This window comes from Muntiacus reevesi, chromosome 18, assembly GCF_963930625.1.
Source record: "Muntiacus reevesi chromosome 18, mMunRee1.1, whole genome shotgun sequence".
NCBI classification, from domain to species: domain Eukaryota; kingdom Metazoa; phylum Chordata; class Mammalia; order Artiodactyla; family Cervidae; genus Muntiacus; species Muntiacus reevesi.
Genome location: NC_089266.1, coordinates 28,274,102 through 28,345,806, shown reverse-complemented (window position 1 = coordinate 28,345,806; position 71,705 = coordinate 28,274,102). Strand labels below are relative to the sequence as shown.

Below are 71,705 nucleotides of genomic sequence, written 5' to 3'. Positions count from 1 at the left end.
AGACAGGATGTTAAGTCGGACCATAACCACCCCTTAGGTGACTGTACCATTTATCTTCAGACTTTAATCCTTTTATCTGGACTTAGGAGCAGTAAAGGGCACAGTGCAAAAAATATGTTAAGTTTGCAAATACGACAAGTAATTTTCCACTATGGAATCGGTTTAAGCTGTTGATGTACATTTAACATAAATTTTAATAAGAGTTTTCAAAGACTGTAACTAAAATAGAAGACTCATGACCAGGCTACAAGCTGGAAATGATAATCTTATACCATTTTATGAAGCATATTAACTAACCTTGTCATGGTTTTCTGTCAACTGCAGGTGGATAAATATTAGTAATGTTTTCTAAGTTATTTGAAAGGTCTATAGTATCCTATTGGTGATCAAGAGAGGAGCTACAGTTTTAAGTAAAAACTTCTCCAGGATGATACTCCATCATGGGTTTTAAATGTATAAATCTGATCATCCCTTTCATGGGCGCTCTTACCTTCTTATATTGAATATTTCTTCTTCCATGGCAGTAGGTCATTTTCCTATGAAATATTAATTGCTGATCTAGTTTTGTTTATATTGATTATTTCCCTGTCAGTGGATTTAATCTTGCCATTGAGTATATTTGAAGGGCCTTTTCAAGCTCTATAACTGATAATGCCTTACCAGCTTTTCTGTTTCTCAATTTCTGTGGTGGTAAAATACACACAACATGAAAATAACCCTCATCACTGTTTTTCACGTACAGTTCAATGGATTAAATATGTTCATAATATGCCACACCCCACCATCTACCCCCACCACACTGTCAACATGTACATCTGAAGCTCTGTCCCGATCAAACAGTAGCTCTTATTCCCCCTCCTCACAGCCCCTGGAAGTCTGCCTTCCTTGCTTATGGTTTTTACTGCTCTGAGTACCTCATGCAAGTGCAATCATGCAGTATTTGTGTTTTGTGACCAGATTATTTTATTTACTGTAAAATCCTCAAGGTTCATCCAGGTAACATGTGTCAGGATGTCCTTTCTTTTTTAAGGCTGAATAATATTCCACTATAAATATGTGCCGCATCTTGCTTTATCTGTTCATCTGTTGGCGGAAACTTGGGTGGCTTTCACATTTTAGCTGTTTTGAATAATGCTGCTGTGAACATGAGTTCTACAGGTAGAATCCATGCTTTTAATTCTTTTCAGTACATGCCCAGAGTTGGAACTGGTAGGTCACCTGGTAATCCGTTTTTAATTTTTTGAGGAACCACTCTACTGTTTTCCATAGTGGGTGTACCATTTTACATTCTAACTAGCATTGCACAGGAGACCAATTTTTCCACATCCTCGTCAGCACTTGTTACCGTCTGGGTTTTGTTTTGTTTAATTGTAGCCTACCTAATTAATGGGCGTGAGGTAATTTCTCAATATAGTTTTGATTTGCATTTTCTTAATGGTGAATTGTGTTTAGTATCTTTTCATGTACTTATTGACCATTTGTGTGTATTCCTTGGAAGTGTATCTGTTCAAGTCCTTTTTTCATCTTTTTTAAACACTGGTCTTTGGTTTTGTTTTTAGTATTTATTTATTTGTCTGCACTGGGTCTTGGTTGCAGCATGTGGGCTCTAGTTCCCTGACCAGGGATTGAACCCTGGCCCCCTGCACTGGGAGCTTTAATCTTAGCCACTGGACCACCAGGGAAGTTTCCCTTGTACATTTTTTAATCAGGTGGTGGTGGTGGTGAAGTTTTTGGAGTTCTTTATATAGTCTGGGCATTAGTCCCTTATTAGAAAAATGATTTAGAAATATTTTCTCCCATTCTGTGGGTTGCCTTTTTACTCTTGGATATTGTCTTTTATTATAAAAGTTTTTAATTTTCTTGAAATCTAATTTATCTGTTTTTTTCTTTTATTGCTTGTGCCTTTGGTGTCACATCCAAAAAGTCATTCCCAAATCCAGTGCCATGGAGATTTTGCCTCATGTTTTCTTCTAAGAGAAGGCTTATGTGGTGTTAGGTAAGGATTCAGCTTTATTCTCTGGCATGCAAATATCCAGTTTTTTCCAGAAACATTTGTTAAAAAGATGGTCCTTTCCCCACTGAATAATCTTGGATCCTTATAAAAAATCATTTGACCACATATGCAAGGGTTTATTTATTCAGGGGCATTCTGTTATATTCCATTTGTCTATATATCTGTCTTTACACCAGTACCAAACTGTTATGATTAGCTTTGCAGTAAGTTTTAAAATCATAAACTATGATTCTCTAGCTTTGTTTTTCTTTTCCACGGTTGTTTTGGCTGTACCAGGCCTGTTGAGATTCCATGTGGATTGTAAGATGGATTTTTCTATTTCTGCAAATAATGTCATTGAGATTTTTATAAGGATTGGCACTGAGTCTGTGGGTTGTTTTAGGTAGTGTTGCTGTCTTAACAGTAAAAAGGCATCCAGTCCTTGAATGTGAGATGTAATTCCATTTATTTATGTCTTTAATTTTTCTCTGCAGTATTTTGAAGTTTCCATTTTTACCTCCTTGGCTAAAGAAGTTAATTTCTAAATATTTATTCCTTTTGATGCTATTGTAAATGGGATTGTTTCATAATTTCCTTTTCAGAGTGTTTGTTGTTACTGTATAGAATAAAAATACATCTTTTTGGTGTGTAGACATTCTATCCTGCCACAGTAATGGATTCCTTTATTAACAGTTTCTATGTGGAGTTGTTAGGGTCTACTCTACATAAGATATATTGTCTTTGAACAGAGATAATTCTTCATGTCCAATTTTATACCTTTTATTTTTCTTTTTCTTCCCTAACTGCTCTGGCTTCTGTGTTAAATAGAAGTGGTTAAACTGAGCATCCTTGTCTTGCTCCTGAACTTAGAGGAAAAACTTTCGGTCCTTCACCATTGAGTATTATGTTAGCTGTAGGTTTCTCATATATGGGCTCTTATCACATGATGTACTTTCTTTCCTTCTGTTTTTATTTTGTTAAGTGTTCTTGTCATGAAAGAGTGTTGTGTTTTGTCAGATGCTTTTTTTGCATCAGTTGAGATGACCATGAGGTTTCTTCCCCCTTCATTTGTAATGTTGTCAGTGTCAATTACATTGATCCTTGCCCTTCAATAAATCCCACTTGGTCATAGTGTATAAACTTTTGTATGCTGCTGAGTACTTTTTTTAGGATTTATTTATTTTATTTTTGGCTGCACCAGGTCTTTGTTGCTGTGCGTGGACTTTTTCTAGTTGCAGCGAGCAGGTCCTGCTCCTGATTGCAGGGCGCAGGCTCTGGGGTGCATTGTGTTCAGTCGTTGCCGCGCACGGGCTCAGTAGTGGTGCTGGATGAGCTCAGTTGTCCTACGTCATGTGGAATCTTCCCAGATGGGGGATCGAACCTGTGGTGCCTGCGTGGGTGTCTGAGCACTGGACCACCAGGGATGTCCTGTGTTGGTGAGTTTGATTTGCTAGCATTTTGGTGGAGGTTTTATCATCAGTGTTCACAGGGGATATCAGTCTGTAGTTTTGTTTTCTCCCAGTGTCCTTGTCAGGTTCATGCTGGTTCCATGGAATGAATTAGGAAGTCCTCCTTCCTCAATTTTGGGGAGAAGTTTGTAAAGATTTGTTCCTCTTTAAGTATGTGCTATATTGAGTTGCTGCACAAAAAGTTTTTGATTTTGATGAAATCCACCTTATCTATTTTTGTTACTGTTGTGCTTTTGATGTTATCTGAGAACCCATTCCCAAACTGTGGGAAAAAAAAAAAAAGTGGTGTTCGAATATAAAAATGCTATGGAAGGACTAATAATAAAAAACTAAATAGAAGACTTGAGTTTTCAATCCAAAACCTGTAAGTAGCCCAGGAGTTATCATACCTGTAGGAGGAGACAGAATTTTACCTTTCCCCTCTTAGGGTTTTTCAGCTGAACCTGAGAATAAAACTGATATTTACATAGGTTCACAGGAGAAGACATAGAAACTTAATGTAAGGTCTGTGTGACATCAGAGCCCTCATAAGGAAATGAAGATGCAAAAATGTGGCAAAATCTACATGCTTTTCTACTAGCTTGAACAGAGAGGCAGTTGTAGAAAAGTAACTAAGCTCTGTAGAGAGGCTGAAGGAAGATGAGAGTTATTTTAACCAGGTCTGTGTAGATTCACTTAGCTTTGACTCCTTTCCTGGAGCAGTGATGGCATCGTTCACATGTGAATTTTTTTGTCCTCTTTTCAAAATGAGGACCAGAGATTAAATTGTTCTTCAATACCTTTCTGACAAAAACATCTGCTGTTTTTTCAAGTACCTTTAGTTTAGAATGATTCTTATGCCAAAGTCGCATATCCGGGGGTGGCATGTTCCACCTACCTTCATTCCCCTTCAACCCACTTGGAAACTCCCCCAGCAGGTTTCACAGTCCTGAACTGAGTTGATGAATTGTTTCACAGCTCACTGAACTAGTCTCCTAGTCTTGAGAACTAAATCAGTGTAGTTAAACTCTCCTGTCTGTTTCAGGAGGCAGTGGTGCAGGTGGGAGTCCCTGTCCTAAGTTAGGTCTGTGTGTGGTGTGAGCAATCAGGCATTTATGAAAGGAATGTCTGTGGAAACAAAAAGATTCAGAGTTGGAAATCTAGCTTTTGAGTCCAGAGGGGATCTAGTCAAGATTTCTGGATTTGAGCTTGAAGCATCTTCAGATGGTGGAGTGAGGATGGCAGTTGTCATTTGGCTAATTTCCTGATTTGCAGTTTGAATGATTCTCTTTGTGAAGTTAAGTATCCCGTGAATTTCCTTAGCAGCCTGGAGAAGAGCAGGTGAGAGGGTTATCCACACATGATCTGTTGTGGCAATTCCTCTGAAGTTGACACCATGCCATGCAGCTTTAGCTTATAGTACTTCAGGGAGAGGATAGTTCTCATTCTCAGTGATTCCAGGTTAGAATGGTTGGACAGAAATTGCTGTTGTTAGTTTGAGCAGTTGTAGCTAGATATTGGAGGAGACTAAAATAATCAGGATTCAGTCCAGTTTACAGGCAGGTAGCCTTGTTCATTTTCTTTGAAGTTTTGTTTTCTTAAAATAACCAAGGGGGTGTGTGGTCGTTTTCCACTGAAACCTAATTTTCTCTCCGTATTTACCCTGTTTTTCTCAAATGTCATTATAGTAAGACTAATTTGTTTATAAAATAAGTTTACTCTTATCCTGACCTGATTGTTTATATAAATGGAGCAAGAATAGTGATTTTTCATTGGAATTATGACTGATTTATATAGAGTGAAAGTCGCTCAGTCGTGTCCGACTCTTTGCAACCCCATGAACTATACAGTCCACAGAATTCTTCAGGCCAGAATACTGAAGTGGGTAGCTTTTCCCTTCTCCAGGGGATCTTCCCAATTCAGGGATTGAACCCAGGTCTCCCACATTGCAGGCGGATTCTTTATCAACTGAGCCACAAGGGAAGCCCAAGGACATTGCCAAATTGATAGTTGAACTTCATTAAAAATTAAAAACTTCTGCTCTGCAATAAAAACACTGTTAATAGAATGACAAGATAAAATAGGGACTAGGGGGACTGCCCTGGCCGTCCAGTGGTTAAGACTCGGAACTTGCAATGCAGGAAGTGTGGATTTGATCCCTAGTCAGGGAACTAAGATCCCACATGCTTCACAGTGTGGCCAAAAAAAAAAAACCCAAAAACTAGGGACTAGGAAAAAAATCTTTGTAAAAACATATCTGAAAGAGGACTGGTCTCCAAAGTGTACAATAAAAAGAACAGTTTAAATTCAATAGTAGGAAAATAACTCAGTTTAAAAACTGGGCAAAAGATCTGAGTTGACCTTATCGAAGTATATACAGATGGCAAAGAAGCATGTGAAGAGATGCTCAACACTATGAGTCATCAGGAAATTGCGGATTAAAACAATGAGCTCCCACTACACCTATTAGAATGGCCAAAATCTGGAATGCTAACACCCAGTGGTAGCAAAGATGTGAAACAAGAGGAATGTTCATACATTGTTGTTAGGAACCCAAAGTAGTAGAGCCACTTGGGGGATTTTGACAGTTTCTTACAAAGCTAAGCATAGGCTTGCTTCCCTGGTGGCTCAGACGGTAAAGATTCCGCCTGCAGTGAAGGAGACCTGGGTTCGATCCCTGGGTCGGGAAGATACCCTGGAGGAGGGCATGGCAACCCGCTCCAGTATTCTTGCCTGGAGAATTCCATGGACAGAGGAGCCTGGTGGGCCACAGTCCATGGGGTCGCAAAGAGTTGGGCAGGACTGAGTGACCAAGCACAGACAGCCAAGGATAGGCTTACTATATTGTCCAGTGTTCATGGCGCAGTTATTTGCCCAAATGAGTTGAAAACTTAACACCTACACAAAAAACTGGAACACACATGTTAATGGCAGCTTTATTTTTATTTTAGTTATTAATTTTGGCTGCGTTGGGTCTTTGTTGCTGTGCAGGCTTTTCTGTAGTTGCGGAGTACAGGCTGTACAGTGTGGGTTTAGTGCTCGTGGCACACGGGCTTCCCACAGCATGTGGGATCTTCCCAGACCAGGGATCGAACTGGTGACCCCTCCATTGGAAGACAGATTCTTAACCACTGGACCAGCAGGGAAGCCCAGCAGCTTTAACTGCCCAAACTTGGACGTAGCCAAGAAAGATGTCCTTCAGTCAGTGACTAGATAAACAATCCCTTCTACATCCACACAGTGGAATTTTACTAGGTGGTAAAAAGAAGACCTGGAGGAGCCTTAGTGCATATGGCTAAGAGAGAGCAGCCCATCTGAAAAGACTGCATAGCATATGATTACCCCTTTATAAAATGCTGGAGTTGGCAAAACTGTGGAAGGTTTATGCAGATCAGTGGCTGCCAGGATCTTGGGTGTGGGGAGAGGTTAGTTCCTGAAGCAGAAGGCATTTTTCGGCAGTGAAGCCAACTCTGTGTGATAATGCCATGATAGGTTAATGAAATACATTTGTCAGAGGAACCCATGGACTGACTCGGTAATAGCAAGAGTCAACGCCAGTGTGAACTATGCACTTTGGTTAATAATAATGTAGCAGTGTTCATTCATCAGTTGCAATAAATTTATTAGTGCACAGTGTTAATAACAGGAGAAATTGTGTGGGTGTGTAAGGAGCAGCATTTATGAGAACTCTCTACTTTTTGTGAAATTTTTCTCTGAACCCAAAACTGCTCTAAAAATTAAGTCAATTGTTTTAAAAGGACAAAGGGCCTATTATACAGTGGCATGCCTCTAAAAATAACAAAAATGGACAATAAGCACCTAAAGATGCTCATATATTACCCTGTAGACTGATACAAATGAAAACACAGGTGATACCACATGCACTTGGTGGCAGTAATAAAAAGCAGATGACAAGTGTTGGCACAGGTTTGGAGAGATGTGCAGCCACCATGGAAAACAGTGTCACAGTTTCTCAGAATGAGACCCAGTTACCACATGACCCAGCAGTTGTACTTTGAGAATGTACCCGAGAGAATTGAAAACACATGTCCACACAGAAACGTCTACATGAATACTCCTAGAAGCAGTATTCAGAGTAGCCGAAAACTGCTTATTTCTGTCAGATCACTAGGTGACCACTCAGTGTCCATACACAATAAAGAATACTGTTTAACAACAATAAAAAAAAGTTTTAAAAAGTAAACAACAGCAAAAACCCAGTTATCTTTATCAAGAAGTGGAAGTAGAACTTATCTGACTCCAGAATTGCTGGATTGTATTAGTCAAAATTCCCAATTTTCAACACAAAGTTACTAGGCATGCAAGAACCAAAAATGTATGGACCCCTCACAGGAAGAAAAGACAGTGAGCTTCCCTGAGAAACATTATTACATTTTTGAATGTCTGTGTTTGTATTTATTTGATTGCACCAGGTCTTAGTGTGGCAGGATCTTCCAACTTCAGTGAACATGTGGGTTCTAGTTCCCTGATCAAGCCTTGAACCCAGGGGCCCCAGTGTTGGGAGTGCAGAGCCTTAGCCACTGGACCACCAAGGAAGTCCCCTCTGAGAAGTACTTTACATTAATAGACTCAAATATGCACAGAGGGCTAAAGGAAACCAAGAGCCTGATGTCTCAAAAGTAGAGAATTCTAGCAAAGAAATGGGAAGTATAGGAACCAAGTAGAACTCCTAGGGGATCTGACACCAGCTGGGTGTCCACAACTCAGTTCTGCAGTTCTGATACCACCTAACCGGAGTCAGCATCAGATGCCACCAGCTAGAGGGCAGTGCCCTCCACAGACTATACTTCCTTCAGATGCCAGCCCACATGGGGGTCCCCAGGACACCCACACTTCCCTGCCCAGGAGACTATAAATTCATTTCCTGCAGCCTCCTCCCTTCTGTACTCTGCTGGAATGCATCACAGAACACACTGAAAATGGTACATTTATGACTGAATTTATAAAAAACACAACCCAGGAACTGCGAGGTAGAGAACATACTTAAGACAGGGTCTGGGGGCCAGAGGATGCAGAGCTTCCCGGCCATCTCCTCTCAGAATCTGGGCCCTTCACCCTCCCAGCATATCAAGTGCTCACCAACCATGAAGCTCCCTTGGGTTTGATAGTCCAGAGTTTTACATGGAGTTTTATTACATAGATATTATGATTGATTACACCATGAGCCACACAGTCGACTGGTCTCTAACCTCTCTCAGGGTGATCAGAGAGGTGAGGCTGAAATTTCCAGCCCTGTCCGTATGTGGTTGGTTTTTATAGTGACGGGCTCTTGTGCTGTAGCTGTCTATGGGCCCCTCCGTGTGTCACCTCATGGTACAAACACGCCTATCACTCAGGAAAGTCCAAGGGTTTTTAAAGTTCTGTGCCAGAAACTGGGGGCCAAAGTCCAGGTTTACTCTCTTTGTTCTATCAGAGCAGGTCAGTTGAGATTATCCAGCATGAGGAGCAGAAAGGAAAAGAGGATTGAGGATAAATAAGCAGAGACTAGAAGACCTGAAAGAGAGCATCAAGCAGAGCAACATATTCATAGTGGGAGATATGGAGAGAGTAACATGGAAACATACTACCATATGTAAAATAGATAGCCAGTGGGAATTTGCTGCATGACTCAGGGAACTCAAATCGGGGGCTTGGTTACAACCCAGAGGGTGGGATGGGGAGGGAGGTGGAAGGGATGTTCAAGTGGGAGGGGACATAGGTAAACCTATCGCCAATTCATGTTGGTATTTGGTAGAAACCAACACAATACTCTAAAGCAATGATCCATCGATTAAAAATAAAATTTAAAAAATCAATTAAAAAGAACTTGGAAAGCTTAGGAAATGCCTGGAAACCCATCCTTGTAATGACCTTTCCAAGGTTGTCGTTTTGAGATTAAGAACCACTAAGTAAAGGGAGAGGGTCTCTGAAAATACGTGTGTGTGTGTGTGTGTGTGTGTGTGTGTGTGTGTGTGTGTGTGTGTGTGTGTGTGTGTGTGTGTGTGTGTGTGTGTGTGTGTGTATAAATTATATAACAAATATACACATACACCCCCCACAGTAATAGAATGAAGGGGAAAAAACCCACACGAGCATCCCTGCTGATGCAGAAAAGGAATTTGACAAAATTCAATATCTTTTAATGATAAAAACATTCAGCAAGGGCTTCCTAGATGGCTCAGTGGTAAAGAATCCACTGGGTTTGATCACTGGTATGGAAGATCCCACATACTGTGGGACAACTAAGTCCGTGCGCCACAACCACTAAGCCTGTGCTCTAGAGCCCATGGGCTGCAACAGCTGAAGCCCACATGTCCTAGAGCCTGTGATCCTCAAAGAGAGAAGCCACCCAAAGAGAAGCCCGCACACAGCAACTAGAGAGTAGTCCCCACTTGCCACTATTGGAGAAGACCCATGCACAACCATAACTAAGTAAATCTTAATAACAAACAAGGAGCAGAAGAAAACGTCTTGCTATGTTTCCCACCCTTGGGAATTCTCCCTGCTTTGTTGTTGTTCAGGCTTTGCGACCCCATGGGACTGCAGCTCACCAGGCTCCTCTGTCCTTGGGATTTCCCAAGCAAGAATCCTGGAGTGGGTTGCCATTTCCTTCTCCATGGGAGCTTCCCGACCCAGGGATTGAACCCACGTCTCCTGCATTGGCAGGTGGGTTCTTTACTGCTGAGCCACCCGGGAATGCATTTTGTGTATTCAGTCTTTGAAATCTTATAGCACGTGTCTTGAGTTAACCAAATTTGCTGACGTATTGAAGGCAGCACTTTAACAGCATCATCGTTTAGGATTTTAAATAGCTCAGCGGGAATTCCATCACCTCCACTAGCTTTGTTTGTAGTAATGCTTCCCAAGGCCCACTTGGTTTCCCACTCCCAGGTGTCTGGCTCATTGCTCTCCTGCAGAACTAGTGATCACAGACAGGTGCCCAAGCTCTGGGGGTGTGGGCGTGCATTTTGCTCTTTCTGCCCCAGGGACACCAGACTTCAAACATTTGTCCATTAAAAAAATTTTTTTAAATAAAGAATGACCAAAATAATCATTGTTAACATGGATTTCTGCTTTGTGGTAAGCCTTTTGCTAAAGAGCTTTCTATGACCGCCTCATGTAATAGAGGCAGGGAATATGTTGTCCATATGTCACAGTTGGGCAAACAGGGCAGTGATGATCTTGCGCAGAGTTAGATGGAGTCAGTATTCTGAATCTTAACTGTGAGTGCAAGTTCCTAGTTCTGGATAAATCTTACTGTTTACTAAGAGACTGTACTATCTGAGATAAAATAGAAAGGTGGGTGGAAGCTAACACTTCAGGTAATTCTGCGGAGGCTATGAAATTAGAATATCAATACTTCTAATTCTGGAACAGCCGTTAAGACTAATCAGGACAAAAATTTTCAGTACTTTTTAAAAAATCTATTTCTGCCTCTATCAGTATCAGCTGTTTTCCTAAGAGCTTGCTTCAGCCCCGGGGATGGGCTTCGGCATCTTCTATGACGCCTGACCTCAGGGACACCCCTGCATCAGTCGGGGTTCAGGCAGAGCAAAAGCAGCAGCAGACCATTTACCCCGGGGGGCTGACTGGCACAGCTTGGCCACACAGCCCACAAGGTGTGACTGCACCTGCCGGGAAGCCCCAAGTGTGCGGGGCAGCTGTTAGAGAGGGAGACAGCAGGCTGGGGAGGAACGGGAACACGTTTGACCCTGGGACAGAGAGCTGTGGAGTCAGGGCCCCGGAGGAGGAGCCGAGGAAAGGTGAGCAGCTGCCTCCTCCTGGGAGAGGAGGGCACAGCATCCACAAATGTGTCTTCTCGGGGACTGTACCTGCCTCTCGCCAGGCCTTACTCATGGGAGTTTAGATTTTCTGTGGGTGTATTTGTCTTTGCTGTTTTGAATGTGATCTTTAACCAGTTTCTACTTGGTATTTGATGACATACAGGAAAGCTGATGGTTTTTGAAAGCTGACCTTGTCTCTTAGGAGTTTTCTGAAACCTCTGATCTGCTCTAGTAATTTCTCAGCTTTTCTGTATTTTCTGGGTAGGTTATCTTGCCACCTGTAAACCATGGGGCTCTTGTCTCTTTCCTTCAACACGCGCACCTCACATTTCTTGCTTGTCTGACTGCACTGGGGAGGCTGGCAACTTCGACTCCTTCTCCGTCATGCTATTATTACTCGCTTAAATACTTTTTTCTTCCATTTGTTTCTTTTCCGAAGAACAACAGTATATACATATTAGCATTAATTTTTCTGCCTTTCATATTTTCTATGTACTACAATATATATAGCATAAAATGTCATTTTAGTAATTTTTAGTCGATTTCATTGGCATTCAGTATGTTCAAAATGTTGTGCAGTTATCACCACTACCCATCTCCACATCTTTTTCATCCCAAACAGAAACCCTCACCCATTAAATAATAACTCACATTTCCCCCCTCCCGCAGCCCTGGTAGCCTTTATTCTCATCCTGTCTATGAATTTTCCTATTCCAGGAACCTTTTGAAAGTATAATCCTACAAATTCTGTCCTCTTGTATCTGGGTTGTTTCACTTAGCATAATGTTATGACGATCCATCCATGTTGTAGCAGGTGTCAGAATTTCATTCCTTTTATAGCTAAATAATATTCCTTTGTATGAATATAAATCCATTTTTCTCTGATGGACACGGGTTATTTCAGTCATTAGTGGTGAGTAATGCTGTGATGAACACGGATGTACAAGCATTTGTTTTCTAAGTTTCTGTTTTTAATTCTTCAGGGTGTAATCTAGTGGGATTGCTGGATAACGTGGTATTTCTACATTTCAGTTTTTGAGGAACTGCCAAACTTTTCCACTGTAGCTGCACCACTTTACCTTCTTAGCAGCAGTGCGCAGGAGTTCCAGATATCTCTGTGTCCTCACCAACAGTTACTTTGAAAACATTTATTTCTGATTATAGCCATGGTGACAGGTGTGAGGTGGTATCTCATTGCAGTGTTCATGTGCATTTCCTAAATGGCTGCTCATGTTGGGCATCTGAAGGGTCTTCTTGGAGATGTGGTTCTCACCTGTGGGGTAAGAGGTTGACTCCTGTCAGCATCAAACAGCTGAACTGAGCTGTGAATGCCCAGGTGGTGTCAGATCAGTCCTTGCTTCAGGTTCCTCGGCTTCCTCCTGCTGCTCCAGTCTGCCGCAGTGACACCTGCATTTCAGGCATCGCACTGTTCAGCACCAGGCTTTCTGCTTGCTTCCTGTACTTTGTTTGTGTGCTGACATTTTCTCTTTTTTGAGGCATCATGCCCCTCAGTCCCTTTCCTTCTCTGGCCCTTGTCCGGGCACATTCGGGGGTGATTTCTGTTACCTTTTCTTGCTGGTATATGGGCATACATTCTCAAGTTTTTACATGGATAGAAATTTTGTATTGAAAACCGGGGCATTTTGAAAATTAGAGTTTCCTCCTACAGTTTTTGGCTATTCTGAACATTCACGTAGAAGCTTCTTTGTGGACATGTGTGTTCAGTTGTCTGGGCACACACCCAGGCGAGCAGTTGCTGAGTCATGTGGTAACTGTCTCACCTTCAGAGGTGGCTGCCCTGTTTAGGTTCCTCCCGCTAATGTCAGAGGGTCCAGTTTCTCCCCGTCTGCAGCAGCGCTTGTATCTGTGTTTATTACAGCCGCCATCCTTGGGGTTTTCTTCTCCATTTGTCTAATGGCTGAAACAAGTGGAGAAGTAGACTGTACTTTGCAGAGCAGTTTGGGTTTAGGGTTTATGCTAATAAAGTGACCCTTGAGGGCCCCTCGGTAGCTTTAGGAGGGCGGTTGGTTATCAGAAAGACCACCAGAGCACCATCACCTCTGTACCTTCCCTATGTACTGCTTCCATGGGGCATATACTCCTTAAGCCCTATAAGCTGTTCCAGCCAACTGAAGGTGGGGGCCGGGATGGTCACAGAAACTCCCTATTTATAGATGGTCTGTCAAAAGTACAGGTGACCTGGACCTGCAGTGGCTTCTAAGTGAGGGCAGTCTTGTGGGTCTGAGCCCTTAACCTGTGGGCCCTGACACAAACCCCACATAGTGTCGGAGTCAAGTGGAGTGATTGGACGCCCCACTGGTGCGGGAAGGTCTGGAGCATCAGTTGCGGTGTGTGTGAACCCCTCACGTTTGGCACCAGAAGAGACATGAATCCTTCTGCTCTTGTTTGAGGACAAGGTGATGACTGCCAAGCTCCTTAAATGTCAGACTAGAAACACAGAGTCTCTTTTTAAATTTCTTCTATAATAATCTGTATTCCAACAGCACTTAAATCTTTTTCTGACAACATGGCAATGGATTTTTAGATTTGACAGCAAAATTGGAAGCAAGAAAAAAATGGGCTTCATCAAAATTAAAAACTTTTGTGCATAGAGTAGACACTATCAAGAAAGTGCATAGACAGCTGGCAGAATTGGGAGGTGGGGAGAATACTGCAAAGCATTTGTCTGATAGGGACCCAACACTCAGAGGGTATGTCCCACAGCAGAAAGACAAGCCCATAGATGAACGGGCACATGTCTCCAAGCCATTACAGAGCCGGGCAGTAAACCTACGAGATGAGGGATGTCGTTAGTAATGTGCAGTAAAACTAATAAAGTGACAGTGAAACACTACACACTATACAGGATGGTATAATAATAAAGATCACTGATGTACTTACTAATGTCACTGAGTTATACACTTGAAGGTTACTTTTCGATTATGTGAATTTTCCCTCAGAACTTTGTCTATCCTGCTGCATTGTAGTCTGCAGCCTGGTGACAGTATCGGGGTTCTCCTGCCTGCTCTCCTCTGGTGGGGTGAGGGGGGCAGGTGCACGGCTCCGGGGAGGACTGCTCTCCAGGTCATCGGTGGACTTCATGCTGGGGAAGCGCCAGTGTCAGTCATTTTTAGGATTTTCTGTTTGGTTGGTCAGATTCCCTAATTAAAGGCTGTAAAAACGTCCAGCAGGTGCTGGAGCCATACCCACCAGCACCTGGAAGCTAAGGAGCAGGACAGAACACAGGAGTCATCTTTTAATTAATACAAAAGTTTAACAAATTTCTTAAAAGGCAGTGAGCTATAAGTTACCACTTAGAAACAGCCTGAGCACGTATTTTAAAATGTTTATTTTATAAAAGCTTGCATGCCACTGCCTGAGACAGGACTCCACGCTGACACACGAGTGCCACAAGTGCGCCGTGGCCAGCAGTCACTGCTGGAGGACCGGCTCTCCCGGAAGACAGAGGTATTAAATGTAAGGTGGCATAGAGAACACAGCCAGCCAGGGACACCAAACGTGCAGACTTAAAAACCACGATAAGGGTTAACGTTTGGGAGAAAAGTTCACTTAAAATTATAACACTCTTCTTGATGTCCGGGACGATAGTGTGAATCCTCAGAATGAGAACATGACCCTGGCATCCTTCCCCTGCTCGACTGGGACCGAAGCCACTGTCCAGGTGAAGAGCTCATCTACCATGCTGCACGTGTGGCCTATCATTCTCACTGGTAGTTTGGGGCTGGGATGATTCCATCTTAGCCCCGGGCAGTGAAGAATCTTACTAAAATTCCCACCGCGAGGACAGCAGCAGCCAAAACTGCAGCCGCCCCGCCCTACACAGTCAGCTGGGTCCCCATCGGGACGTCATGGCAGGGGCCGCCCTGATCAGCTGCACGGTCTGGCTCTCGGGTCAGATGAGGTCTGGCAGGATGGCCCCAGCCGGTGCTGCTTTCTCCAAGATGGACAGATCTGTCTGTGGAGAACAGGGAGATGATATTTACTTACGTGGGAGTCTTGAGTGAAGGCGTTCCTGGGTGTGACATGAGCCCACGTGGTCATCGGTCACTGGCTATTAACACACGGGCCACAGTAGTCGCACCCCAATGGAGGCCTGGAGCCCATCTCCAGGTCAGAGGGCAGGACTAGCCACATGGGTAGGCAGCAGGGGCTTGCACCAGCGACTGAGCTCCAGGCAGGAAAGGCAGAAGTGAGAATACTAGAGGACACCCCCTCACCCACGGTGCTGGATATGGCCTCTTTGTCCCCTCACATCCCAGCTCAAACCTGTGCCTGAGCACAAGTGTCAGAGGTAAACGAAGTACAGCCATGCTGGCCGGTTCCGTGGTCAGACTGTGATTACGCTTCTGCGGGAGCTATGCTAGAAGTTTCGGCTCCAAGCACAGTCTTGCTTAGCCCTGACAGTGACAGTGGACATGACACCAGAGACCACTGTCGTCCTCCCCAACATCAGCTTATGAAAATAACAACGCCCTGTACACTCACTGCCTCCGTGGACCACTAAAGGGAGGGAGGACATGATCTGTCCCCATGAGCAGTCATGAAGGCCCTGGAGCCTTGAGGTGGTCAGGACGTGGACAGCCTGCGCCCCTTGGCTCCTCCTCACGTCCCTGTATCCATGACACCTCCCCTCGGCCGACCTCCCTGGTGGGAGGTCTCACCCTGAACCTGACACAGTCAGCAGGGCTCACCCTTCAACCCAGAGACGCCCCGAGTGTCAGGATCCCGGTCCTCCACCTGCAGGACAGGCTCTGCCCCAACGGACCTCCCTGACCACAGACACTAAGCACCTGCTTCTCAGGAAACTATGGACCAAAGATCCTTAAGACGCTAGAACTAGACAACAGATCAGGAAAAACGGGAGGCACTGCTGTTCTCCCAGGACAACCTCACGCATTAGTTTCTAAGCTAACACTCTCTCTGGCTGCGCCTGCTTGGCAGAGGAGAAATTAGCTCCATATTAAGAGGACACAGGTTTCCTTTGGCCCTCACTCTCACGTCTGACGCCTCTTCACGAGTCACAGTGCATCCTGCTGCCCATGGGCTTCTTACCATCCTCACCCTGGAAGAGTCCTCGCCTACCCTGGAATCACAGCATGCACACACACACACACTCCCCTCCTCCAGGGGCCCCACACTGGTACCTGTTCTGCCGCACGGTTCCAGTCGATCCTCCAGGTGTACACCAGGTAAGAGAGGGTTTGGAAGAAGACCATCAGTCCGGACCAGAGACCTGCAGGTGGGAAATGAGCAGCCCATTTAGGTGTTCTGCACTTCTGCTCCTACCACCATTGACGTCATTCTGTATCCACGGTGGAAACTGCAGTTAATATAACTTCTCAAAAGTGAAAGTCACTCAGCTGTGTCCGACTCTGTGACCCCATGGACTATACAGTCCATGGAATTCTCCAAGCCAGAGACTAGAGTGGGTAGCCTATCCCTTCTCCAGGGGATCTTCTCGACCCAGGGATTCAACCCAGGTCTCTCGCATTACAGGCAGATTCTTTACCAGCTGAGCAACAAGGGAAGCCCAGGAATACTGGAATGGGTAGCCTATCCCTTCTCCAGCAGATCTTCCCGACCCAGGAATCAAACGGGGGTCTCCTGCATTGCTGGTGGAATTCTTTACCAACTGAGCTACCAGGGAAGCCCTTATAACTTCCCTAAAGTTTGAGATAATTACGGACCAGGATCAGACTCAGGCTTCCCACTGACCTGTCTATGGCATTCAGTCCATCAATAAACACCCCCAAAACTGTTGGCTGCTTTACATGGGGATTTAGCCAGCATTTCCTGGCTTTGTGTCAGGTAGTGTATGAAGTGCTAGAAACAAAGAACTGAACACTGTTTGACGTAAAGCGTAGCAATTTTTTTGGTCCATCTCCTAAAACAAAATAAAAGCAAAAATAAACAAATGGGGCTGAATGAAACTTAAGAGCTTTCACACAGCCAAAGAAATTATCAACAAAATGTAAAGAAAACCTACTGAATGGGAGACAATATTTACAAATAATGTGACTGATACAGGGTTAACATCCAACATATATAAATAGCTCATATAATTCAACATCAAAAAATGGGCAGAACTGAATAGAAATTTTTCCAGAGATGACCTGCAGATGGCCAACAGGCACAGAAAACAGGCTTAACATCATTAACCATCAGGGAAATGCAAATCAAAGCCACAATGAGATATCACCCATACCTATCAGAATGGCCATCATCAAAAAGAACTTAAGTGTTGGCAAGGATATGGAGAAAGGGAGCTCTCATGCACTTGTTGGGAATGTGAATGAGTGCAGCTACTGTGGAAAGCAGTACAGAGGTTCCTCAGAAAAACTAAAAATAAGACTGCCAAGTGATCCAACAATTTCACTGCTGGATATGTATTTGAACAAAACAAAAACATTAATTCAGTAGGATCCATGCACGCCAGTGTTCATATAGCAGCATTTACAACTGCCAAGATAAGGAAGCACCTAAGTATTTATCAAAAGGTTAATAAAGGTGTGTGTGTATATATACATAATAGAATATTCCTCAGTGACAAAAAATGAAGAAATGAAATTCTGCTATTTGCAGCAAAATGGATGGACTTAGAGGGCATTTTGCTAAGTGAAATAAAGCATTCAGAGAAAGACATACTATGTGATATTACTTATATCTTGAATCTAAAAAATAAAAGCAGCGAATATAACAAAAAAGAAACTGACTGACAGATAGAACAAACTAGTAGTTAACCTGTAGGGGGAGAGAAGCAGGGACGGGCAAGATAGGAGTAGGGGATTAAGAGGTACAAACTATTATATATAAAATAAGCTACAAGGATACATTGTACAACACAGAGAATATAGTAAATACTTAGTGTTCCATTTATAGCTATTATAATCTTTAAAAGTTGTGAACTACTATATTATACACGTGTAACAATATTATACATCATCTATATACATTATGCATCATTTAACTTAAGTAAAAAGTTTTAAGAAATAAGTACTACTAGAGGAGAATATAGAAAAAAAAGTTAAAATCCTATTGTAGACATTCTTGCTAGAGAAATAAGGCATATAAATTAGGAAGGAGTAAAACTATTTCTATTTACATGACCTGTAATATATTTGACAAAATGCTCAACCATTTTTGTTGGAAACTTTGAATAAAGCAGACTCCATGGATATTTCTTGAGCATCATTAAGAAGGCATGCATACATGGATTTATTAATATGTGTTTACACTGTATGTGTGTTGTTTAGTTGCTAAGTCGTGTCCGACTCTTTGCACCCCATGGACTGTAGCCCATCCGGCTCCTCTGTCCATGGGATTTCCCAGGCAAGGATACTGGAATGGGTTGCCATTTCTCCTCCAGGGGATCTTCCTGTGTATATATGTGTCAGGCCAAAATCCAGCACACTACTTAGAACTAGGGCCTCTGATATTTCTCTACTAAAGTCCAGAACAAGACAAGCATTTCCACTAACAGGACAACAATTTATTCTACTACAGGCATTAGGCAAGAAAAGAAATGCGTGGTATAACCTTTGGTAAGTGGAATATAAAAGTTAAAAGTATTATATGACTGTTTGCCTCAGTGGGGCTTCCCTGGTAGCTCAGTGGTAAGAATCCGCCTGTCAGTGCAGGAGATGCAGGTTCAATCCCTGGGTCTTTGACCCCTGGAAAAGGAAATGGCAACCCACTCCAGTGGGAAATCCCATGGACAGAGGAGCCTGGCAGGCTGTAATCCATGGAGTCACAGAGTCAGACACGATTTAGCAACTAAACAACAATGCCTGTAATACTCAGGAGTCAGCTGAAAACTACTTGAGAAATTCAGAATTTTAACAAGCTACATTCACATACAGTAGTTAACAGGCCTCATACATACAAACAACAACCACTTAGATTATATAATGGAAGGGAAGGCCTCCGTCTGCAGTGGCAACAAAACGATGACATGTCTGGGCATAAACTTAACAAGAAAAAGGAAAATGATGAAAAGTACACTGAGCAGAGCCTAACATTTCCAAAATGTTCGTCAAATATTTGTAAGAGCTGAGGGTGTCAGAGGGCTGCCTACTTTGTAAGAACATAGGTATTCTCCAGGCCGAGGATCACCGGGCAGCTGGACTTGGAGATCTTCTGGTGCTATCCTGAGATGAAACCCAGGAGGGGAGAATTTCCCTAAGGAAGAAATGAAGTGTCTGGAAAACAGAATCTGCCTCAAGCATCTCCCCTCTGCAGTCCCCCCAACAGGAAACTGGGTACTGAGCGAGACCCCCTTAATGAGCGTAATGAATAACACCTGAGTGGGTGCAGTGGTTACTGCAGATGGCAAACGGTAAGATAAATGCCACAGCCCTTACAAACTCTCACCTCCTCGCCTCTGAAAGTTCGATAAGCCTGAGATCTCACAGTCAGAGCTGGTTAAGACTCGGCAGCCTGACCTGGGCAGAGTTCTTGCTTGGGGGCCTGAACCAAGATGTCAGTGAGACAGCCTGCGAACATCTGGGCAGCCAGGAACTTAGGTACCAAGTCGGGTCCAGAGCTGAGAGCCCTGAGCACCAGGCTGAAGCTCAGACCTTCCAAGGAGGAGAGTAGGGACAGGACAAGAAGAGGATCATCTCTCAGCACTCAGGGAATGCTTGTATCCTAAGAGCAAAAGGTGGGGAAAGTGCCAAAGAACAGAGGAGTAAACACCAAGAGCCTGGGGTGAGCTCAGAGCAGATGGGGATCCTGCCTGCTTACCTTTATGTTCCCTGGGTTCCAGCACTGCCCAGGCCACCATGCACAGGTGTCAGTGAGTCTGTGGGCTGAATGAGGGACTCAAACCTCAGGGGAAGACCACATGCACCACGGTAAGTAGAGTGGCTCTAGGGGCAAATGTCTGGGCTCAGGTCTTTTCTCCTCACCTGCTATCTGTGAGAAACTGCTTCACCTGTTCAGGCGCCAGCTTTTTCAGGTGTCTGATGGAGCAAACGGGAGATGGTATCTAATGTCTTCATAAATTTCATAAACAACATAATGTACATAAACAGTATTTCTGCAAAGGCCCTTCAGGAAAAATTATCTCGCATCCTGTAAATTATAGCTGTACTCTCTTTTTCTTTTGACTTCACCGCATGGCATGTGGGAATCTTAGTTCCCTGACCAGGGATCAAACTGGCACCCCCTGCATTGGAAAAGCAGGTCTTACACTGGACCACCAGGGAAGTCCTATGTTATTTTTTAATTAAAATTACTGCTCTGTAATGACCTATTGTAAAAAAAAAAAAAGAATATATGTGTAACTGATTCACTTTGCTGTACAGCAGAAGTCAACACAACGTTGTAAATCAACTGTACTCTAAGAAAAACTTTTAAAAAATAAGTGAAACTGAAAATTAAAAATGTTAAAATCCTGTTTTAGAACAATAAGGCTAGAAAAAATAAAGGGCATTGAAATTGGTAAAGGAGTAAAACTATTTGTCTGTATATGGCATGACCCTATATATAGAAAATCCTGAAGAATTCATACACATAAAAATACTAGTACTAATTAATGAATTCAGCAAAGTTGCAAGATTCTTAGAGATGCTGGGTATGAGGGCAAAGCACCTCCCTTATTAGCTAAACACACACTCTGAAAAGTCCATTCAACCTTGCTACATTCTACAAGATTTAGCAAACTGTAAATATAGAAATAATATGTAAAAATTAAATGAACCAGGAGTTCCCTGGGATCCAGTGGTTAAAAATCTGCCTGCCAGTGCAGGGAACACAGTTTCAATCCCTGGTCTGGCAAGATTCCACATGCTGTGGGGCAACTAAGTGCCACAAATGCTAAGCCCACATGCTCTAGAGCCTGTGCTCCACAGGAAGAAAAGCCGCCACAAGGAGAAACCTGAGGACAACAGCTAGAGAACAGGCCCTGCTCACTGCAAGTAGAGAAAGTCTGTGTGCAGCAACAAAGACCCAGCACAGCCAAAAATATTTTTTTTTTTTAAAGAGGTTCAATTCAGTTGCTCAGTCATGTCCAACTCTGCAACCCCATGGACTGTAGCATGCCAGGCTTCCCGTTCCATCAGCAACTCCCAGAGCTTGCTCAAACTCAAGTCCATCAAGTCAGTGATGCCGTCCAACCATCTCATCCTTTGTTGTCCCCTTCTTCTGCCTTCAGTCTTTCCCAGCATCAGGGTCTTTGCCAGTGAGTCAGTTCTTCATATCAGGTGGCCTCAGTATTGGAGCTTCAAAAAAAGAAGTAAAGCCTTTAAAAAAATTAAATGACCTATGTGAAACAAGCACTCAGAAGAAACCCGGCACTCTAGGAACATCGCAAAAGCTGATGAAATCTGACCTCATAACACATTGTATGTCCAGCATTCCTTGTGTCTAATTACCCACTAAACTGAATATGGCCCTTCAGATGCAAAAACTTTAATAACTGGTTATGGAAATCTGAAGCTCTAAGCTTGCCTGCTTTTTAAACAGACCATTACTCAACCTGCAGGATTATCTGTTGTCATTCTGTGATATGGTTGCCGCACTCGGGGGCTGTTAGTGAAACATGGATGGTAGAATAAACTGGCTTTAATCTCACGTCAGAGTATTGCCAAGAGAATGCACTGATCATAACAAACACCCTCTTCCAACAACACAAGAGAAGACTCTACCCATGGATGTCACCAGATGGTCAATACTGAAATCAGATTGATTATATTCTTTGCAGCCAAAGATGGAGAAGCAAAAGATACAGTCAGCAAAAACAAGACCGGGAGCTGACTGTGGCTCAGTTCATGAACTCCTTATTGCCAAATTCAGACTGAAATTGAAGAAAGTAGGGGAAACCAATGGACCATTCAGGTATGACCTAAATCAAATCCCTTATGACTATACAGTGGAAGTCACAAATACATTCAAGGGATTAGATCTAATAGAGTGCCAGAAGAACTATGGATGGAGGTTTGTGACATTGTACAGGAGGCAGTGATCAAGACATTCCCCAAGAAAAACAAATGCAAAAAGGCAAGATGGTCATCTGAGGAGGGCTTACAAACAACTATGAAAAGAAGAGAGGCAAAAGGCAAAAGAGAAAAGGAAAGATATACCCATTTGAATGCAGAGTTCCAAAGAATAACAAGGAGAAAGAATAAAGGAGAAAGAATAAAGCCTTCCTCAGTGATCAATGCAAAGAAATAAAAGGGAAACAACAGAATGGGAAAGACTAGAGATCTCTTCAAGAAAATTAGAGATACCAAGGGAAATTTTCATGCAAAGATGGGCACAATAAAGGACAAAAATGGTATGAACCTAACAGAAGCAGAAAATGTTGAGATGGCAAGAATACACAGAAAAACTAAGGTCTTCATGACCCAGATAATCACCAGGGTGTGATCACTCGCTTAGAGCCAGACATCCTGGAATGCGAAGTCAAGTGGGCTTTAGGAAGCATCACTATGAACAAAGCTAGTGGAGGTGATGGAATTCCAGTTGAGCTATTTCAAATCCTAAAAGATGATGCTGTGAAAGTGCTACACTCAATATGCCAACAATATTGGAAAACTCAGCAGTGGCCACAGGACTGGAAAAGGTCAGTTTTCATTCCAATCCCAAAAAAAGGCAATGCCAAAGAATGTTCAAACTACCTCACAATTGCACTCATCTCACATGCTATCAAATAATGCTCAAAATTCTCCAAGACAGGCTTCAACAGTACGTGAACCATGAACTTCCAGATGTTCAAGGTGGATTTAGAAAAGGCAAGGAGCCAGAGATCAAATTGCCAACATCTGTTGGATTGTTGAAAAAGCAAGAGAGTTCCAAAAAACATCTGCTTTATTGACTATGCCAAAGCCTTTGTATCACAACAAACTGGTAAATTATTCAAGAGATGGGAATACCAGACCACTTGACCTGCCTCCTGAGAAACCTGTATGCAGGTCAAGAAGTAACAGTTAGAACTGGACATGGAACAACAGACTGGTTCCAAATCAGGAAAGGAGTACGTCAAGGCTGTATATTGTCACCCTGCTTTTTTAACTTCTATGCAGAGTACATCATGAGAAACACTGGACTGGATGAAGCACAAGCTGGAATCAAGATTGCCTGGAAAAATATCAATAACCTCAGATATGCAGATGACACCACCCTTATGGCAGAAAGTGAAAAAAAACTAGAGAGCCTCTTGATGAAAGTGAAAGAGGAGAGTGAAAAGTAGGCTTAAAACTCAACATTCAGAAAACTAAGATCATGGCATCTGGTCCCATCACTTCATGGCAAGTAGATGGGGAAACAGTGGCAGACTTTATTTTTGGGGGCTCCAGAATCCCTACAGATGGTGACTGCAGCCATGAAATTAAAAGACATTCCTTGGAAGAAAAGCTATGACCAACCTAGACAACTTATTAAAAAGCAGAGACACTACTTTTTCAACAAAGGTCCATTTAGTCAAAGCTATGATTTTTCCAATAGCCATGTATGGATTTGAGAGTTGGACTATAAAAGAAAGCTGAGTGCCAAAGAATTGATGCTTTTGAACTGTGATGTTGGAGAATACTCTTGAGAGTCCCTTGGACAGCAAGGAGATCCAACCAGTCAATCCTAAAGGAAATCAGTCCTGATTATTCATTGGAAGGACTGGTGCTGAAGCTCCAATACTTTGGCCATCTGATGCAAAGAACTGACTCATTGGAAAAGACCCTTGTGCTGGGAAAGATTGAAGGTGGAGGAGAAGGGGACGACAGAGGATGAGATGGTTGGATGGCATCACCGACTCAATGGACATGAGTCTGAATAAACTCAGGGAGTTGATGATGGACAGGGAGGCCTGGCACGTTGCAGTCCTTGGGGTTGCAAAGAGTCGGACACGACTGAGAGACTGAGCCAAACTGAATCTCATGTCTGCTTGTAATATTTACACGTCAGCTTTAACTTCTTGTTCCTACTAGAAGCAGCATCCTCCAAAGAACTGTCTAATTTGTTGCTGTTGGAGAGCCAACTTAAGTGAAGTTGATAAAAACATGCGTATTAAAAATCGTTAAGAATCTGAGAAACAATGGACCTGACTATATAAAAATTTACAAGACTTGTGGGTCCAAAGTATATGTATTGGCTTCAGCTCATGATGAATGGCCAGCTCACATGCTTATCCCCCTTCCTTCCCCAAATGCTGCAGAAATGTCAGTAAAGGTGCTTAACAGAAACGAAATCCATTAACAACATTGAACATAAATGAGCAGCTGAGCTTCAGCAAGAGGGAAGGACCACAGAGAAGAAGGCCAGGTCCCACCAGTTCTTCCCAGGGGAGCCCCAGGAGGCAGTGGTAAGCAGTGCTGGAGACTCACTTCTGGGTCACAGGCAGCTCAGCCAGACCCCACTAGTGACCACCCCTCCCTTGAGGTCACTGCACAGAGACTGGACGAGCAGAAAAACAAAGTGCCAGAGCTCCTTGGTGGTGTGAGCACCTCAGAGCTAAGTTCTTCTCATCCTGGGGGATGGGAGGTGGGGTGAGCTGGTGGGGGAGGGCAGGGCTGCTGCTCTCTGCCCTCCACACATAAACCCTAAAGTAAAGACGTCATGGGACCAACCCCACCTCTGTACTGAGCTGCGTGCTGAACCTTCCTGTGTAGTGGAGAGATCTGCTGGAGAAAAATCCACAAACAGGACAGGAAAGCCATGCCAGCCATTCAGTTTATAAATCAATGCATTTTCCTTTTCTTGCCTAATTGTACAGGTTAGAATCTCCAATACAATGTTATTATTGCTGAATATATCATTATTATCACTTCAGTCCTCTTCTGGTCTCTCATCAATGTCTGAATTCTGCATCCCCACCAGTAGAGCCTCTCCCTGTGGAATTCCTAGTATATGTAAAACAGGTTTCTATCTTTCACATATTCCAGCTCTACTACTTCTCATTTGTATTTATTGGGGGCAAAGTACATGTAATGTGAAACTCACCATGGTAGCCATTTCTCCACTTCTTACTCCAGTCATGACTATATGGTGTATTGTTTTAACATCATAACCATTTTAAAGTTCACACTTCAAGACTTCCCTGGTGATCCAGTGGTTAAGACTCCACACTCCCAATGCAGCGGCGTAGGGGGGTGGGGACCCCAGGTTCACAGCGTCGGGGCAAAATCTCTGAGACACCTCTGCCTTCCAGGAAGAAAGAAAGATGAAGCATGTCAATCTCTCAAAGAGTCTTATATTGAATAAAAATTCACATGTGAGCCTTTTGGGGGTAAACAGATGCACCTTTGTGTTACTCTTCCTCTATAGCTTCAAGCCTGGTTACTAGATCCAAGTCAAGTTACTGGTCAGAGACAGATGGCTTTGCTTCAAGTTAACCCAGTCCTGACATCAGAGTTTCCCTCCCAGCAGCCTGTGTGAGAGAAGATGCACAGGACTGCTGCTGTATCTCTTGGAGCCTGTTGTGCTTGTCTGGGGCACAGGCTTCCATCACAGGCTGTGCGCGGTGTGAGTCTACAAGAGAAACTTCCTAAGATCAGCATCAAGAAAGGCTGTAAAAGAATGGAATTAGAACACTTCCTAACACCATACATGCAGATAAACTTAGAATGGATTAAAGACCTAAAGTAAAGCCAGGAACTATAAAACTCTTAGAGGAAAACATAGGCAGAACACTCTGACATAAATTACAGCAAGATCCTCTTTGACCCACCTCCTAGAGAAATGGAAATAAAAACAAGTGGGACCTAATTAAAAGCTTCTGCACAGCAAAGGAGACTATTATAAACAAAATTAAAAAACAACCCTCAGAGGAGGGAGGTTCAAAAGGGAGGGGAGATGTGTATACCTATGGCTGATTCATGTTGAGGTTTGACAGAAAACAGCAAAATTCGGTAAAGCAATTATCCTTCAATAAAAAATTAAAAACAACCCTCAGAGTGGGAGAAAATAATTGCTAATGAGACAACTGACAAAGGATTAATCTCCAAAATATACAAGGAGCTCATGCAGCTCAATACCAGAAAAACAACCCAATCAAAAAATGGGCAGAAGACCTAAACAAACATTTCTCCAAAGACATACAAGGAACGACAAGAGGATGAGATGGTTGGATGGCATCACCAACTCAATGGACATGAGTTTGGGTAAACTCTGGGAGTTGGCGATGGACAGGGAGGCCTGGCATGCTGTGGTTCATGGGGTTGCCAAGAGTCTTACACAACTGAGCGACTGAACTGAGCTGAGCTGAATGAACTAATTCTAACTAATGGCAGCCAGCCTAGAAGTAGATAAGTTACCTAGTTTAACTTCATAATAAAGGGGAAAATGCGGTTCTTCCTGTTTTATCTGCAGAGTTGTCTCAAGGCTACAAATTTCTTGTATAATTAGAGGTGGGTCTCCTGGGGCTGGTTTGAGAGTAAGGAAAACGCCTTTCCTAAGTAGTCCATAGGATCTCTTTCCAATCTGATGATAACCCTCGGGGAAAGCTCTGACCCCATAAAGGTGCAAGTGCCAGACAAGACAATTTAAATAACAGGTTTTTCTTTCTCCTCAGTCCTAAGGAAAGGAATGTGAAAACCTACCGAGACAGCTTGGCCTTGCCCAGGTGTCCGCAGAACACTGCGCTCACTGTGCTGATGAGAAACAGGAGCAGCCGCGTGGGGAACTGGTGGGCGAGGGGCGGAGGCAGCGCGTTACCCCGGCCCCCGCGCCCAGACGGAGCCGGACCCTGTCCGGGCCGGACAACGGGGCCCGGGAGGACATGGGGGTGGGGGGGCGCGGGGAAGGGGCCATGGGATGAAGGACCACGTGTGACCGCGGAATGAGGGACAGCGGGGGACACGGGGTGACCGCGGGGGTGGGGGCGGGCCGCGCACTCACCACGGGGCCAGCGAGCGCCGCTATCTCCGCCCCACGTCAGGCGGAGAAGGTCCTCGCTGGGTCTGCAGGCGTTCGCGCCAGCGGAGGGCCGCAGGGGTCTGGGTGGCAGAGGGGGCAGGGGTGAGCCTGCTGGCGCCAGAGGGACCTGAGCTCAGGCGCCTTCGTTGGCCCAGGGAGCGCGTGGGAAGCGGGGCGGGGGAGAACCCTCGCAGTTCCATGACCCCCGGGGCTCGGTGGAGGGGCGGCCTTTGAGGGGGCATGTGGGAAAAGTACTGGAAGAGGAGGCCTGGAGTCGGCATTTCCTCGCTCCACGCTGAGTCAAAGCATTTTCTCCTGGGCTTGCCCTCCCCAGGTGCCAGCAGTTTGCGGCTCGTTGGACTTGGCGGGCCCATGAGAAACCGCCGGCGGCTAGGGTGCGTGGTGGGGAGGGCACGACAAACCGGGACGGGAACATCGCAGGGGCCCCATCGCGAGGGCCCCTTTGGGTGCAGCCTTCGTCTGGAAGATGGCCTTCCACTTACTGACCCAAGAGGAATGAGGGCCTTAAGAGAACTGCCCCCCACCCCCAACACACACCGAAAACCTGCCCCGGGGTGTCTTCACTCAAGAAGCACTCACTTTTCTCCTTTCCCGGTTACCTGGTCTTTCCCAGCAAAGGCCAGGCCTGGCTGTTGGTCCCCACCCCACAGGCAGCGAACTTAGTAGGTCCTGACCCTCACTTGGCTGACAGCACACCTCCCCACCCCCAACCCCACCCCACGCCCGCATCCAAGCTTCACCCCTTAATCCAAGGCCTCTGTGGACCGTCCTCCTGCCTGCTAAGAGTTAGCAGTGATGGGGCTTTCATGACTCCAAGACTTTCCCAATGATCCCCAAAATCAAGAAGGGCACGTTCATTAGAATCTCATCTTTTTGAGATGGATCCACCAGGAACCTTCTGGATATACACAAGTAAATAAGTGTTAGTCGCCCAGTCATGCCTGACTCTTTGCCACTCTATGGACTGCAGCCCACCAGGCTCTTCTGTCCATGAGATTTTCCAGGCAAGAGTACTGGAGCGGGTTGCCATTTCCTTCTCCAGAAGATCTTCCCGACCCAGGGATCAAACCCAGGTTTCCTGCACTACAGGCAGATTCTTTACCGACTGAGCTACAAGGGAAGCCAGCCAATAAAAACCTGTGCCTTTTCTAAAATGAGAACCACCCAAACAAGATGAATAGGGCCTACCCAGGATGTAGTGTAGTCATTTAGTCCTGTCCAACTCTTTGAGACCCCATGGGTTGTAGCCTGCCACGCTCCTCTGTCCATGGAATTCTTTAGGCAAGAATACTGGAGTGGATTGCCATTTCCTTCTCCAAGGGATCCCTCCAGGAGATCGAACCCAGGTCTTCTGCATTTCAGGCAGAGTTTACTATCTGAGCCATAAAGGAAGCCCTCCAGGGATGTAACCTTCCCCTCTCCTAGAACACTCTTCATTTTTGCTACTTTTCAGTTTTTTCGGCCCGTCTTTCTGTCATCATACAAAAGGGTCTGATTTCTCCCTCCAGTTTACCTGAATTAGCTCTTTGAACCCTGTATTTCTGTCGGTTGCCCACCACTTTAGGAAAACCAAGTGCTAGGACTACTCTGGTGGTCCAGTGGTTAAGAACCTACCTGCCAATGCAGGGGACATGGGTTCTATCCCTGGGCTGAGAGGATCCCACATGCCTTAGGCAACTAACCCCAAGGACCTCAACTACTGAAGTCCGTGTGCCCTAGAGCCCATGCTCCACAATAAGAGAAACTGCCGCAATGAGAGTAGCCCCGCAACTAGAGTAGCTCCCACTCACCACAGCTAAGCCCGAGCAGCAACGAAGACCCAGCACAGCTAATAAATGAATAAAAAAAAAGTGCAGGTCCTTCATTTCCCTCCCCGCCACCTCCCCCCACCCCCGCCGCAACATATCGGTCCATACCAATGATCAAACAGGCCCTGAATACGGGCAAGCTAACTGATGCCACCTGACTCCTTTCTTCTTGGTAATCTGTCTTCTCCCCTTTTAGTTTCTTAAGCACATCCACCGCCCTCGGTACCTGAGATCTGGAGTCCAAAGGAATATTAACAATATTGCTTCTCACTGAATAATTAAGGCATGAGGAAGATATATTGTAAAATATATTTTAAATAATACAAATAGTAAGAATCTTTAAGTGCTCAGTATATGGGTTTGTGGCTAAAAAAATAGTAAGCAGAAGAAACATCAAAGCCCTACATGATGCAGCCGGTAAACAGTGATCCTTGGTGGAAATGATGGTGGATGTAATCTCCCAAATGTTGTCTTGGACTCGCACATACTTTTTACCTTTGTTCGTTTTCTTCATCAGAAATATATCTTGGAACTCTCAGTTCTTGACATCCATGAGCACAGCTTAGTAACATTTGGGCCAATGAATTTGTTTGTTTAAGCTCAGAAGCATCCCTTGGCCTGGCTTTCTCTCTCTCTTGCCACATCATGGAACTCTGACATAGACTCTCACTAAAATCCCCACCAGTAAGATGACAAGGACTGCCAGGAGCAGGAGCCCCCGCCGCAGCACCAGCTGTCTCCCGGACAACCTCCACGCAGCCCTGGGATGGACTTCAAGATACTCTTCTTGGTGCATCCGCTGATCCAACTGAGTCTCCTCTTTCTGTCCAACATCTCTTATCAACATTCCTCCACGGTTTTCAGGGCCCACTGGAGGGGAAAAGGAAGTCAGCACTTTAAAAGGATATTTTTCATCTGTATAAAAGGAAAAGCATGTATGCAGTACCAGCTGGGAGAAGGGTAATTCAGGAAGCAGTTGCTACCATGGAGAATAAAGAAAATCCTGGCTCAGGTGTTGTCCTCAAACCCACAGACACTTACTAGATCCAGTTGGGGTCAGCAGGGGCTCTGCCCCATTGCGTAAAAAGCCAAGTAAGGTAGCTCTTTAGGTTAAGAGTTTTTGTTGTTGTTTAGCTGCTAAGTCATGTCTGACTCTTTGCGACCCCATGGACTATAGCCTGCCAGGCTCTTTTGTCCATGGGATTTTTCAGGCAAGAATACTGGAGTGGGTTGCCATTTCCTCCTTCAGGGGATCTTCCCGACCCAGGGATCAAACCTGCACCTCTCCACTGGTAGGTGGATTCTTTACAACAGACCCACCAGGGAAAACCTAGTTTAACAGGCTTAGGGGAAATGTTCAAGGGGCCAGCACCCATCAAATTAGCATCGCAGAAAGAAAATAAAGTCAGTGGAGGAAATGATGACCTAACAGGTGATTCAAGAGTGTTCGCAGCACATTGTGGGCCTGGGTCAGGGGGCGGGAGATGCAAGCCTTCTCCTTAAAAGACCCTCTAAGAACCAGACAGGATAGTGACCCAGACCTAGATTTAGTCTCATGATACTTCAGAAGAGGAACAGTAAGGAAAATACCCTAAACGCTTGCACCAGTACTGAACTGATCACCTGCAACTCTTAATCATCTATGGCAGCATGTCTGAGTCGGCAATTAAAGCAAACAAACTTCGACTGTTGACCTGAAACTGGATATTGCCTATCGTTTGTTTCTGAGACATTATTTCCCTATTTAAATGGGAGCTCAGCACAGCAAATCTAGTTGTGGACACCTAGAGGGGCCTTTCCAAGAGCAGGAGCAGGTGTATCATACCTGGGCAAAGTGGGTCCTGAGGGAGAGTGGCCGTCCTGTTCTTGGCCATACTTCGTTTCAGATTGGCGTGTACCTGAGCCTAGGAGAGGAGACACGTCAGTCCACAGGCTCCATCACAGTGCGGTCACACACCTGGCCTGACCCTCGTTGAGGAAAAACCCAGCCATTTTCTCTCACTGACAGGTAACACAGGAGCCTCTCCAGTTAACAGGCATGGAATCCTCTTTTCTAATGATTGACTCGGGGCCAGTGCATGGGGAAGGTTGGCTGGAAAAAAGACGAGGAAAGTCGGGGACCAACTATAGGATTCTCCCTTCCTCTTCCTTCATTCATTTTCTCTTTATCACCTACTTAACATGCTGCCCTGACCCTAGAAAGTTCATAGAGAAAGATGCCCACGGGTATCTTATCTTGTTCTTCAGTGGGTGAGTCGTGTCTGACTTTGCAACCCTGTGAACTGCAGCCAGGCAAATAGGATATAGTTGCTGGCACCCCACCTTTCTCTCCACTTCTAAATCTTGTCCTGAAATGGGCTGTTCAGGAGCAAGGCAGAAGTTTAGCATAGGACCCAGGGAAGAAAAGACCCCCTGTTCTTCTACTGAATGAATAAACAAAGGGGAACAGATGTCCTTCACACCTGAGTTAATAAGCCCAGTTAAAACAGCAATGATATATACTCAATATTTTGTATTAGGGAAAAGAATCTGAAAAACAAACGGTGCTTCCTTGGCAGTCATGGTTAGGATGTTGCACTTCCACTGCACAGGGTATGGGTTCAATCCCTGATCAGGGAACTAAGATCCCACATGCCACATGGTGTGGCCAAAAAATAAAAAACATTTTTAAAATTGAAAGAGTATATATATATATGTATATGTATCTGTGTGTGTGTGTATAAATGAGTCACTGTGCTGTATACCACAAACTCACATGACATTGTAAATCAACTACACTTCAATAAAACAATTATTGAAAAGGTAGCATTTATAATAATAATTTTAAAAACCTTCCAAAAAAACAAGGGAAAGAAAGGCAAAGCTGGTTCTGTGTGTTTTCCAGAGCAGGACAGCAGTGCCCATAGTTACCTGCTGGCAGGCTTTTTTCCAGTTTAGCCGGGCAATGAAGCCAAGGAAACACACAGCCTGAGAGATGGTACAGATGGTGATTCCTGACCACAGACCTGGAGGTGGGGATAATTAACAGAAGTTAACTCGGTGGAAAGCCAGCTGCCCTAGGGAGCATGTTTCTCCAAAATCACTTCTGAGAATCTGTTCTTACGGCAGAGGAGAGGCCCACCGTGAGCCAGAAACCTCCACCCTGCTCACTCTTGGTTTCCAGGAGTTTCTAGGAAGTCCAGAACCCTGAGGCCACTCCTGGGTTTGTGGATCTCAGAACAAATATCTGGAAGCTGTTTTTGGCCTGTGTGACCATAATGCTTGGCTATTAGGAAAAGTGAATATTCCAGGACAAACGCTTTCTAACTACCTCCAGACTCCCAGTACCTTGTCCCGTCTTCCTCAACCAAGCGAACTCTACAAACTCTGCCACTCTACAAACGTAGACATCGGGAATTCCCTGGCAGTTCAGGTGCTAAGACACTGTGCTTTCACCCAAAAACCCTGCCCCAGACACTCACACAGGACCCAGAAGGGGACCCGAGTGACAAAGGTTCTTCTGGCCAAGAGTCAGAATCTCCAAGCTGTGAGAGACTGAATATCCAAGCTGACAGTGGTCACTGTCATCAGATCTTATACAAAAGTAGACCTCTGACTCACAATCTAAAGCAACCTATCTAGGAAGCCAAGCCCTTACCTGTAACTGACAGCCGAGAAGCCAGCCTGCTTCACATCAGACTCCTGAGAGAAACCACTTCATTCTTTAGGGATGTGCTAAATAATTTCTGCAGTAACTGATGCAGAATGTCCAAACCTTGGCCTGTAACTGACAGCCTCTCTAGTTTCTGCCCCCGTTTTCCCACTTAGGACCACCCAGAGAAAAGCAAATGTGCCTACTGACCAGGCACACAGGACGCCCCACTTCTGGGCCTCCCCTTTGTCCCACTGTGGCTCCCTCTCCCTCCCCTGCCACCTGCCATGGAGTCTCCATCAAATTGTGCTACCGCTGGGCATGAAGAATCTTTGCTGGTCCCTGGTGGATGGTCTACATTTATGTCTGTAGCCGGCTAGATCTGAGTAAGGTGAAGAGAGCTAGATAGGGCTCATGCTTTAAGGCTTGGGTGGCCAGATCTGGTGCATGTTTTTCAACTCTGCTCCTTGGTATCCATCACCCCACACTGCATTTTACAGGTGTGATCAGCCTGATATTTAGAACAGTCAACCTGTCACTCCTACAATGGTCCCAATGAAAGCAAAGCCTTCCTCTTCTGAAAGTTCCCATTCCACAGAAACCACAAGCTCCTCCGACCATCTTAAACATTAGATAACCAGCTACATGCGTGTGTTTGTGCTAAGTCGCTTCTGACTCTGTGCAACCCCGTGGACTCTAGCCCACCAGGTTCCTCTGTCCATGGGATTCTCCAGGCAAGAATACTGAAGTGGGTTGCCATGCCCTCCTTGAGGGGATCTTCCTGACCCAGGGATTGAACATGTGTCTCTTGCATCTCCTGCACTGGCAGGCGGGTTCTTTACCACTAACACTACCTGGGAAGCCTATACCAGCTACCTCCAGCTGTATTTTGAAAGCTAGGAGTTAAATTTCCAAGGATTTCACTATACTATTGAAAAGATTCCTGTTTGACTCAAGGAGGAATGCTGAAATGGGATGGCTATCAGGATTCTCTGGGCAGGACCTGGGAAATTGGTGTTGGAAAAGCCTCAGGGACTTAGGATGGCCATTGTGATTTTCTGTCCTTGCCCGTGAGAACCTGTAGCTCCTGACGCTTCTCAGGGCTCCTAGTGTAGGTGGACAGTATGTCCTGCCAGAGGGGACACAAGTTTCAACACCAGTTGGTATAGGGAGTGTCCACTGTCTTCTCACAAAGCCCTCACTTCCTCAGAGTTCCCAGCTTTTTATAAAAAATACTAATTTTTACTTATTTGGCTACACTGGGTCTTAACTGTAGCATGTGGGATCTAGTTCCCCAACCAGACATCAAACCCAGACCCCCTGCATTGGGAGCAAGGAGTCTTATCCACTAGACCCCCAGGGAAGTTCCCCCCCCCAATGTTTTTTATATATGAATCAATATATAACATTATATTATTTCCAGTGTATAACATCATGATTCAATATTTGTATGTATTGTGAAATGACCACCTCCATAAATTCAGTTAACACCCATCACTTCACACAGCTACACAATTTTTTTGCTTATGATGAGAACTTTTAAGATCTACTCTCAGCAATTTTCAAATATACAACAAGGTATTATTAACTGCAGGCTTCCCAGGCGGCACAGTGGTAAAGAATCCACCAGCAAAGCAGGAGATGCAAGTTCAATCCCTGGGTCGGGAAGATCCCCTGGAGGAGGAAATAGCAACCCACTCCAGTATTCTTGCCTGAAAAATCCTATGGACAGAGGAGCCTGGTGGGCTGCAGTCCATGGGGGCGCAGAGAATTGGACAAGCCAGAGCAACGGAGCGACTGTCACCACGCTGTACATCACACCCCCAGGACTTATTTTCCAACTGCAAGTTTGTACCCTAACATTTTTTTAAGGTGATTCTTACCTCTCTCTATGCTGTACACTCTGTAGGTGAGCTTTTGTTAAACAGCAGAGTGGGCCTAGTACAGCTCCTGGGACACAGATCTATACTTCAAAGTGAATTCCTATAATATTAATATTTTCCTTAGCTATGTCACTGGCAAACCCAAAAATATGAATAATGCCAGGAATTCTCTGGAGGTCCAGTGATTAGCACTTGGCACTTTCACTGCCAAGAGCCCAGGTTCAATCCCTGGTCGGGGAACTAAGATCTCACAAACTGCCAGAAAATAAGATTCAAAATGATTCTCAAAAATATGAATAAGGCCAGAAACTCAGAATAAATAATTTTCTACACCAATGAAGTTTGCCTTGGCAACTCCATTCTTTGGACATCTCCCATATTTTTCATTAAAATATTATTGAACTGGAAAAATGTGCAACATACGAGACACATTGATCTGAAAGCTGAGTCTCCGTATCAGATGACGTCTCCGCCTCTGAGCTGGCCAGGAGCTGAGGGATACAGGCGAGCATTGTCTTGACTGCACCCAGCGCTAGTGTGCTCAGGTTTTAGTGTAATCACGTATTAACGCTGATGTACGCCCAAGTATTATTTTACAAATCAAAGCTGGGCAGTCACCTGTTTCTCTGTTCTTTTAAAGCCCCGTCTCAAAAACTGTCTCCGAGCTCTGACAGCCACCTCCCGGGGCCCGTGATCCCAGCTCTTCTTGCCCTGGGGGGAGGCTTACCCAGCAGTCCAAGTCCAGCGGCAAACATGAGGGAGATCCCGATGGGAAGACCAAGCACATAGTACCCAACGGCGTTGATGATGGCGCCTGCCTTCTGGTTCCCAGTGCCTCGCAGGATGCCTCCGCAGGTGCACTGCGGGCAGACGCCGGTCATCGCGTGAACACGGCTCAGGCTGCCCCACGACGCCCACCCCGGCACCCCCCACCTCGGGGGACTCTGCCTCAAGTCCAGGACCTCGTGAAGTGGACGTGAGAGGAATATCCCACCTCCCCGGCCGCTCTTCTCCATTAAAATCTACCATCGTAGATCGTAAAGGCGGCTGAGAAGGTACCGCACAGTACTCACAGCCAGCCCTTCGAAGAGATGCGAAACCGCATAAATCGGAACCACCTGGGCCACCAGCGAGATGATCTCTCTGTTAGGAGAACAAAGCAGAGCATGACTGGGAGGCAGACGTGGGCAGAGAGGAGGGCAGTGTGGTTCCTGGTGACCGTGATTGTGACCACCTGGCAGGGCTCCGTTTCCGTGTGTAGCTAACAGACTCAGGTTAGCCAACATCCTTTTCAGGGACAGTCCTACCTTGTCTTGGTCTGCAGTGGAAACCACTGCATACAGTATCTCAAGACGTTTAGAAAACATACAGTCCCTGTGGTCAACATAAACAGTTCAGCCAAATTATTTCACTAAAAAAGAATGCATATATGTATATGTATAGCTGATTCATTTAGCTGTACACCAGAAACTTAACACAATGCTATAAATCAACTAGATGCCAATAAAATTAAAATGAAAGTCAATCAATCAAATGATTCTGTACTCCTCTGCTGCACCCCACAAAATAAAATGGGGGTTATAGAGCCATCCTTCTTTTCACACAATTCCATGCATGTCCCCTCCAAGTGTGTGAGTGAAGCACAACAGGATAAGGGTCAGGCTCCCTCCAGGGAACCAGGCTGGCAAGTTCTAAAGGTCACAGATAGAGTTTACAGAGCCGGCCTTGACCCTCACCTCTACAGCTAGAGACAGAAAAACATTGCCAGGAATCGGAACAGCCGAGTATTCCCAACTCCCTCAAGTGGTTAACAAAGAAACATACAATGTTGTCTGGCAGTAAATGTTGGTTGAATGAATAAATAATTAAGAAATCTAACACAAAACAGGATGGTCACCCCTCCCTGCCAAAGAAGAACAGAAGTACAGTTCTTTTATTCAAATGTTATTTTGCTTTTTGAATAGGTAACATATGCCAATGGTTAAAATAAATTAAACAATGTGAAAAGCATATGGAGGAAAATTTTATTTCCATTCCTTGCCCAGTCCTCCCGTGACCTGCCCCCAAACCAAGGAACAGTTCTGGGCACTGTATTTGTCCAGTGCTCATGAAAATAAAAGCAAGCACGAATACATATTCTTCTTTTCCCTTCTGGACTTGATGTATCATTTCATGTTCTGACATTCTCTCCATGGTGTTCTGTACCTTGATTTTTCTGCCTCATATATTACATTCAGTTTTTAAAAATCTTATATATTTATTTTTGGCTGTGCTGGGTCTTCGTTGCTGTGTGGGCTTTTCTCTAGTTGTGGTGAGCAGGGGCTACCCTTCGTTATGGTGGTGGGGTGCTTCTCATTGCAGTGGCTTCTCCTATTGCAGAGCACGGGCTCTAGGTCTCGTGGGCTCGGTAGTCGCGGCTCCTGGGCTCCAGGGCACAGGCTCAGTAGTTGTGGTTCACAGGCTTACTTGCTGTGCAAGTGGGTTCTTCCTGGACCAGGGATCAAACTTGTGTCTCCTGAAGTGGCAGATGGACTTTCCACCACTGAGCCAACAGGGAAGCCTCTATATTCATATTCCATCAGGATATATTATTTTTAATATGCTGCTGAATCCTATCTACTCATATTTTATTTTGGATTTTAAAATCGATATTAATTAGGAAGATTGGCCTCAGTACCAACATACTTGCTTCCTACACAGAATGAGGAAGTTTTCCTTTTTCTGGAACAGTTAAGGCAGCATTGGGATTATCTACGTCTTAAAGATTTCATAGAACTCTCCTATGAAACCCTCCGGAGCTGATGCTTTTATTTTCATTTTTTAAATTTTTGGCCATACTGCGAGGCATGTGGGATCTAGTTCCCCAACCAGGGACTGAACCCAGGACCCCTTCACTGGAAGCGCAGTCTTAACCACTGGACCACCAGGGAAGTCCCTGGAGTTGGTGCTTTATATATATATATATATATATATATATATATATATATATATATATATATATATATAATTTATTTATTTATTTGGCTGTACTGGGTCTTAGCTGTGGCATCCAGGGTCTCTTAGTCACAGCATGTGGGATCTAGTTCCCTCACCAGGGATAGAACCCAGGCCCCCTGCATTGGGAGCTTGGAGTTCTAGCCACTGGACCACCAAGGAAGTTCCCTGGTATTTTAAAAATAACTACTTCTTATTTCATCTAAACAAGTTGATCTATTTAGACCTCCTATGTTTTCTAGAATGATTTTTTAATTAAATATTTTTTTGTAATTTGTATTGAAGCACAGTTGATTTACAATGTTGTGTTAGTTTCAGGTGTTAGCACAGGGATTCAGTTATGCAGATACATATGTATATACTTTTTCAGATTATTTTCCCTTATAGGTTATTACAAAACACTGAGTATAATTCTGTGCTATACAGTAGGTTATTGTTGGTAGCACAAGTTTTGAGAAATTGTTTCCCCAGATTTTAAATGTACTTGCAAAAGTTGTGCAAACTAGTCTCTTCTGCTTTAAGAAAACTATGTTTTTTCAGTAATTTCCCTGTTTCTGACTGCATAGAGGGACACACTGCCTTTTTGACCTTTGTTTGGGTCAGGCATCTGTGTCATCATCAGAATGTGTCATTAGTTCTGCCAGTTTCAGCTGAGCTTGGCCATATCACAAATAGTTTGATTTTGTGAGTTTTCTATGTCTCCTAATTCCATCAAAAATCCCATTGGTGGACCTCTTGTTTTTCACTCTATTCCCTGCTCTGTTTGATTTTCCAAAAGTGCACAGATTCAGAATCAAACTTCCTACCAGGTCCTGCTGAAGCCATCCTGCAGGACAGACTTCTGATCAAGTGAAGAAGCTGAGCATGATCTCTGGCTACATCTGACTCACTCTGATGTGAGGGATATTCAGACATTTCACAGCAAAACGGCAGAGGCTGAAAGGTGACAACCCACCACCAGAAGTCAAAAGACAGATTCCTGAGGCATAGAGTCTGAGGGTCAGCTTCGTCCACACCACCTGCTTTGTGAATCTAGGAGGGACAAGTCAACTCTGCATTTTGTAACTGCTGACAAAAGAATCCCAGGTTATGGACTTCCCTGGTGGTCCAGTGGTTAAGACTCTGCACTCCCAATGCAGGGGGTGTGGGTTCGATCCCAGGTTGGGGAACTAAGATCCCACATGTCACATGGTTCAGCAAAAATAAATAAATAAAAAAAAAGAAGGACGGGGTAACAGGACAATATAGCTACCTAGTCAGCATGCACTGTGGCCTTGTGGACGAAAGCTATCAAACCAACCTAACGGGATCTGCAGAGCACGGGGGACTTTGCTGGTGCGAGAATTCTTCAGTGATTGATTGATAATGTGATGTGTGGAGACAGCTCAGGGGTGAGAGTTCCACTTCAGTTCAGATGGACAAACACATTACAAGACTACTGCCATCCAGGCAGCTTCTGGGCCACCAAGATGACTTGTGTTGTTGGGAAGGAAGTACTTCAGTGAAGATGGAGGCGATGGTACCCAAGGAGTTACCATCTTTAATAGATGTGAGTACTCCACTAGCAGAAACGTACACCACCACCCATGCCCACTGAGTTGGCTTCTAGATTATAAATTAGTTCCTACGTCCTATCCGTTCTTTCCAGGTAACAACTGCGTGTCTGATCTTGGAGGTGACTCAGGCTCCCCACCAAGATGCAACCACCCAGGAGGCCCAGCTCCCACCAACCATCTCTGCTGCAGATTCATATCCCAGGAAAACCTCCACACTCACCGGTCCTTGGTGAAAACGTAACCCACGACATCCTTGCAGCCTAACAGCAGGACACAAAAGATGACAGCAAAGAGCCCTGGAGGTCAGATGGCAGGAGAAGCACACGGTGAGAAAGGGGGTCTGCAGGGAAGGGCATGGGGGCTGTGGGCACGTCCCTGAGTCTAGGCACCTGTGATCAGCAGGGCGACGGCGGAGGATGTCTTGGCCTGCTCAATGTCCCCGGCCCCCAGTGCATTCCCCACCCGGACGCTGGCAGCCACGCTGAAGCCTGTGGGGACCTGAAATGAGGAGGGGAGCCGACAGTGATGCTGAGAATCAGTCCTCCAGTTAGTCCTACGTGCACACGCACACCTGTGTGTACCTTGGTCCTTCCCGCACCACGGGCCCTTCTGTTCCCACCTCCCAGGTGCATTTCTAAGGTGACATTTGGGGAGGACAAAGCCCTTCAGAACATCCAGCTGATGCTTTCAGGAAAAGAAAGTCAAAGGGAAGCCTTTGATGACCAGGGTTCTCCTCCAGAGCATCAGCACACTCTTCCTTCTTCTGGCTGAACAACATCCTGTCCACACATGGGGTCCACTCAGCCATCCCCAGGCACATGCCTGGGCATGTGGGACACTGCCATCTCTTGGCAATCATGAACAGCGCTGCTAGGAACTTCAGTACAAACATCTGTTTTCATTCCTTGGGGGTCTAACCTACAAGTGTCACCAAGTTTCCAGAGGCAACAGAGGAAGGCAGGAGTGGAGCTCAGCCCCTCCTGCCTGCAGCACCATCACCTTTATCCCCCACCTGTCCCCACTGCATCTGTGTCATGAAACAGGAAAAGAGTCGGCATGTTTGACAAGCGCACCATTAAACCGAGTCCTTCGGATTGGGACCGCGTTAGGAGTTGGAGGACCGGCAGCGACCCAGTCCTCCGGACCGTCTCCCCAAGGCCCTCCAGCTCACAGGGAACACCCCCTGCCATACAGAAGGACCCTCCCAGGCTCCAGGGTGAAATGTGCCCTTCAGGAATTATTTCACAACCTGTACATGCTGAATGCCTGTGCTCAGCACTCTTTGGAGGGAAGCACACAGCCCCACCCCAGGATGGGCTTGTACACTCACCATGTACACAATGACGGCCAGCTCATACGCGATGGACTGGGCTCCCAGCTCCACCATGCCGAGGACACCTGTGGGAGAGGGACAGGTGACCGCGTGCTTCCCACGGGCCCGGGCCGTCCCCCAGCCGCCACTGGCCGGCCCCACGCTGACCGCTCAGGAAGCTCCCGATCTCGTAGGCCCACCACTCGATGCACAGCATCAGCATGCTGGGGACGGCCAGGCGGAAGAAGGGGCCCCAGTCCTGCAGGCACTCCCAGGACCAGCCTGTGGGCGGGACACAGATGCAGTCGGTTGCGATACAAACAGCCACAGACAGGAGTCGTGTCCAGGCAGGAGAAAGGCGGCCTTTACCTCCCCAGGTGTCCTGGTGCAGCCTCTTGGCGAGGATGTACAGGAAGAGAAGGAGAGCCAGGGTGAACTGGGAGACCGTGTTTGCCAGCGCCGAGCCCCTGGGCAGAAGAGAACACGCTGAGGGGTGCCCCCCTCCCCGTCCTGCTGGTGACACAGCAGCCCCGGGTCACTCCTCCAAGAGCAGCATCCCCCCGCAGGGTCCAGAGCAGCCCAAGGAGGAGGGTCGGCGTGGACACCCCACTCTGCCCTGGAAATCCACAGGAGGCCGCCCCGCTCCCTGACCCAGGACTCCCCGGGACTCACATAACCCCAAGATGCATCTGATAGAGAAACAGGTAGTTGGCGAGGGCGTTGACCAGGTTGGCAGCCACGCCGGTCACCATCTGGGGCAGGATGATTCCCTGAAATGAGAGGCCGTGCTGGAGACCCATGGGGACTGCCGACTGCCACCCAAACAGGCGCCCTCGTGGCCAGCAGGGCGGCTGTCACAGGTGTCCCTGCACTGCTGCTCCTATCCACCGGGCACCCCCTCCTCTGGATCGGCAGGAAGGGCATCTTTCTGGCCACGGACACACGGCAGGAGAGAAGGAAGCGGCAGAGAGGGCGGACGAGAGACGGCTCGTGCACAGGAGCAGCGTGAACACGTCACCTTCCGCGTACACCTGGACCAACGCTGAAGGTCAGGAACTGACCTAAGGGGACGCTATGACCCTGGGGTGGGGGACGGACCCGAGCAGGTCCAGGCCTCCCAACATCTCTGACCCACTGAAGGCGTGAGAGTGAAGTGAACGTGGGACCAGGGCTGACATCTCTCCTCGCAGCATCAGGACAGAAAACGGACATAGAGAAAGTCGGCTGTGACGAAGTCAGGAAGCACTGCTTCCCCCGAGTGGAAGGGGCCGCCCACCGCAAGGGGTCACCTCACTGTACAACGTCACCTTTCAGATGAGCAGAGAGAGAAGATGTGGTGTGTATATACAATGGACGATGACTCGGCCATGGAAAAGAATGACATTTTGCCATTTGCAGCAACATGGGTGGACGTGGAAGGCATTATGCTCAGTGAATTAAGTCAGAGAAAGTAAAATACTGTATACTATCACTTATGTATGAAATTTAAAAAATAAAACAGACTAGTGAATGTAACAAAACAGAAACAGACTCACAACCAAACCAGTGGTTACCAGCGGGAAGAGAAAAGGGGGAGGGGCAATATAGGAGGAGGGAGTTAGGAGGTAGAAACCACTATTAATATGTGTGAGTTAAATAATCTACAAGGACATACTGCACAACACAGGGAATGTAGCCAATATTTTATAATAACAATACTTGGGAATTAAAAATTGTGAATCACTATATTGTATGTCTGTAACTTATAGAATATTGTATATCAGCTATATCCCAATTTTTAAAAATCGCTACCTCCTTGTAAAACATCATGCCCAAAATCACAGGCTGTTAGAAATTCTGTTCTTTGAAAACACAGTATCAATCAAACATCTCGGGACTCCCCTGGTGGTCCAGTGGTTAAGTAGCCACCTGCCAATGCAGGGTACACAGGTTCAATCCCTGGTCTCGGAAGATCCCACATGCCACAGGCTAACTGAGCCCAGGCACCATAGCTGCTGAGCCTGGGCTCTAGGGCCCCCTCCCTGCAACTAGAGGAAGCCCTTGAGCAGCAATGAAGACCCAGTGCAGCCGTCATTCATTAATTAATTTTAAAAAGCAGTCTGGATTTCCCATGGAAGGCACAACATCTCTGGACACAGCAATTGGGGAGGGAGGGCTCAGTCACTCTGCAGGGCAGGCGGGTGCTGGCTCCTCTGCTCCGCCCTCAGCTCAGAGGCCAGACCAGGACCTTGCCAAGCACTCTGTTTACCGGGAGCCCTGGCGTGTTTCAGCAGGAGAGGCAGGTGACCCGATGTGCATTTCAGGTGGAGGCTGTGGGACCACCTGGCAGAGGGGGCCTGGATGGGATCCCGCCGAGGGAAAAGAGAGGAGAAACAGCAGAGGCACCGAGGAGGGCCTGAGGCTAAGGCGCCTAGGCCCCGGCCCGTTGCACAGCCCCTACTGCGTCCCCACGAGTCTGCCCCTCACCTTTCTGCATCCTCCGTCCTTTAGTGACCCCAGGAACCTGTCCATGTGTCCCAGAGGCGGCGGCGCCATCTTTTCCTTCTCTCCTGCATCTAGTCAGCCTGGGCAACCCCCTTCCATGTCCAGGCTCCCACTGCACGCCTCCCCCCAGTCTAGGTTGCACCCCCCTCTCCTTCCCACCTCGAGAAACCCACAGGTCCTCCATCACTCGAGTCACCTTCCGGACCCCTTGGCTCAGGACTCCTTCCAAGTCGTCTCTCCTGCCTCAGGGCCTTCAGGGAGGGGTCCTCACACCCACTCCTCACTCAATCACCCAGGAGCCCCATGTTTGTTGGGGGGCTGACAGTCAGGGCAAAGGCCCTGAAACGGGATAACAAACTATGAGGGGACAGCCCAGAGTCCAGGGCACATGCTGGTTTCTGCCTCTTTACAGGCATTTCAAGTATACAATTCTGATACTATAAAAATGTGAAACGTTGTTGTTCCATTACCAGGATAACAGCTTAACTTTAAGGATGTTAACTAGTTAGAAAGCTTCCTTCTCCACCATCCTGTCCCCTTCACACAAGCCCGGGAGAGCCTGCCCCCATGGGCTGGTACCCTACCACCACCTGGCACCCTATTTATCTGGTCCTTCTGGAAGGAAGTCGACGGTCCCACACATGAATCCACACCTACAGAGCCGGGCTCTGGCCACGGCTATTAGTCACCCACCAAGAGTCACTTTCCATGGTGGGGAAGGGGGTGCTTTCACATCCCCAGATGGCCGGAGCTGAAAGGTTGCCCCCCCCCACCAGGCGACAGCACAGGGCCAAGAATCCTCCCTGCCGACCCGCCAATAACAATATTTCCAAATGGGAACCAGATCCGACTCTTACAGTGCCAATAACAACCTGTCCTCTCCTTGACTCCTCAGCCCTGCGTGCACCCCTCGGGGAAACGCCCCACAGGGGCTCCGGATAGGCGAGCCTCTCCACCCACTCTCCCTGACTCCTGAAAGGAGAGATGCCCTCACCCCCACAGGACAGGAGAGTCAAGTTACCTGATTGAGCAGGTACTTCACCTGTAACGTGTAGAGGAAGGTTGCCTGCAAGACAACAGGGGACAGAGATCAGCACCCTGGCCGGCCTCACAGTGGAGAGCTGGGACCTCGGCCTGCCTGCCCTCCACTCCCAGAGGAGGCCCAGGTGGGGGCCCTCTTGGGAGGCTCGGGGGCAGGGCAGGAACCCCAAGTCCGGACATCTCTCTTATGGGTGAACACGATCCAAGCACCCCCGGCGGGGCTTGAGGAGCGGTTTCCTTGGGGGCTTGGTTGGGACTCTCCTGGGGGTGCTGGGCTGTGCAGGAGGCCCCTGCAAACTCTGGGTGGGTGCCCCCCTCTATAGATTAGGCTGCAGTCCTATTTGGTGGAAAAAATTCAAGAATATTCAGTTCAGGGTCTTCCCTGGTAGTCCAGTGGTTAAGACTTCACCTTCCAGCACACAGGGTACCAGCTTGGTCCCTAGTTGGAGTGCTACAATCCCACATGTCTCAGGGCCAAAAAAAACAAAAAAACCCAAAAACCCCAAAACATAAACAGAAGCAATACTGTAACAATTCAATAAAGATGTTAAATAAATGGTCCACATCCAAAAAAAACCTTAGAAAAGAATATTCAGTTTAAAAGGAAAAATAAAGACCACAATGCCAATTATGAGAGCAAATGACTGCTTCTGAGGTCTGAATTACATCCCCTCCCAGTTCATATGCTGAAACCCTCATGCCCAATGGGACCATATTCGATAAAGTCTTTAAAAGTGAAAATGTTTGTCGTTTCTGACTCTTTGAGACCCCATGGACTGCAGCCTGCCAGGCTCCTCTGTCCATGGAATTCTCCAGGCAAGAATACTGGAGTGGGTTGCCATCTCCTTCTCCAGGGGATCGTCCCAACCCAGGGATCGAACCTGGGTTTGATTCTCCAATACTGCATTGGAGGCAGATTGTTTACTATCTGAGCCACCAGGGAAGCCCAAAGTCAATTAAGTTTAAACGAGGCCACTGCAGCGGGAGGCCTGATCCAGCAGGACTGGTGTCCTTCTGGGCAGACAAGCGACACTGGGGGTGAGTCTCCATGCCAAGGAGAGAGGCCTCAGAGGAAACCAGCCCCGACACCTTGACCTGGGACCTGCCAGCCCCCGAGACTGTGAGAAATGGGTTTCTGTTTCTGTGATATTTAGTTACAGCATCTCAGCAGACTAGTCTGGCCACGTGTTTAACTGAATGAAATAGCTGTGCTTGTTCATCAACCAGGCAGGGCCCCCCTGAACACTAACACACACGTGGGTTCTGTGTCTCAGGCTCAGCAAGCAAGAGCCTCAAAGTTCTGGGCGAGGTCCCCGGGGGTCCGTGGTGGCAAGGATTCACCATCTACAGAAGAAGTCTGAGCTCCTCCCCGTGGGTAAGCAGAGGCCCCTTCTGCTGCAGGAGCGGGGGTCCCGGCCTCTGCAGCCCTCTTGACCCTGGTGTTTCTCGAGGGACAAAGGTTTGTGTCTTTCCCGAGTGTGATGAAAACCACACTTCCTTGAAGGAACCAACTCCTCATGTGGGCATCATCTCAGGGGTGAACCAGACCCCTGAGTTCAAGGCATCGCCACTGCCTTTTTACCCATGAACCTCAAGGAGGAACCCCCTTACCCCGTGGACACTTACAGGAAGAGCTGGAATGAAGATCATGACATAGGTCTGGGTAAGCCTGTGCAAGGAAGAGGAAAAAAGTGACACAGTGCTCTGTTTCCAGGGGAGGGTAGGCAGGACACAGCAACACTGCCTTTCACATGCCTGGCTCTTCCTAAACTTACAGGCTGAAGCTGCGGGAGCACTGTCAGAATCTACACAGAGTGCGTCATCCTATGACCCGAGTGACCATTTTTGGTTCTTCCAAGTCTCTCCAGGTCCAGGACAGGGGGTTCAAACTGGGCACCCTGGCTGGGTAATTCTTGCCGTGGAGGCAGTCCTGTGCATCCCAAGATGTTCTGGAGCATCTCTGGTTTCTACCAGCAGCGACATCCCCATACCAGTTCTGATGTCCAGAAACGTCTTCTAACATTCCAAACGTCCCCTGGGTTCAGAGCCACTGGTTGATCAGAAAGTCATAAAAAGGTCTTTATCAACTAAACCATCGGCTCTCAAACCTGGCGTCATATTTTAGAATCATCTAAGGGAGCTTTGAAAGACGTGGACACTCAGGCTGCACCCCAGGCCAATTAAACCAGAATGCTAGGGACTTCCCTGGTGATCCAGTGGCTAAGACTCTGTGTTCCCAGTGCAGGGGGCCTGGGTTCGATCCCTGGTCAGGGAACTAGATCCTGCAACTAAAGATCACACAGGTGGCAACCAAGATCAAAGATCTCGTATGCAGCCAAATAAATAAATATTTTAACAAACAAATGAAAAGAACAAAATGCTGGAGGAGGGGACCAGGTTGGGGGGGGTGTTTTCTTTTTTTCTGCCACACCATGCAGCTTTCAGGATCTTAGTTCCCCAACCAGGAATTGAACCTGGGCCCTTGGCAGTGAAAGCACAGAGTCAATTCTCCAGCAGTGGGCTTTAAAAGCATTCAGGTGATTTTAATATCAACCAGGGCCAAGAATCACAAAACCGAGAACCAACACCATGAACCACCATTTCACGTAGAGGGTGTTTGCAGATCATATTTCACCCAAAACTATTTATCTGAAAATTACCCAAATGAGGACTCGGTATGTTACCCCATGGGCCAGGTATGGAGAATCAGCTGAGGACAGCTTAACCCACTCCTGGCGCATGGCCTGGTCCCTGGCCTTGGGAACCCCCAGAGGTTGAACCTGGCTGGCACCATCTTTCTGCCGGGATGGACCCATCCTGCCGGGGGGTGGCCCATCTCACCTGGACACGGCCGGGTCCTGCCTGCAGAGCAGCAGGATGAGCTGGGTGTTGAGGAAGAGCGCCCAGCAGGGCAGACAGCAGAGCAGCAGCACCAGCACACTCCGCTGCAGGATGACGCCCACGTGCTTCTTGTTCTGGCTCCCAAACGTCTGTGTGCACAGTCAAAACCAACGCATTAACACAGAAATGGCACCCTCACTGTCCCCCAGAGGCCTCCAATCACACCTCATAAAGAGACAGATGGCCCCAGAGACTGCTACGTTTTAGGTATCAGTGGTTCTCAAACTCGGCTGCTCATCAGAATCACCTAAGGAACATTTCTCTGATATTTCATTGTTAGGATATAGAAACACAACAGGTTTCTGCATATTAATTTTGTGTCCTAGAACTTTACCAAATTCATTGATGAGCTCCAGGTATTTTCTGGTGGTGTCTTTAGGATTTTCTATGTATAGCATCATGTCATCTGTAAACAGCGACAGTTTTACTTCTTCCTTTCCAGTTGGGATTTCTTGTATTTCTTTTTCTTCTCTGATTGCTATGGCTGGTACTTCCAATACTATGCTGAATAAAAGTGAAGCAAGAGGGCATCCTTGTCTGATTCCTGATCTTAGATGAAAAGCTTTTAGCTTTTCACCATTGAGTATGTTAGCTGTGACCTTAACATTGTTGTTTCGTCACTCGGTCATGTCTGACTCTTTGCAACCCCACGGACTGCAGCACACCAGGCCTTCCTGTCCTTCACCATCTCCCGGAGTTTGTGCAAGCTCATGCCATTAAGTCAGTGATGTTATCTAACCATCTCATCCTCTGCTGCCCCCTTCTCTTGACTTCAATCTTTCCCAGAACCAGGGTCTTTTTCTGTATGGTCTTTATTATGTTGAGGTATGTTCCTTCTGTTCCTATTTTCTGAAGAGTTTTTTATCATAAATGGATGTTGAATTTGGGGAACATTTTTAAATCATTGATGACAGGGGCTTGATAAGGATAAGTCTGGACTTAACTCGTCCAGAGTAGGTCCCAGACACCAATAATTTGTAAAATCTCCCCATGTCCATGTAATCCTAATGTGCAGTCGGGTGGCCTCACCCGGAAACCTATTAGAAATATGATGTCCTGGGCCTCCCCCTCCCCAGACCTACTGATGCAGAAACTTGGGGATGGGGGAGGCACTGGAGCCAGCTCCCATTGCTTACAAAACCCACCATGCACATCCCTCCCCAGCCAGCTCAATGACATCTTGGGCAGCTTGAAATTAGCCACTGGGACCGGCATACACAACCAGTCAGGACACTCCCCACCCTACCCCCGAGACCTGGTTCTTCAGGCTTATGGCTGGTGGGGGGCCCCCAAGTGACTCTGACACACATGCACGTTTGAGGACCCTTGGGCATACCAAGCTCCACAATGTTGGAAGTGATAAAAGGGACTTTTTCAAAACATCCCCTATCTATCAAGACGTAGCAGCAGCGTAGGGCAGTCATGCAGAAAAACACCACTTCCCAGACCAGAGAGACCTGCAGCCACACTTTGGAGGCATCAGGAGAGCTGAAAAATGTGCAAGGGTTTGCCCTGGGGGACTCCACCCTCCAACTGGGGGGGGGGGGGGAGTGACATGACCTGGGGCTGCTACTCACCTGGGAGATGAGCGTGTCACAAGCAGAAGACAAGCCGAACCCCACCGAGACACCAGTAACGTTGACCACCTGGGAACAAACCAGGGAGGAGGCTGGGGGCAGGTTCCCCGTCTGCCTGTTAGAGCCCTGGAGCCCTCAGCACCCCACCCGGAGCCTGTGCACAGACCTCCCCATGCCCTGAATTAAAGGACAGACACAATGCTGGGAGAAAAGGACATTCAAGGCTGTGGTGACCACACCGCATTATTCTTTCTTAGGCATTTGCTCCCCAGGTCTTGGGCACCTTTTTCCCAGGTTCCGAGGACCATGAGCCCTTCTTAAGGGGCCTGCAGCATGGCACAGAGCAGTCCTGGGTGAGCCCACTTGCTAGTGATGACCCACACAACACCCTGAAGGACTCTTCGAGAGCACAAGCAAGTCTCAGAGCCAAGACTTGTGCCAGAGGCCTTCCAGCACCCACAGCACCCCCAAACCAGAGAAATCTGAGGCCCTGCCTATCTCCACCTGCTACCCCCCAAATCTGCAGGAGGCACCAGGGACAGTAGTCCCCGCCAGGCCCAGCCTGGAAGCACCAGCTTTCCTGTACTTCTGTGGCCAAGAAGGATCTGAGGGAAGCTTGCTGAGTTCCCCAAATATCCAAACATCAGAGACCAAAAAGAATAATTAATCCAGGGTTGTCCATGCTCCTCCCTGAAAGCAAAGCAATCCACGAGACCCTGGGGATGGTTCAGAGTACCTTGCAGGCTCAGAGGTGGCAAGTTCAAATGCCCGACGGACCAGGTGCAGGAGGCTGATATGTGCCTTTCAGAGGACACACCTGCGGCAAGAACTTCAGCGAAACATCTGCTGGCCCAAGTGAACAGGCCAGCAAGGCCCCCAGGCCAGCAACTACGGCTGAGGGCAACATCTCTCTATGGTTGTGGGGCTCATGTCTGGGGTACAGAAAGGACTGGTTCCTCCTGATTTTTTAAATTTTTATTATTTAAATTTTTTAAAGTTTTATTATTATTTGGGGGGTGGGCTGAGCTGGGCCTTTGTTGTGGAGCAACAAGGGATCCCCACCAGGGATCCAGCCCATGTCCCCTGCACTGAAAGGCAGATTCTTAACCATTGGACTACCAGGGAAGTCCGTCTTCCCGATTTCAGGTTAGGACCCAGGCACCCAGGTTTTCATATTCTGGCATCTCGGGACAAGAGACAAATCAAGGGCTGGGGGAGGTGTGAGGATTTCTACTGGTGAACAATTCCCTTCTCCCAGATGTGGGGTCAGGGTGGGAGCCAGAGCTCCAGGGATGGGAAACTAGCTGACGTGGCAGACAGAATTCGGACCCTCCAAAGACATCCCACCCGGAGCCTGGCGCCTGAGGAAACACATAACCGGGGCAGTTCCCTGGGGAAGGAGAGGTAGGCTAAGGATGGAAACATGGTCACAGCCCTGCCCACACCTGAGGATTAGTCCAGTGAAACCCCTTTCATATCAGTGGCCTCCAACAGTGAGAGATTCAGACACCTATGTGTCTTCCCTGAAACCGCTACACTCTGATCATCTGTAAGAGCCAGAGGAGGAAATGAATACACAGATGGCTTCCCAGCTCTGAACTGGCAAGCCCCGTACGTACAGCAATTGCCAGTGTGACGGCGTCCAGCTCCAGCTTCCCCAGGTGCCCGCAGAACACAGAGCTCACAAAACCAATGAGGAACACCATCAACTGGGCCAGGAACTGGGAAGAGACAGAAAACACGAAGCTGCAGGCCAGGCCCGACATGGCAGTGGAAGGAAGGGGTGGGCCTCCCAGGTGACCCCACCCTCCCGGGGTGGGCTCGGACCAGAGGTAAGGAGGTCTGGCTTGCAGGAACCTCCGCCAGCTCTCATAGGCAAATGAGCAGCCTCAGGTGGACTTCTTGAAAAATACGCAAGTTCATTTCCTACCACCAGTATCCTGTTTCTGAGAACTTCCAACTTTTAAAATTTATTTTTCACTGTAGATTCTCATACTGTAGACTGCATGCCTATTTTCCCTGAAATCTCTAGAGGCTGCCTCCTGGGATGACCCCGTCGTTATTTCAGATTCCTCCTGAGGGCTGAAGAGAAGAGCTTTCAACAACCAGCAGAACAGTCCACAGAGAGGAACTCCTGAGGCGGACCTGAGGCTACCTCAGTGGAAGGCCAGTGGGGTCTGGAATGTTGGGGTGAATCATTACCAGTCTGCCAAGCATCTCAGATTCCACAAAGCCTCCGATATGAGGGTAAATTCAGCTTGGGGAACACGGACTCATTCTCCCTCACCATTCCAGAACTTCCCGCCTCACTTCTGGACACTGACTTAACTCCTCAGGTTAATTAAAAACCATCTTCTGTGACCCATCTGCCAGACCCGGGAGGTGCAGGACTTCCCGGGAAGCCCGTCTCTCCCGGGATCCCCTGTGGTCCGAGAGGGGAGATGGAATCAGTGCCTGAAGACGCGTGTCAGCCCCACACGCCCCTCTCAAAGTGCACGCCTGGGGCTCAGGGAGCTTGTGCAGGACCAGCCAGCACTGCTGCCGTTCAGTCCTTCGAGGGCGAAGGCTCCTCCGGTGAGCTCAGATGAGGCTCCCAGTGACCCTAGTCCTCACCTCTGTCAACCCACACTGCCATCGGCCAGCGCCACAACCACCCAAGATCGCCACGTGGGCATCGGACCTGGCCCTGCTGGTGACGGTACAGGTGACCACCTGCTTTTCCTTCCTGCACCTGGGGACAGACAGGTGCATCTCCGCAGGTGGACCCCGATCGACAGACCATGAGAGGCCCGCTCTTAGCCATGTGTGCACGAGTGTGTGTGTGTGTGCATGCATGTGCCGGGGGGATGGTGCATACACCTCCACATCGAATTCCAAACCTCGACCCAGTTCCTGCTTCCCCCACCGCAGAGACCAAAGACTAGAGAGAAGCCCCTGCTCAGCACTGCAACTAGAGAAAAGCCCACACAGCAATGAAGACCCGGCATAGCCAAAAATAAATAAATAGAAATTTTGAAAAATGTTGATATGAAAAGCCCAATTCTGTAGACCCTAAAGTCAGAACGAGGGGCCCCTGTAGGCCTGTTCCCAGGAACTGGCCACGACTAGCTGCTGTCCCCACCCTACAGATATTCTGTGGTTTCATTCACAGGGTTGGTGTCTCTTTGATTGTGAATTTATATTAACTTTAAAGGTCACAGGGCCCTTATTTGGGTAAATTCAGCATCACTATCAATCTTTTCAGTGTTTTTTTTTTTAAGTCTTTTTGTGCATAAACTACATCTGCTTTATTGACTATGCCAAAGCCTCTGACTGTGTGGATCACCACAAACTGTGGAAAATTCTTCAAGAGATGGGAATACTAGACCACCTTACCTGCCTCCTGAGAAATCTGTATGCAGGTCAAGAAGCGACAGTTAGAACCGGACATGGAACAATGGACTGGTTCCAAATCGGGAAAGGAGTACATCAAGGCTGCATATAGTCACCCTGCTTATTTAACTTATATGCAGAGTACATCATGAGAAATGCTGGACTGGATGAAGCACAAGCTAGAATCAAGACTACCAACAGAAATATCAATAACCTCAGATATACAGATGACACCACCCTTATGGCAGAAAGCAAAGAGGAATTGAAGAGCCTCTTGATGAAAGTGAAGGAGAGTGAAAAAGTAAGCTTAAAACTCAACATTCAGAAAACTAAGATCTGGTCCCATCACTTCATGGCAAATAGATGGGGAAACAATGGAAACAGTGAGAAACTTTATTTTGGGGGGTTCCAAAATCCCTACAGATGGTGACTGCAGCCATGAAATTAAAAGACACTTGCTCCTTGGAAGAAAAGCTATGACCAACCTAGACAGCATATTAAAAAGCAGAGACATTACTTTGCCAACAAAGGTCTATCTAGTCAAAGCTATGGTTTTTCCAGTAGTCATGTATGGATGTGAGAGTTGGACCATAAAGAAAGCTGAGTGCCGAAGAACTGATGCTTTTGAACTGTGGTGTTGGAGAAGACTCTTCAGAGTCCCTTGGACAGCAAGGAGATCAAACCAGTCCATCCTAAAGGAAATCAGTCCTGAATATTCATTGGAAGAACTAACACTGAAGCTGACACTCCAGTCTTTTGGCCACCTGATGCAAAGAACTGACTCATTTGAAAAGACCCTGATGCTGGGAAAGATTGAAGGCAGGAGGAGAAGAGGGTGATAGAGGATGAGATGGTTGGATGGCATCACCGACTCAACAATGGACATGAGTTTGAGTAAGCTCTGGGAGTTGGTGATGGACAGGGAAGCCTGGTGTGCTGCAGTCCATGGGGTCGCAAAGAGTTGGACACGACTGAGCAACTGAACTGAACTGAACTATCATAAACTGTTGCAAACTATAGTCATAGATCTGTTTTCCCCTTTTCCATGGGACTTCAATATTTCCAGAACACAGTGTCCAGTACCTCTGCAGGCCACATATAAGCTGTTTCTGTGGCTTCACAGGAAAATGCACTCATCTCCTCCATGATCAGGTCTCTGGGCTGCTCCCTAGGTTTTGCTGATACAAATCGCACTGCACGGAATGTCTTTCTTACTTGGGTGGGGCCAGACATTTTCTTAGGGTGAATGCCCAGTGCACGGGTGGGAACAGTTGACCCTCTCAGAGCAGAGGCTGGGAAATCTAGCTGAGCTAATTCATGAGTGCATGTGTGTGTGTGTGCTCAGTTGTGTCTGACTCTTTGCGACCTATAGGCTATAGCCCGCCAGACTCCTCTGCCCATGGGATTTCCCAGGCAAGAATACTGGAATGCGTTGCCATTTCCTCCTCTAGGGGATCTTCCTGACCCAGGAATCAAACCCACGTCTCCTGCAGAGCTAATCCACTCAACTGTTGGGTTGAAGGTGGGTCAGCCCAGTGGTGCAGTCCTTGAATGGCAAGACTTCCCGTGCCCCAGCCTCCGGATGGCGGGGGTCCTGGCTCCAGAGTTCATGTTTGCTAAGCACACACCTGAGATCACCTGAGGGTGTTGGTCAGAAGACCCATGCCCAGTCCTACTTAAAGCAACAGAGTCCAGATGTCCATGGGGTTGAGGGATCTGTCTTTCAGCATACTTCCCCCCCATCACCCTGCTATACTCGTTCAATCAAGAGGGGGGCCGTCAAGGACCAGACCTAGAGAACCTACAGGGGCTTGCTGCTGGGCCCACAGGTTGTTCCCCCAGCACCTCAAGGACTCCTGCCTGGGGTCCAGACAGGGCTAAGTGGACAAGAGAGATGGCTGGGCTCTCTGTGCATGTCTCTGCCTCCTGTCATGGAGACCCTCGTTTTCTGGCCAGGAGGCTTTGGGAGAGTGCCCCCTGGGGCTGGATGCCAGCAGGACAGCAGGTGTGAGCCTGCCCAGTCCCCGAGGGTCCATCCTCACCCCGTCCAGGGATGCCAGGAAGGTCAGCATCAGCAGCAAAGGTCAGCCTGGCAGGATGCCAGGTCACTGGGTGCACATACCCGAGGTAAGTGCAGGCAGGGGGGCGGGCTGGACACCCAGCCCCCAGTCATGCAGCCAGGTCAGAAGTTCAGTCAGGACCCAATCACCTGACTCTCAGAAGGTCGATTCTCGTCCACTCCTTTGGAGCACAGAGTACAGGTCAAGCACGGGAGCATGGATTTGAGTAAGGTGAACACCATGGCTCCAGCCCCACCCCAGGGAACCCAGGGCATTACAGGGAAAGATGTTCAACATGGAGCAACACAGAGGATCACACAAGACAGGCACTGCAGATAACACAGGAGCCCAGGAATCACAGAAGTTTCTGCCGAAACCTGGATGGTGAGTAGGCAAGTGAAGGGGGCTTGTCTGTCTGGGAGAATGTTCCAGGCAGGTGGGGGTTGGGTGTGAGTGATGGCTGGGGCTGGGAAAAGGTGAGGGCAGGGGGCAGTTGGATTTGTGGGATCTTAGTTCCCTGGCCAGGGACTGAAACTGGGCCCTTGGCAGTGAAAGCTCAGAGTCCTAACCACTGGACCGCCAAGGAGCTCCCACCTTCGGCCAAGGTTATCTTCTACCTCCAGCAAATCTGCTCCTGCGACATCTTACATAAGGTCACTGAACACGCCCAGCTCCTCGTTCCCTACCTACAGGGTAAGTCAGAGATCAGCCTGCAGGTTTGTGGGCAGGAAGCCAGTCTCTCAGATGCCCTTCTGCTTGGGGGGCATTGTCACTAGTCTTCGCCCTGCAGCCCTAGACCCTCTCAACTCTCTCCCAGGTGAGCCTGTTTCCATGGAGATGGAAACTACTGCCCTCTGTCTGGGCCTGGCTAACCCCAACTCTTTTCTATCCTCACCAATGCACTGCACAGCCTGTGTCTCTGAGGAGCACGCAATCTCTCTTTGAGATTATTCTTCAGGACTGACAGTTCAGTCTGGTGAAGAGAAGCTTAAAGATGAGGAGAAAGCTCAGCTGAAACGCCTGAGGCCAGGTAACTTCAACAACTGCCTTCCCGCCCCAACAAATGCACAGTTTACCTAAATCTTTAAAGGAAAATGTGGCCCAGCCTCTGTTCAGATGTGCACGGCTCATCTCACACACTTGCCTTTCTACTCTGCATTATTCTCTCTTTACAGCCTTCATTTAAAGCTCACTGCGGGCATGGTAAGTCCTAGTCCCTCAACCTGATTCCTACATTGGATCCTCATGGGTCAGTGTTGATATGAGAGTGCTGGAAGGGACAGGGTGAACGGGAGATAGAAAATCAGAGAGAGGAGTCCCAGACCAGGGTCCTACCTAATGGATGGTGGAGCCTCAGAAGGCGAAGAGCGGGACCCTGAGCAGGCAAAGAGGGGCACCTCTCCCCTCCTTTGTGCCCCCAGGAAACAGAAAACCCAGAGCAGAGGGGAATAGACAGAGAGGGACCAAGAGGGGCCCATATACAACCCATTACAATTAAACAGGTGCCAGAACTCTAGGACCCGACTGCATAAAGCAGTCAGACAGAAACAGCCCCACAAATGGCTGCAAGGAACATTTCCCAACTCTCTGATGATCTCAGATCATTTCAGAGACTTTTCCTTTCATTTGTCGGTTTTCTGTTTTTTCTACAAGGAACATAGATTACATTTATAATTAACATCATCACAGGCACACACACAGGTGTATGGAGAGAAAGGGTGGGGGGCTGGCATGTCAGCCCTGTGCTCACCATCCCTGCAGGCCAACAGGTCCATCAAGGGGACCGGGTGACTCTGGGGGCCAGCAGAGACAGGGGCCTGCCCTGGGAGTGCTGCATCTCAGAGGCTACCTTGTTTAGTTATTCATTTTCAGGGGGCTTCCTAGGTGGTGTTAGAACTCAGGTAAAGAACTCACCTGCCAATGTAGGAGACATAAGAGATAAGGTTTTTATCCCTGGTCAGGAAGATCCCCTGGGGAAGGAAATGGCAACCCACTCCAGTGTTCTTGCCTGGGAAATCCCGTGGACAGAGGAGCCTGGCGGGATCCATGGGGTCGCAAGTCGGACACAACTGAAGCGACTTAGCAGAGCAATAGCAGTTTTGCGTGTTTAGTTGCTCAAGTCTTGTCCGACTCTGTGGCAAGAAAACGAGTGGGTTGCCATTTCCTCCTCCAGGGAATCTTCCCAACCCAGGGATCGAACCCGAGTCTCCTGCATTGGCAGGCAGATTCTCTCTTTTTTTTTTTTTTTTTTTTGGCAGGCAGATTCTTTACTGCTGAGCCACTGGGAAGACTTACAGAGAGCTTTCTCACAGTGATCTGTGAGATAATGTTGGGCCAAGCATGGTATTATTAGCTGCATTTTATGGATGGATAAGCAGAGGCCGGAAGAGGTTACCAGCCGACTCAGGTTCATGTAGCCGTTTCCTAACCCCCCTTCTGAGATCAAAGCAGAGAACTGGACCCACAAGTAAGATTCCTAACCAGGTGTTCTTTTCCCTCTGGCTGCCAACAGCTCCCCGCTACATGGATTTTCAAGTCATGGCTTTCTCCCAGCCTCATCCATGCCACCAGGTACAACACAACCGGCATCCCAGGATCCCACAAACAGTGGGGTCACCATCGGGTCACTCCTGTCTGCCTCAGCCTCTGCAGGTGCAGAATGTCTCATCAACCCCGCACCCAAAAGCTTGTGTGTTAGTCGCTCAGTCATGTCTGACTCTTTGTGGAGCCCACCAGGCTCCTCTGTCCATGGGATTCTCCAAGCAAGAATACTGGAGTGGGGAGCCAGTCCCTTCTCCAGTCCAAAAGCTTATTCTCCCCTTAGAACCATCCCAGGTTCTTCTTGTCTGAAGAAAGGGCTCCCCTACCCTGTTGAATTGAAAATCGCCCAAACTGACAGCAGCACAACGATGAGATTCTGTTTTGTGGGTGTTGTGGTTTCAAAATTCTAATTACCTTTAAATAGACAACACAGAGAGTCCTAAACTGACAATGATAAGGAGGAAAAAAAAAAAAAAAAAAAAACCCTCAGCCCCAAAGAGAACCACATCAAAAACGTTTTGAACACAAGAATTGGGGGAGGGCGTGTGGGTCAGGATGCCGCTAGTTTCCTTGGGCAGAGGTGGTTTACGCAATTCCGAAGAAATCGTCCTGAAGATGTGGGTCTAAGAGACACCGCTCCCCACCTGGAGTTACTCCAGAGACGCGCGTTCACGGCCGGAATCGACGGCTAGTTTTCGGTGTTCTCCGCAGTGTTTTGCGGTTCTGGTGGCTTCTGCCTGCTCCTCGGGAGCCCTCATCCAGAGAAGGCTCCGGAGCGGGAGAATGGATGCGGCCGGTCCCGCGCCCTAGCGGGCCAGCCGCGCAGGGCGGCCAGCGCGGCCCGGGCGCATACGGAGGCGCCGGGACCTGCCCGCCTCCAGGCTCCCAGGACCGTGGCACCGCGCGCGCCCGCCCGCCGCCTCCCGCTAGCTCTGCGCCCCGGGGCCCCCGCCCCCGGTACCAGCCCCCGGCGAGGCCCCCTACTCACCGCGGGGCCCGCCAGGAACAGGAGCGCCCGCAGCTCCCGCCGGAGGTCGGCCAGCCGCAGACTGCGCGGGGCGCTGCGCTCCGGGCTGAGCGCCCGGCCTCCCGGCCCGGGTGTAATCTCCTCGGCCGCCTCCATGTGCCGGGCGCCAGCCGCGGGGCGCGCGCAGGAGACCAAGGGGAGGACCGGCCCGGACAGCCGCGCTCCAGTCCCCGCCCCGGGCCGCCTGCCGCCCACCGCCCACCTTGGGCGCGCCCCCGCCGCCCGGCCCAGGTCGCCCGCTTCGCTGGCAAAGGCCTGCCAACTCCGGGACTCCGAATACAAAGTTGAAGGAAGCTCCGGAAAGAAACAGAAAGTGGAAAGCGCGGCGGGGGCTGGGTCCTCCGACCCTCGGGAGCCAGGCTTGCCGGCTCCGCGCCTCCCAGGGCTTGGGGTCTGAGAGCCGCGTGGAAGCGCTGGCGGGCTGGCCACTGAGGGCCCGCGCCCGCAGCCAGACACCTCCGGCTCCCCGAGCGCCTGCACACAGGCTGGGAGACTGGACTTGACTGTACGGAGGCTCTTCTTCCCATCCCACCCCGCCCGCGTGCGCCCGTTCCTTAACTTAGACTCTGCCAGGATAGCGCACAAGGCCGCATTTTCAAGCGCCAGGACTCAGGTTCCCTGGTCTTGGATGTTTATCCATCAGCTGGATAAGGGTATTGATTTTTAAAATGCTCCGTGAGAGAGTTGTGAGTTAAGTTTTATTGTGGGCAAAATGAGGACTATAGCCTGCAAGGTGACATTTCAGAGAGCTGAGGAACTGCTCCGAAAATGGGGGGGGGGGGGGGGGGGGTCAGTATTACGCACGATTTTAGTGAAGGGGGCAGTGTGCAGTCAAGCACACTCTTTGGCAAAGGTTTGCTGCTGGTCAGGAGCAGATGTCCCCCTTCATGATTTTAGTGCTTTTCTAGACATGAGGCTCATAAAATCTTCTCCTGAGAATATCTTCTGAAGGCTTGTTCTGCCAGGATTTTCCCAGAGCAGACAGCCTCATTCCTGATCTCCGCTCTGAAATCCTTTCAGGGTGTGATGAAGGTTGGGGCCAGTGGCCAGTGACTGCATCCTGATAGAGGCAAACAGCCAGTGCCAAGTGTTTGTTGGCAAGGGGACTAAGAGGCTGTGTGTCAGCAAACCTGGGCTCTGGAGACATCACCAGGGTCTACGGGGAGAGCACCAGCAACTTGCTGGTCCCTCAGAACCTCAGTTTTCCCATCTGTGAACTTGAAACGGTATCTACAACTGCCCTCTGTGGTGAGGATTGAATGAGATGGTATGGTCCAGTGGTTGGAACTCTGCACTTTTCACTGCCAGCAACCAGGGTTCAGTCCTTGGTTGGGGAACTAAGATCCCACAAGTCAGGTGGCCAAAAGAAAGAATGTATCTTATTTTAAAAAATGAGATGGTATAGATGGACTATGTGCTCTCAGCCTGGTTGGTACACGGTAATTGCCTAAGAAAAGTTAGTCACCAAGACAAGAGTGATTTCAGTAACAAAGTTCCCTCTGTCGTAAGAGGCCCAACTTTAGAAAAAGGAAAACATAAATCCTGGGAGGGTCGCACAGCTGGAAGTCTGGCTTCAGGGATTTACAACAAGGTCATGAGTGTTCTGCCTCCCCATCTGTCTTCCCCGCCCTCTTCTCTCCACCATTTTAAAAATTAATTAATTTTTATTTTACTTTACTGGGTTCATGGAGTCTTGCCTTCATTGAGGCATGTGGGATCTTAGTTCCACGAGTCTTTCATCATGGCATGCAAGCTTCTCTCTAGCTGCAGCACTCGGCTTAGTTGCCCAGCAGTGGCATGCGGTATCTTAATTCCCCCACCAGGGACCAAACCCGAGTCCCTTGCACTGGAAGGCAGAGTCTTAACCTGGATCACTACTGTAGTCCCCTCCCCACTATTTGCTCTTCACTCCTCAGCCTCATCTTTCTCTGTAGGCAGCCTCTCTTTGCCTGTTCAGGAGGGTGGCCTCTCCCAATCCTCATTCCCATCTTTCCTACCTTGTAATCCAGATAATAAGACCCTCTCCACTTCTCTTTGGGACCAAACAAACCAAAAACAGAGAAAATTGGTTGGCCCTGTTTTGGTTTCCTGCCTGCCTTTGGAACAATCACCCTGGCCAGGGAAATAGGGTCTTGTTTGGCTGGACCCAAAACCTTTGGCTCAACTCTGTACCAGAAAAGTTGGGTGCTGTCTGTCACTGGCAAGAGTCCCACCAGAGTTACACAGAGGGTCCCTTCAGACAAAAATGCTGGGATGTATGCTATATCTCCAAGCCCAGCTTTTTAATAGTCATCTGGTATCCTGGCCAATATTAGAAGTCATGAAACAGAAATGTGATGTATAACTTTTGAGAAGAGACCAAAGCATCGTTCATGGTCATAATTCCAGACGGTCCAAAGAAATTACATGGGGATAAAGCTAATAGGGTTAATTAAAGGAATTAAAAAAGTTGTTACACTTAAGTCCTTCAACAGATATGATCAGTCTTTTATGTTGGTAATAACATAGAGAATACTGGAAGGAGAAAAGCCTCTTCCACGATTGTTGTTTATTTGCTTAGATATGTCCGACTCTTTGCGACCCCATGGACTACAGCACGCCAGGCTTCCCTGTCCTTCACCATCTCCTGGAGTTTGCTCAAACTTGTGTCCATTGAGTCAGTGATGCCATCCAACCATTTTATCCTCTGTCATCCCCTTCTCCTCCCGCCTTCAATCTTTCCCAGCATCGGAGTCTTTTCCAATGACTCAGTTCTTAACATCAGGTAGCCAAAGTATTGGAGCTTCAGCTTCAGCATCAGTCCTTCCAATGAATATTCAGAGTTCGTTTCCTTTAGGATTGACTGGTTTGATCTCCTTGCTGTCCAAGGGACTCTCAAGAGCCTTCAAATAAACCCTCCTGTGACATGGAGCATTCACAACTCTTTAAAGGACTGTGGGGACTTTCCTGGTGGTCCAGTGGTTAAGAATCCTCCTGCCAACACAGGAGACACAGGTTCAATCCCTGGTCTGGGACGTTTCCACATGCAGCAGAGTAACCGAACCCACTCACCACAACTACGGAGCCCGCACTCTAGAGCCCGGGAGCCGTTAACTAGAGAGTAGTCCACACACAGCAACAAAGACCCAGGGCAGCCAAAAATTAATTAATTAATTAGTTTTTAAAGTACAACGGGACTGTGAACAGGGACTTCCTTCCAAAGAGCACACCATGGAAGGGTGTGTGTGTGGAGGAGGAGACAGTGACTTTATAGCAGAGAAACCTGGCAAAAACTACCTCTGCCCAGTGACCAAGGTTAACATCAACAGTGATAAATCAGGCCCATAGTATGTACTTAAGTATGTACCTAGGGGTGCTGTAACTGGTGGCGTAAACCAACAGCAGTGTATTCTCTCATAGTGCTGAAGGCCAGAAGTCTAAAATGCAGGAGCTGACAGGGCTGGTTGCTTCTCTGGGGCTTAGGGAGCATCTGCTCCAGGGCTCTCTCCTGGCTTCTGGGAGTTGTTGGCATCTCTTGGCCTCTGGCAGCATAATTCCAATCTCTGCCTCTGTGTCTCTGTTTTCTCTCCTTAAAGGACACCGATCACTGGATCAGAGCCCACTCTAACCCATGTGACCTCATCTTAACGTCATCACATCTGCAAAGACCATATTTCCAAATCAGGTCACATCCTGAGGTTCCAGGGGGACGGGGATTTTGGGGAACGAGGGCATCTTGACAGGATGTAATGAAAATGGCACTTTAGCTCTGTGGTCTTCCTCCCCAAAACCCATAACCCTGCAGTCTAATCATCTGAAAAACATCAGGCAAATCCCAATGGAGAAATATTCTATGAAAATACCTGATAAGCACTCTTCAAATCTGTCAACTTCAACCCAAACAAGAACATTCTGAGAAATTGTCACAGCCAAGAGGAGCCTAAGATAAATGAGGACAGAACGTGCCATGGTGCTTGAGTGGGACCCTGGGACAGAAAAGGGACCTTAAGCAAGAACTAAGGAATATGAGTAAAGTATGGACTTCGGTTAGTAATAATATATCCATAGCAATTCAGCTCCCGGAAGTTATTGTTTACACAGACCCATAGCAACTCCCCACTGTGAGAGCCAATAGCTAGAAAACACCCTCCAAAGATTCACCTGCGAGAGCAGGTAAAACCACTGTGTAGTTGTCGGGGATTTGGGGAACACTTTGAAGTTGTCCACTTGCAAAGCCACCCTTGTAGCTTTCACCTGTCTTCTGTGGGTTACATTTCATAGGGGATAACATGCCTACAAAACTGTTTACCTGTCTCTGTCTTGGTGTCTTCCATTTTTCATCCACTGGGATTAAAAGAATCAAAGTGAAAGGCTCTCTGGCCAGAGCATAGGCATTTCCTTGCTGTGTGTGCATGCGTGCTAAGTTGCTTCAGTTGTGCTGTGGCAGAGCTTCAGAAACAATGCCTGAAGGCTTCCCTGCTGGTCCAGAGATTAAGAATCTGCCAGCCAATGCATGGGACATGGGTTCAGTCCCTGGTCCGGGAAGGTTCCATGTGCCCGAGAAGCAACGGAACCCCTGTGCCACAGAGCCCTCAAGCCACACCCACTGAAACCCGTGCTCCACAACAAGAGAAGCCACTGCGATGAGAAGCCCATGCACTGCAACTAGAGTAGCCCCCATTCACTGAAACTAGAGAAAGCCGGCATACAGCAACATAGATCCAGTGCAGCTAAAAATAAATAAATACACATTTAAAAAAAAATTCTTAACAAGAATCTTAACATGAAATATGCCATGCCAAGTCGGTTCAGTCATATCTGACTCTTTGTGACCCCATGGACCTGCCATGCTCCTCTGTCCATGGGATTCTCAAGGCAAGAATATTGGCGTGGGTTGCCATTTCCTTCTCCAGGGGATCTTCCCAATGCAGGAATTGAACCCAAGTCTCCCACATTGCAGGCAGATTCTTTACCATCTGAACCACAGGAGAAGCTCCAGGAGAGGAGGTAATTTGGAGGTAATTAACATGTCATGCGGAGAAGGCAATGGCACCCCACTCCAGTACTCTTGCCTGGAAAATCCCATGGACGGAGGAGCCTGGTAGGCTGCAGTCCATGGGGTCGCTAAGAGTCAGACACAACTGAGTGACTTCACTTTCACTTTTCACTTTCATGCATTGGAGAAGGAAATGGCAACCCACTCCAGTATTCTTGCCTGGAGAATCCCAGGGACAGGGGAGCCTGGTGGGCTGCTGTCTATGGGGTCACACAGAGTCAAACATGACTGAAGTGACTTAGCAGCAGCAGCAGCAGCAATGTATCATGAGGTCACGAGCGTGGAACCTGACGAGAGTGATGGCTCTAACAGGGGAAGAGAGATCTCCAGGCCCACGCGTGACTGAGAAAGGCCCTGCAAGCACACAGCAAAATGACGGCTATCCACACACCAGAAAGAGAGTCCTCGCCGGGAACTGGGTCAGCTGGCACCTTCCCTGAGAATTCCAGCCTCCAGAACCGTGACAAAGTTAATTTCTGTTGTTTAAGACACTCCATCTTTGATGTATTTTGTAATGGCAGCCCAAGCTGACTAATACAACAGCCATAAAAATGTCACATCACTGCCTTTGATTTAATGTTACAATATTCTCTTTCCATTATATCACCAACCTCCACCTTATTCCAGGACTCTACCAAGGGCTTTCCTCTGGGAGTTCATAATCCTTGGAACAACCCTGGACGGATTCCTTATCTGTTTCTTTTATGTAGTTTACTGAGTCTGTTGGCTGAGTAAATTGCCCAGGGCTAAGTGGCTAATGAGTGGCAGAGAGGAGTCTGCAAATTACTTCTGCCTGATTCCACAGAAGGTGGAATAAAAGCTCATAATTTTTCATCAGGTGATGAGGACATAGGACTATCCAACTCTGCTCATCTGCTCACCTGTCAATCAGAAAATGGGTTGTGAGTATCTGTTGTTTCTAGGAACGAAACACTGAACTTGCAGAAATTCCATGGAGTCAGATGTAAGAAATGGCTCAGAAATGAAGACATCGTTTCTCCACTGCCAGGGGGCATCCTAGCCCCTAGAGTCTATAAAACGTATGTATTTATATTCATGTGGGTTGTTTCATTCTTCCCTCTGAGGAGCCTCAAATTTATGTAGGAGAGCATCTGCAGATTACCCGAAGATGTTTTTTTTTTTTTTTTTTTTTTTTTAAATATTATTTTATTAGTTGGAGGCCAATCACTTTACAACATTTCAGTGGGTTTTGTCATACATTGACATGAATCAGCCATATAGTTACATGTATTCCCCATCCCGATCCCCCCTCCCACCTCCCTCCCCACCCGACTCCTCAGGGTCCTCCCAGTGCACCAGGCCCGAGCACCTGACTCATGTATCCCACCTGGGCTGGTGGTCCGTTTCACCATAGATAATATACATGCTGTTCTTTCAAAACATCCTACCCTCACGTTCTCCCCCAGAGTTCAAAAGTCTGTTCTGTATTTCTGTGTCTCTTTTTCTGTTTTGCATATAGGGTTATCGCCACCATCTATCTAAATTCCGTCCGAAGATGTTTTTAAAAAGCATCTCATGTGTACAGATGTGAGAGTTGGACCATAAAGAAGGCTGAGCGCCGAAGAATCAATGTTTTCGAACTGTGCTGCTGAAGAAGGCTCCTGAGAGTCCCTTGGACAGCAAGGAGATCAAACTAGTCCATCCTAAAGGAAATCAGTCCTGAATATTCATTGGAAGGACTGATGCCGAAGCTGAAGCTCTACTACTCTGGCCACCTGATGCGAAGAGCTGACGCGTTGGAAAAGACCCTGATGCTGGGAAGATTGAGGGCAGGAGGAGAAGCGGGTGACAGAATGAGATGATTGGATGGCATCATCAAATCAATGGACATGAGTCTGAGCAACAGACTCCAAGAGATAGTGGAGGACAGGGAAGCCTGACGTGTTGCAGTCCCTGGGGTCACAGAGAGTCAAACAAAACTGAATGATGAACAAGGGGTCAGTGGCGGTGGGGTGGGGTCTGGGTCTGCATTTCTCCTCCCAGGCGGTCTCTGCTGCAGGTTTGAGGACCACACTCAGAGTAAAAAGGCTGAAGAGAAGACTAGAGTATTAGTGCTGGATGGGCCTTAAAGAGTATCCATTGTGTCCTATTTATTTATTTGGTTGTCCCAGGTCTTAGTCGTGGCATGTGGGATCTAGTTTCCTGACAAGGAATGGAACCCAGGCTCCCTGCATTGGGAACCCAAAGTGCTAGCTACTGGACCCCCAGGACGTCTCTGATATTGAAACAGGAGGGAAGGAGCAGGGCACAGCCTAGATGACTCAGAGGCCTAGACCTTGATCCTCAGTAACACACCACTGTAACACATCAACAAGCTAAGTGACACACCCAGAGGCACCATGAGAGTTCTAAAGTCAACCATCAAAGATCGTCTATGTACGAAGCAGGGGACCCAGAGCCAGTGCTCCGGGACAGCCTAGAGGGACAGAGTAGAAAGGAAAGTGGGAGGGGGTTCAGGATTGGGGGGGGCACATGTATACCCATGGCCGGTTCATGTTGATGCATGGCAAAAACAATCACAATATTGCCAAGTATCCTCCAATTAAAATAAATAAATAAATTTAATTATATATATATATATATATATATATTTAAAAAAACAGAATAGTGAAGAACTTGGGGGGAAAAAAAAAGTGAGCGGTAGCCCAATCCCTGGAAATCTCTGCCCCTTCCCCAGAACTATTGGAATAATCTTCCTCTCATTAGCCTGTGGTTTAGCCTGTGAAACCACCCAGCCCTTGAAAACTCACCACACGGCATCTCAAGGCCATACTCACCCTCTGACACAGCCCACACTCTGTCTGTGGAATGTGTTTCTCTCTGAATAAATCCACTTCTTATCTATCATTTTGTCTCTCACTGAACGCTTTCTGCGATGAGACATTAAGAACCTGAGTTCCATTAGGTACTGAAACCAGGTCTGTGATTTTAGTTGGAAGACCGTGGGTTTTGGCCGAGTTCAAGTAAATGGTTTCAACATTAAACTGTACTTATCTTCTCCTGTTACTCTGTCTCTCTTAGACCAGCCAGAAGAACCTAGAAGGACAGAGGAAAACATTTTTCTCCCTGACAGTCTTTTGTCAAGAAAAAGCCACTTCTCACCCAGCCAGCTCCTCCCTAGAAGTGCCATCCCAGCATGTGTTTACTTCTGAAGTGCCAAACAAAGAGACTATTCATTAACACAACTTTGCTAATCAGCTATATTCTGGTATAAAATTTAAGATTTGTTTAAAGAGGCAATTTGATCATTCCAAATTTTACTATCAAAACTCATACTTGTACAGTTTGTATCAGTACTATGTTAACATTATTATAGTGTTAATTCAATTCCAAAGAAAAATGAACACTTTAGATCTCTAGGGTCTCAAGAAATAAGATATTTTTTTAAGTTTTGCAGCCTTGCTGTGTGGCCCACGGGATCTTAATTCTCTAACCACGGATTGAACCCACAGTCCCTGAATTGGAAGTGCGGATCTTAACCAATGGACCACCAGGGAAGTCCAACACATTTTAATTTTATGAAATTATGTTTTATAATTTACATTTGCATCTTTGTAGAGAGAAATATACTTTGAAAAGCATATCATGTTATTATACATTTATGGCAGGATGGGACTGAAAATACACAGAAAAAGAGAAAATATGCAGACTGTCTAATAAAGAGCTTGTTCTTATATTTTTAAATTCATCCTAGTATCAATTCCTGGCGGTATTAATATTTCCTAGGTTATAGTTAAACTAATGATGTAGCCCTTTTAACACGTTACTATTTACAATATGCCAACCCCTGCAACGATTACATAACGGTGAAAGTGTTAGATGACCACTTGAAAACAGGTGAGGGTCACATCGCTTTCCAGAAATTCTCCCACAGGCGCTCAAACAGGAAGGCTCGGCGTTCGCTTCGCTGGAGGGAAAAAGATACTCGCGGTTAACGGCCCGCTTCGGCTGGGTTCGCCTCTGGCGCCCTCTGCTGGCCGCTGCAGTCCTGCTTCTTCCTTGCTGGGTTCCCACCTGTGGTTGGAATCCCCACCTGGGGCCAGTTTGGAGGCCCAGGTGGGGGACCTTAGCAGGGTTTTGCAGGGCCCTGTCACAGCACACAGCGCACAGAGTGTCTGGGTTAGAGGGGAGGCAGGACACGCTGTGGTTCCGCTGATGCAATCCTCTTTTACTGAGAAGGGGGTTTGGCCTTGGAAACAGTAATAACCTTAGAAAAATTCTGAGCACAGCAGGAGGGTCTGTAGTGTCTGAAGCCCCCTGTGTAAATCCACCCCCTCAGTTCTCTCATTTGTCCTCCGAGCCAGGAACCCTGGTGGCTCCCACTTTACAGACAAGGACATCAGGCACTGAATGTGTGTGTTAGTCGCTTAGTCGTGTCCGACTCTTTGTGACCCCATGGCCTGTGGCCTGCCAGGCTCCTCTGTCCATGGAATTCTCCAGGCAAGAAAACTGGAGTGGGTAGCCATTTCCTCCTCCAAGGGATCTTCCCAACTCAGGGACTGAACCCGAGTCTCAGGTCTTCTGCATTGCAGGCAGATTCATTACTGCCTGAACCAGACACAGAGGTGACAGTAATTGTCCAGGTCATACAGAGGTAGAGCTGGGCTCCAGATGGGCATACTGGATTCCAGATTCTCTACTGTTGATGAAAAGTGAGAAAACACAAGCAAATATCTCACCACCCCAGAGAAGCAGTGCTGATGATCTGGTGTGTTCTCCAGCCTGTGGAGCAGGGTGTGTTTTGTGCAAATGAGATCGCCTTCTGCCGTCTGCTCAGGACATTTGGAGGTACGTCCAGGTTTCCCTCGGCCGCTTTCACCTCCCTTCTCCGCCACTGTCAGTTCAGTGTGTCCCCTGGAGAATGTGTGTTCACTGGAGCACGAAGTCGGCAGACCTCAAGCTCTTTCTTTCAGCTTTCTAGCATCGTCTCCACAAAGGGCAGCTCTAGTGAGACGGGTCGCAGGGACCCCTCTGCCCTGGTCATGTCCCTCAAGGCTGAGGTCACCCCTCGAGCCAGGCTGCCCCCCACAAGGTGGGGAGTGGCACTGACACCTGAAGATTGGGGTAATGAGTTTCAAATTCAAGTGGGCATGGGGGGGAAAGAGGAAGCAGGTCGAAGACCTTGGTTTGTGCTGCTGAGACCTTGCGGGGCCTTCCCGGGACAGACCGCCTCCCCCCCACCCCCCTGCTGTAGCTCCTCTGTGAAGTTCCCAGATCACAGCATCTCAGGAATACTTCCTGGGTTTGCAGGAAGTATTATGTTAAAAAGTATTATGTTAAAATATGTTAAGTATATGTTAAAAACCACCACCAAATGGGAGAAACTCACACTTGATTAAGAGCCCCAGACCTAGGGGCCTAAGGACTGATACTGTGAACCCCTGTGACCCCACCTTGTGACCTCACCATCAGCCAATCAGAGAATTGCAAACGAGCTGACCACAGACCCTGGGGACACCCTCTCTCCCCTGGCCCTTCAAAATGCTTTGCTGGGACTTCCCTGGTGGTCCAGTGGCTAAGACTCCATGCTCCCAATGCAGGGGGCCTTGGTTTGTCTCCTGGTCAGGGAACTAGATCCTTCATGCTGCAACTGCAACTGAAGATCATGCATCCTGCAGTGAAGATTCTGCAGGTCCTGCGTGCCGCCACTAAGATATGGTATCGCCAAATAAATGAATTTTTTTTAAGATGTTTGATGAAATCCTTCAGGGAGTTCGGCATTTGAAGACGACACAAGCCACCCATTCCCCTTGCTCAATCCTGCAATAAACCTTTCTGTGCTCCAAATGCCTACATTTTAGTTTGTTTGGCCCCAGGCACACAGACTCACACAACTTATGCTCAGCCTACTTACTGGGGGGTAGGTTCTGATGCCCCAAACCATGCATCTCCTGCAGCCAGGGATGCCAGGACGCATCCAGAGTCCTCCGGAGAGTGCCAGTCTCCTGAGTCCAGCAGCAGCGGTCTCCAGAGACTCATCTTCCCCGGGAGCCCCAGCCCCGGAATCCTGGACAGCACAGTGGCCTGAGGCTGGGAGGGGTGGGGTGCCTTGTCAGTCCTGGGCCTGCAGACCTGAGGGGAGGCGTGGGTCCCAGCACTTGGGGACAGAGAGGGCCCGTGGCAGGGTCACTCCACAGGAACCATGGACGTTTGTCCAGGCCGAGGTTTCCAGCAACCTTGCAGGGAGACAGCTGGGGAATAAACACCCTCTGGGAGACTGAATATATACATGGATGATAGCCAAACCAGTATAAAAATAGAGCCCATCTCACAGTGGGCAGCAGCACGCCCAGGAAACCAACCCCTTATCGACGGTGACCAGCCCAGGAAGGCAGCCTGTCATCTCCTATAAAAACCTGGAAGCTAAACAACAACCCCTGTAACAGCGGGTCTCAAACACCCCACCTTTGATCAGTAACTGGCAGCTTTTCCAACTTTCGTCCCTATTGCCAACTCAGGACAAGTCAGTGTTTACCGCTCTCCCAGAGCTGGTGTGTCTCCCAACCACAGTCCTACACATTAAAATGCTGAGTAGTGTTTACATGTTTTGTGTTTAAAGTTTTTGCGCAATTTGTTTTATTTTTCCAGAGAGAAAAAATTTTTATTTTACTTAGTAATTCATTTTCTGATGTTGTTTTTCATTTATGAAAAATTTTAAACAAAATAAACACAATATTGCTGCATACATTTGATATTCTATTAAAATTTAGGTCATGTTAATTCTATTAAAATTAATTAAAATCTATTAATTCTTTTTGTTTCATGTACATCTCCGTTACTCAACCTATACAGTAAAAACATACATAAATTTCACTGACAATATGCAAGAAGAGTTATTCAAAGTGGTATGAAAAGCCATTTTTGAGAATCACCTTCACCATGTTTTCTGGTAATGTCCATAGATTATTAGCTCCTGTGACCAGGTCATTCTGTGTCTGCCTTTCCACGTTCCTTTCTCTTCTGGTCACGAGGGTAAGGGAAACTAAACAGCTGTAGGTGAAGGGTGGATCCTGTGGGGTTTTTTTTTTTTCCCAAGAACCCAGAGAAGTCTTTTTACATTGTTATTCATGAAACTAAGGGCTACTCCCTTTGGATCTAATCTCCCAATTCTTCCAACCAGGTTCACAAGCTGCCCTGAACCCAAAGGCACAGGGAAATCTCCCCAGTACCCCCTTGGCTCCTCATCCTCTCCTTCGAAGAACCCCTTGACATGTTTTTCCTTTCCACGTGTGAGGTCTGGGCTTGTACAGATGTGCTCCTGGTGGCCTGCGAGACTACCAGCCTTGTGCTTGCCCAGTTTCAAGGTGGAAGAGAGAGCCAGAGTCAGCAACAGAGACATGGATGATTGAATATGGAAGAACTTAACGCCTCTGAAGAAAGTCCTGGAGCTACAGCCCACCGTGTGCAGTGGACGGAGAGGTGGACAGGACGGCTGCCTTCTCCCTGGGAAGGGGAGACTGCGGTTATACGGGAAACTACCTCAGGTGGGCTCATTAGTTACCAGGGACACCAGCAGAGGGCAGTCCCTCACTGCCCCTGTGATAAGCTGGGTCCTGGGGCCACTAGGCAGGCAGGTCAGTCCTGAGAGCATGGTGTAGGGGAAGCGGGCCCTGGTCCAGCAGAGGATGGACAGAGAGCAAGAGAACAGCCACCCTGAGCTGCCTGAGCCTGCAGCTCCTCAGGCTCTGCAGCTCTGCACCCGTCTGCAGGCAGATCTAATCCTGGGGATTTTTTCGTCATTTGAGATTTGAAACGCTGGCTCTTTATGGCTGGCTCTTCCGCCCACTCCGGGGCAGGGCCAGTCCTGGTCTCCCTCAGGATCGCGCTCGCCACCCGCTAGCGGGTCCCAGCACCTGCATGGAAGCCGGGCTCCACCTGCCCGGGCATCTCCGGGCATCGGAGCAGCGCAGAGCTCGGCGGTCCGTCCCCAGGTCCGGGGCGGGGAGATTGGGGGGGGGGGGTGTTGGGGGGAGCACGAGCAGCCCCCGCCGCTGTTCAGCCCCGGGTGGAGATTCCAAGGCCACCAGACCTGCGGACTGGACCTTCCAGCCGAGCCCGCCGAGAGGTCAGAGGAGGGCCATCTGCGGAGTCCGCGGGGACACCTCCCGCCGGGAGCCCCTCCGGGTAGCGAGGCTGCGGAGGGGAGACGTGAGCCGGGCGGGAGGGGCTGACTTCGGGAAGGAGTGGCTCAGAGGCCCGGCGAGCAGCTCCCTGCGGGTCCCAGGAAGGACCGTGAGCATCAGCTCTGTCTTCGCGACGGGAGGAAAAAGAGCCGACGAGCCGTCAGGCCGGCAAGATAATACACCAGCGCGAGGTGAAATCTCTTGCGATGGGACTGGACTCCACTCCTACTGCCTCTGTACTTTGTGAGGGAAAAAAAAGTCACCATGACCCCGACGTGACTTGAACACGCAACCTTCTGATCTGGAGTCAGACGCGCTACCATTGCGCCACGAGGTCACGGAGAACTCAACCTACCCGGGAGCTAAAGGCTTTGCTGAGGCTGCGCCACCGCGCGGCAGACCGCTGGCGTTTCCTTCACCCCGCCCCCACCTACTCGGGGGGCGGAGCCGTGCCCATGCGCATGCGCAGCCTGGGGAGGCGTGCCGCGAGCGACTGCGGGGCGGAGCGGTTTTCTGGAGGGTGGGGCTCCTTTCAGAGAACCTCGCAAGACGGGGGTCAGAACTTGATAAACGAGATTGAAAAAGGCAACAACTTTATTATTTTTTTTACTTTGCAAATTAGTTCATTGCATTTGTCAATTTTTGTTTTTATTTGAAGTACAACTGGTTTTAGAGTTTTCCTGGTGGCTTAGCGGTAAAGAACCGGCTTCTAAATGCAGGAGACCGAGGTTCGATCCCTGGGTGGGGAAAATCCCCTGGAGGAGGACCGGGCAACCTGCTCCAGTGTTCTTGCCTGGGAAATCTCATGGCCAGAGGAGCCTGGCGGGATACAAGTCCACGGGGTCACAAAAGAGTTGGACACGACTTAACAGTTAAACAACAACATAGTTGATTTATAATTATTGTTTCTGAACCACAGAATTAAACATTTCTTTGAAGAAAATCAGAACAGTGCCTGGAAGAAAATTGGAATCTCTGACCATCCAGCACCCAGAGGTATTGATTTTTTTTTTTTCTTTTTTGCAGATTTTATCAGCTACCTCTACTTCCCAAATCGGTTATTGAACTTTCAAGTAATGGTTAGTATACACCCAAAAGGGCTTCCCTGCTGGCTGAGTGGGTAAAGAATCCGCCTGCAATACAAGGGACACAGGTTCAATCCCTGGGTCAGGGAAGATCCCCTGGAGAAGGAAATGGCAACCCACTCCAGTATTCTCGCCTGAAAA

At 47.7% G+C, this 71,705-nt stretch overlaps 1 protein-coding gene and 1 non-coding gene across 2 annotated transcripts; both read right to left on the bottom strand.

Annotated features, from left to right (window-relative positions):
• Positions 1-29,101: 29,101 nt before the first annotated feature.
• SLC47A1 (solute carrier family 47 member 1) lies at positions 29,102-57,396 on the bottom strand. The gene is made up of 17 exons (XM_065911197.1): positions 57,262-57,396; positions 49,920-50,021; positions 48,301-48,369; positions 46,664-46,812; positions 45,449-45,491; positions 43,803-43,847; positions 40,970-41,067; positions 40,667-40,764; positions 40,466-40,579; positions 40,316-40,383; positions 39,375-39,483; positions 39,206-39,281; positions 35,509-35,578; positions 35,163-35,295; positions 31,832-31,926; positions 30,747-30,825; positions 29,102-29,791 (listed from the first exon to the last, which is right to left on the bottom strand). Exons 1-17 carry the CDS (start codon positions 57,394-57,396, stop codon positions 29,565-29,567), a joined length of 1,710 nt encoding a protein of 569 aa, XP_065767269.1. The 3' UTR covers positions 29,102-29,564.
• A 13,348-nt stretch (positions 57,397-70,744) lies between these two features.
• Positions 70,745-70,816, bottom strand: TRNAW-CCA (transfer RNA tryptophan (anticodon CCA)). The gene has a single exon. It is a non-coding gene; the product is annotated as a tRNA-Trp (tRNA).
• Between the last annotated feature and the right edge of the window lie 889 nt (positions 70,817-71,705).

Coding starts and splice junctions, on each gene's coding strand:
- SLC47A1 (XM_065911197.1), bottom strand. CDS start 57,396: ATGGAGGCGGCCGAGGAGATTACACCCGGGCCGGGAGGCCGGGCGCTC. Junction 48,370..49,919: donor CCGTCACACTGGCAATTGCT/GTACGTACGGGG, acceptor GTTTGTTCCCAG/GTGGTCAACGTTACTGGTGT. Junction 35,579..39,205: donor TACGTTTTCACCAAGGACCG/GTGAGTGTGGAG, acceptor TTCTCCTAACAG/AGAGATCATCTCGCTGGTGG.